The sequence below is a fragment of the Hippopotamus amphibius genome, chromosome 7 (genome assembly GCF_030028045.1).
Source record: "Hippopotamus amphibius kiboko isolate mHipAmp2 chromosome 7, mHipAmp2.hap2, whole genome shotgun sequence".
Classification (NCBI taxonomy): domain Eukaryota; kingdom Metazoa; phylum Chordata; class Mammalia; order Artiodactyla; family Hippopotamidae; genus Hippopotamus; species Hippopotamus amphibius.
In genome coordinates this window covers 141,750,401-141,811,348 of record NC_080192.1, presented here as the reverse complement: position 1 = coordinate 141,811,348, position 60,948 = coordinate 141,750,401, and the positions used below count along the sequence as shown (strand labels likewise).

The following is a 60,948-nucleotide window of genomic DNA, read 5'->3' as shown; positions in this document are numbered from 1 at the left end:
TTTATATTGCCAAATTCCCTCCAGAGAGACTGTTCTTAGTCTCTCTTTCCCACCTGCCATGGGCGAGCCTGCCTGCTTACCCAGCAAGCAAGTGAACTCTTCCATCTTTGCCAACTGACAGGTGATGAAGATTCTCACGGATTTAACATGCACTTGAGTTTTAAACTTTGTTCAGGTTCATAGTTTCATTTTCTTTTCTGTGAACCTAAGTGTATGTCTTGCCCACTTTCTATTGATTTTTTTATTGATTTATTGGAGCTCTTTTATTACAAAAACTGGTCCCTTCCTGTGTGTTAATTTTCCCATTTGCCCTTTGCATTTTTGACTTCAAATGTTCTAATAGCTTTGTGGCCTAATCTGTCACAATGAAAACTTTCACCTGGGCTTTACTGTGGTATAAGGAACACCAGTGGCCTTTTACTTTTCCCAGGTGGTTACCCATTGCCCCACAGTCCCTGTCCCCATTCTGGGATGGGCCCAGCAATCTGCATTTTGAGACGCCCCCCAAGTGATTTGAACGCAGGGCCTGCCAGGCTTGGGATCCACTGCCTTTACCTTGGACCAGTAGCCCCTCCCACGGGGGCCTGCATGGAGACTCCAGCACCCTCAGGAGGAACAGTCACCCACTGCCTCAGTGGAGACCCGAGCTATATTCACTTCAAATCCAAGTCTAGAAATGTCATTTCTGCAAATGACCAGACAGTATCACCCTTGACAAAGATAATTAAGTACATGCCGCAAACTAGAACTTCAGAGGGTCCCGGAGGACAGTATTGACACACTCCATCCTCTTTTACTTACATCCAGGTGCAGGGCCTAGGGGAGGCCATTTGGCCCAGCCCAGGCCATGTCACCATACAGATTCCAGGGCTCAATAGTAGCTTCGCCAAGCTGGCAGGGGCCAGGTTCACAGGCTGTTGTACGGGTGGCACAGGAGTACCTGAGGCTACTTCTGTCCCCACTGGTACTGCCCAGTTGATTGGACTCCACTTTACAACAGGCAGTTCCCAAGCCCCCAGTACTGCATACTTTGAGTGGAAAACCCCTCCTCTTTTCAATTCAAGCTCAGTGCTGTCAAGTAGGGTGCCTTGTTATTTCTAACTTCCAAAAGCAGGACTAACCACAATCTTAATCTGGCGTTTCTTGGCACTTAATCCATACACAACACCAACTCCTTTACTGAGAACATTAGCGGGCAGACTGAAGACCCAGAAAAGGATGTGCTCACAGGAAGTAGAGCAGACTGTCCACTCAAGTGTTCTCTCCCCTCTTCCGCCTAGACTCCAGTCAGACCTATTTTCTTTGTGGCTCCTGAGAAGTCTTATTCAGGGGTCTGGCAACTAGAGCAATGTTCTCAGGCCCAGGAAGGGACACCAAGGGCCGGTGACAAGCCAAGCCCTAGTCTGGCTAAGCAGCCAAGAGGTGACGTCAGCCATCACAGCAATGCGCTGTGCTCAGGTAGAATCCAGATCTTGGGGGAAGGTGGCTTCTTGAAAACACAAGAAGTCACTCCCCTCAACTCCTTGGTATTAACAACATCAGCAGAGGCACTTAATTTAGTCCCTGAGACGTAAGAAGCTGCAGCATTCCCCTCTGTACCACGTGCTGTCTTCCTGTGTGCCTCTAATGAAGCTGGTGAGACACTCAATGCCGTCTACAGAGACTGGTGCAGAGTTGCAGTTACTAAGCTGACATCTGCCTTTTACACGGCCTTCCTTCCTCCCTCCCTCCTCCCTATGCTACAGCAGGAATTCATAATTCCCATTTTAGAAATTTAGTACGAGCGCCTGCCATCCTTTATCAAGCGGGGGGGGGTTACAAGTTGAATAAGAAAATATAAAAGGCCAAGGTCAGAAGATAAAGATCTACAACACATTGTAATAACTGCCAAAAGCTGTGCTACACTAGTTCCTAACTGTGCAACTCTTCCTGCGAGTGAAGTCTAGATGGGAAGGGCATGTGTCTGGTCTCTGGAGGCAGGGTTCAGAGGGCCCGTGCACCTCCTGTGGGCACCGGCTTGGTTAACGAGGGGCTCTGGGCACCCCAAGCTCACAGTAGCCATCCAGGGTGGACTGAGCTGTTAACAGCAGAGGCGTTGCACTGTCTCGGCCCCCCTTTTCCTTCCACTGCATGGGGCTAGACCCATTTACTATTCTTTGTGAGAATCCACAGAAAACTTTCTACAGGACTCAGGGACTTGAAATAAAAAATGTCAAACAGGAAAAAGGCATTCCATGGATTTTCAAAATATTAAAAAGCCGTCAACACCTTAGTCCTCTGGGACAATTTTCTTGGCCTATGGGAAAAAAACATCAATTCTCACCTATAAAACACACTTGAGGTGAGCCATTTGGAATGGACACACTGTAAAAATTTCCCATGCCTAATTATTTCAAGATACTTTATTTTTTTTTAAAACAGGTCACAACACTAAGCTTCCAGCCCACTCTGCCAATGCACAAGCTACAAACGCTTGCTTAGCAGTTGAGGGGCACACTTTAGTAGCATGTTTGAAAAGTGAATAAAAATCCATATAAAACAAATATTCAAATAGTTTCCATAGGAACACAGATAAGTGTGACCCCATTGCCTAGTCTTCCATATTGTTGCATCTGTGCCAACCCTACTCACATAGACATCTCAAAACTAGCAGTAATTAAGTTAAATGGTCCCCCCCCCAGACCCTTAAATCGAGCTAAACTCGCAGTTAACAGCTACAAAAATGGTATCTACACATTAATACGAGCTGAAGCACAGGCTGCTGGGTGCCGTTTCATTCCACTCTCCCAAGCACAGGACACAGGCAGGGTGCCAACATCCTGCTCCTCTACTCCGGGCGGGAAGTCGTGGTTCTGGAGTTGCTGCATCAGTTGCCTGAAAGAGACAGAAGTGGCACGTTCAGAAACCCTGAGTCACCCCTCACCGAGCAGTTTCACACTGAGAAACTGAGAATAACTTATGCACGAGCCTATTTACAACCTTGGTTGCTACTGTCATCAGCAAGCAATTCAATGCAGTTCTACCGCAAGCATCTCTTCAGAACCAACCTTTTGGTAATAAGGGAACCACAAGTCACACACACTAATAACAATATTCTAGTTGCACAGAAATATCCTGATCAGTCTTTTCTCAAATGATTACGCCTTAAAAACCTGAAAATACAGATCACTATTATTGGAGGGATTTCCCTTCCCTTGTATTTTCCAAAATTTCTACAGCATATATTAATATGAGGAGAAAAAAACAAACAAAAAAACCACTGTTGACATTTAATCATAAGCAAAGCAATTTCTTATTCGACTAGACACGAGCAAAAATAAATCTTGGAAGGTTTTATTTCATTTTCTTATCAGAACCATACACACACACTGTTGTCACTAACCATGTTGGCCCTGACATCACATAGTAGATGGTTGGTCTCTGGAACCCATTGAAAGTAGAAGCAGCAGCGACAGTGTAAGCACCCATGTTTTCAAAGAGCATCCAATCGCCCACATGCATCTCGGGCAAGTTACAGCGCTCAACAATGCGGTCCAGGCCATCACAGGTCGGTCCCCAGATGCTGGACGAATAATACTTCTCATCTGGTTTGGGTCTCTACATTTGAGAGAGAGAAAAACACAGCTGCTTACACGTGTTCTGCCCAATCATCTTAACTGCTGTATATAGCATGTCCACAAGGTACCTTCTGCAGAAGAGGCTTCACGTGTGCGTGATCGTAAAGGATGCAGTTGAATGACCCATAGACCCCATCGTTCACATAATACATAAACGTCTGGTCGCTCGACTCATCTTCATCTAGAAAAGCAGAATCAGTCTCAATTACCACTTTACATACCAACTTTCAGTTATACATGCAACGATTCATCCTTTGTACGTACCATCAGAGCCTGTCTGCTCCTTTAATACGAGTTTTTTGGCAATGATATTAACTGCGAGCGTGAAAGCTGATGCAACGTAGTATCTGCCTGGCTCAGCTATGATTCTTACTCCAGAGTCTGATGGAAAATACTTGTCCAAGGCTGGGTTGATTACACTGGTGATCTACCAGAAAGAGTCAAAAAGAGAGCAGTTGGTCACAAGGGGAACTCATACAGACCAGCGCTTTGTGACACGACACATCAAAAACACCAAGAGCAGCCACTGACAGGGAGGTTTATTGTCAAGAAAATCATCTCCCTGAAAACCAGCCTGCACGTCCCTGTGGTTTCATTGATCCCCCTCCAGACACCCCTGCTACCCGCTTTAAGATGTCATGGGTATGACTTTATTAAACAATGATACACATTCATTACCAGTTTCAAGGTGCCTAAATATTCTTATGTAGCAAATACATGTCAACAGGAATAAACCTTTCTATTCTGCCTACTCACATAACTTCAACACATAAGCATTCGGCTATGTATAAATACAGCTGATTTACTCTGCTGTACAGCTGAAACACAGCATTGCAAAGCAATTATACTCCAATAAATATGTATCTAAAAATACAGATTTGCTTTATAAATGAGCAGCATATAATGGCTTAACTTCTTAAATGATTAAATCACTCAATGTTTTAAGAAAAGGAAGCACAAACACTGGCAAATGTACTGAAGTTGGCAGGTTCTCTACCTCCACAGCAACAGTTCTCAATGTAATCAATTTTCCCAAGACTTTTGGGAAAAGTGGCTCATTTTAGAAAACCAAAAGAAATTAAGTACAAAACCAAAAGATATTAAGTACAATTTTAACAGCATAAAAGTCATTCGAAATACCACACCAAGACACTTATTTTCAGGTTTGTACAGTCCCTTTTGCTATTTGTTAACAAACAAGTTTTGAAATATTCCAAAAAGGAACTTGCTAAGTAAGAGCTGTAGATTTTAGTTTTGTTATAAATTACCTCTTCAAATTTGAGCTTTACATCCTCAGATCCAGGAAAGCCACCACCAATATCAAGCAGGTACATGCTGAAACCAACCTCAGCCTAGAGTCAAGAAAATTAAGTCAATCAAATAGCCAGATTCATAACAAGTCATGAAAAACGCATACAGCAGACAGGGTTAAATGTCTGTAACATGACCTTCCAAGGTCAATTCTAGGATTAGAACTAGTTACATCACCCTTGCCCCCCTCCTCCCACACAGGCTTCACATATACTCACTCCCATGTCAAAGACACAGCGGGCATCAGAGATGGCCTGCACAAAGGTCTCTGGATCCGTACAACCACTTCCTACGTGGAAGCTGGGGCCAAAAAAGGAGAATATGTTACTTCTTACCATTTCTGGAAATAACTATTCATAGTGGGAGAAAACCTATAAAACTTGCATTGTTTAATCTTAATTTCTACTTCTGCCATCACCAAGATCTCACCTGACACCAATGACGTCAATATCTAGCTCTTTTGCCCGTTCCAGAAGAAGCCTGCTGGTTTTGAGTGTGGCACCAAATTTGACACTGAGGCGACACACTGCTTTGGAATCATCCGTGGCGATCCGCAAAACCAACCTAGAAGCAAGAACAGTGTATTAAACTCCCTGAGAGGGAAGATCGCCTACAGCCATGGTTAAAACAGACTCCTTGGCTCTGATACCCTGTGGTTTGAGTTTAATTTGCTTTTATTAATCAAGAGGGTTTAAGGTTTTTTCTCTGACCCAGTACACAGATAATTTGCTAAAGTATGGAAATCTAACAACTGGAAATTTGAGTTTGTTTGCCCTTATTATACAGATGCCATATCTGACCTTGCCCTCAAATGGAGGAGTAACTCACTTGGCCTTTGGATGTGCCCTGGCAACTTTCATCAACTCGACTTCACTATCAAAAGTCATCATCTGGACTCCATTATTGGCAGCGTATTTAATCTGAGATACTTGTTTACAAGGATTTGCATAGATGATCCTCTCTGGAGGTACCCCAAGACTCTGCACCAACTGGATTTCAGTCTGAAAAAGAAGAGGTGTTATACTACAGGTAGCTAATACATGGAAGAAACAGAAAGACAAGGGAAGCTGTCACCACACCCACTCGTCCACTGACATCTACTGCCCAAGCAATGCTATTGTGATTCACCCTGCTGGGAACACCTGGGCCATTACACTCACTGGAGTTCTGCTGCTTTTGCTCACCTTGCTGGCACAGTCAAATCCTGTCCCTATGGCAGCGAGGGTCTTCACTATGGTTCTGCTATCATTGCATTTGACTGCATAAAAGGGGGTGACCCGAGGAAGAGCTTTTAACCATCTTAGATGTTTCTTCAGAATGTCTCCCAGGTCAGCAACATAGAAGGCATCCTTATCGTCCTGCAGTAAGAGTGGTTACAGGAAACCCATTAGCAGTCTCACAATACGTCCAACGTGCAGCCTTCCCTTCTCTTGCCTGTCGTTCCCATGAATCCTGCTCTATTTAGTCAATCACTGACATGAGCATCACTGTTGTTATTGGGAGATCCGTAACCAATTAAAGTCTAAACTCCCTAACAAGACATTTCCAGCCATAAGACCCCACTGAAGCTTCCCATTCAACTGCTCAAAATTCTCAAAGCTGCACCCCCAACAAGGACTTAACATATACTTACAGAAGAAGAAACTTCATTAATTTTTTGGTCCAGAATGTCCTTGGCAGTAAAGCCTTCATCCAAGAAATGGCAGTCAAACTCTTCATTACTAAAGTTGTTCATGGTTTCTTGATCTTTCTGAAATAACAAACTGCAAACAGGGCAGACAATTTACTCAGAAGTCTTAGCAACACTTAGTAACTTTTAACAAGATAAACCTGCAACAACCACAAATACTTACAGGGAAAACTAAGAGATGGAATTTAAAGAAATTATGCCAGCTTTTCACAAAGGCAATTCTCCAGGAATTCCAAGTCCCACAAAGCTGTATGTGCCCTCAGTGCAGCAGTGGAAATGTTCTGTCTGATAAACACACAATCCTCTGTCCACCTTTGGAACACATTAAATTGGAATATCAGTTACTGACAGCACACACAAGTAGCAGGGCTACTCAAGGACCCTCCACAGATACCTCACTCACTGGGTTTGGGAAATCCCATTATTCCTAGGTTTAAGTCACATGATTCCATAAACCTCAATGGAATGATGACACCACAGATTAGTGTCTTTTCACACTAAACTTCCACATATATTACCACCCACCTCAAAAAAAGCATTTTACACATCCCTGCTAAAAAATTAATGCAGAATGCAGGTTTCAGACGCTTTCCTGCACTTAGTTCACCGATAGGGAAAAACTTTCATGACCGTTAGCTTATTTTCAGACCCGTTTTTCTTTAGAAGCTTAAAATACCAGTACAGTAATTTTTCAAAGCTGCTGTATAAACATCTTGCTATTTTCTAAGGCTTATACAGAATAATTTTTAGTGAGTAACAGACATCTTTGCTCTCAATCTACTGAGTACTCTTAAGTTTCCTGAAAATTTTATAAGCTAATTTTCATGCTAGGCATTTTTTTAAATTGCAATCTTTGAATCAATACAATGTATTACAGTTTCTGTATCTGATCAGAAATCAGTACTCAAACCAGCGTGGCCTACTAAATTAGCAATTAAAGGAGTCCCGACTGTCCTTACTGGCACTTTAATACTTGCTTAGCTATAAATGATAATCACCTGTGAATAATTTTTACTAACTTCATGAATAACAAAAATAAGCAAACAATAATTGGTGAATAAGCAAAACTAAAGCTCATTTAACAGAGCCACTGCCCTTGGCCTTCGTGAAATGTGACTTTGGTCAATGACAGTTATCCTAAAATTACTGATTTTAACCTATTTAATTTCTGCCAGCGAGGGCTTTTCCACTGTGCAACCCACTTCAGTGCCTGCAGCCTACAGGCAGAGGTCAGGCAATGGTTCAGGGCCAGTCTGTTCTGGCATGGGACACTATGAGAGGCGCAGGGGGACGGGTCTGCCATAAATCCAAACCCAGGCCTGGTAGAACTTGCAGGACTTGATCTAATGTGACTTGCTGGCATTGTCAACCTCCCACATTGCCTAAATCGCCCTCCGAGGCAGGGAAGAGACTAACTGCGAGCAAACCCATTTTGTCTATATAACATTTAAATAGCCTCACTGGTGACAGATTAGGTCTTGTTAAACATTTTTAAGGCAATATTCAGGCTTAAACTTTGGAAGTTTTTGTTTATCTGAAACACACCACTATTAAGTATTTTGCTTTGTTTAATCCTCCAAAGCTTTGTTTCAATAACTTTTGATATAAAGAAATTTCACCCAACACCACCTTTTGATGTTCTTTCTGTATAGCTAAGTTATTTAAAATGACTCGGATTAGCACAAGATAGCACTTCCCTGCCATGAAATTCTTTACTGCCAGTTGACTAACATAAGAAAGACAAGTACTAATTCAAACAGCAACTAAAAATTTTAATAGTCAACTAAATTACGCCCAATTTTAGGTATGAACAAAATCAACACACTCTCTGTCCTTCCTAGACATTTCTAGGAAGTTCTGCGCCCCACACTTTCCCCCATTATTTCGCATTTTCAAACACAGTTGGCCTTCTCGGGAAAATCTTGAGACTGGCTCCTATGTCTGAGTCTGTCCGCCTGAGCTGGGATCTTAATATCCAAGGTTTTTCTTAAATCACCAAGTCATTCAAAGATTCCGTAAACAATTCTAAGCCACGGCCGGCTGCGTATTATCTGTTACTACAAGGTTATCTTAGCTCTAGCGACCCTAGTGGGTTTCCATATTGGGTCATTCCCTCTGTACACACAGCAAAAATAAAAGCTAAAACGGAAGAAAGGAAATTCCAGGGCAACCCAACGGAATCGCACGTCTCCTCGTCACAGCGCCGAGCGCCGGCTCGCCTCCTACCTCTCCTGCACCTGCTGCGGGACGGCCACATGGGTTTAAAAGAAAACAGCGGCTGAAGGAACGACCGAGCCTGCCGAACAGCTTCCGGCTCACAAACCCTCCCGGACGTGGTTCGCAGGAGGCGAAACCTGGGCCGCCGCAGCCCAGGATGCCCCGAGCCGGGAGGGCGGCCGCCGTGCGCGCCCCGGGCCGGGCGGGGGGGGGGGCGGGGGAGCGGCGCCCGGCTCCACCGGGGACGCCAGGCGCACCGAGGCCAGCGGCCGGCGGCCGGCTCTGCGGCCACGTGTCCCCGCCGCTCCGAGCGCGGGGTCTGCTCCGGCCTCCCGCCGGGCCCGCGCGCCAGGACACGTGGCCGTCACCCCCCCCACCCCACCCCCCGGGCCTCCAAACCGTCCGGACGCGCCCCGCGTACCTCAGAGCGCACGGGCGCCGCCGCGCGCAGACCCCATGGAGACCAGAGGCCGGCCGCCCCGCCGCTGTCCCCGCCGCCCCGTCAGCCGCCCGCCCGGCCGCCCGCCGCCTCGCTCCCTCCCGCGGAGGACCGCCGGCCCGAGGTGGCGCCGGAGCGCTGGCAGAGGGGCGACAGCGGCGGCGGCGGAGGCTGAGGGGACTGACAAAGCCCGACGCGCCGCCGCTCCGCTACTTATAGCGCCGCGCGTGTCGTCATGGAGACGCACCAGCTCAAACCAGCCGCGATCGGTTCCGTCCGGGCGTCCTCCCAGGGAGGGGACGGGCAGCGGCGGCGGCCAACCCGGGGCCGGGCCGAGGGGCGGGGGGCGCGGGAGGCTCAACGTCAGCGCTTCCGAGCTCCGCCCACCCCACCCCGCCCCGCCCGCCCCGCCCCTCCCGGGCCCGCTGCAGGCATGCGCACGCGCACACGCCGCGGGCCCCCGGCTCCACGGGCGCGCCCTCGGGCGGCCGCGCCCGGCCCTCCGCCTGAGGCTAGGAGGCGCCGGCGAGCAGTTGCAAAAACTGCCTCTGACCTCCGCGGGATTTCAGCATCTGCGCCAAGCAACGCTGTTCTTCCACCTGGTATTAAATGCCTCGTGCCCTTGGGCGGAGAAAGGGAATCGCAGGCGCGAGCGGGCCACGTGGACCACCTGGCGGACTCTGGCCCCCTCTGCCCGGCTTCTCCATTCTTGTGGGAGGGCCCTGGAAGTGGTTCTGGCGCAGCCCCACCCCACGAAGAAGGGGGCAGAGGCGCGGAAGGGAGAAGGGTCACCCGACAAGTTCGCGGCACAGCTGGGGGCAGCTCCCGAGCCCCTGCGCCTGTAAACCGTGGCCAACAGATCCTAGGTGTCTTCCAACTAGGTGGCATGCAGCAGTGGACAAACGAAAATACACGTTACGCTTATTAAGCCAAAGACTCGTCTAAGCGCATTAGGGGAAGGGGTAGGAGGGAAAAGGCCTGCAAGGCGCCGAGCCGCCCGCTGCCCTTTGCTGTATTGGGTGGCGCTTATCAGTGACTTCTTTAAGGGCAGCTGCAATTGGCACGCTTCGGGAGAGTTATGTGAGTCCCCGCATACCAACAGTGTCTACCCAAGGAACACATAGGGCGAAGACTGTAAGGACTTCGAAGGCCAAGGCTCTGGCGGAGAACTGGCCTCTCCGCGGGCAGGCCACCCCCCACTGCCCACCCAAGGGAGGGCTTTGGGGCAGTTTTTCCCCTTGCATGTTCACCGTTCCTTCCACTGCGGGCAAAATCCAACAGATGATTATGTCCCAACCTAGGGTGTGACGGATCTGAGGGCTGCGGGTGGGAGTTTAAAGGTGTGAAACTAGCCCCAGCCACACAGTCAGTGCAGGAGACCCCGGAAGAGCTCAAGTACTGTAGCCCACCTTGGCCCCAGCTTGCTGTGTGACCTTGGGTAAGTTACCTCCCTCTTCTGAGCCTCAGGCGAAGGCTGGACCAGATAACCCAAGGATATTTACAGCTACAAAAACCTCCTTTGTGAGGAGTGAGCCCTTCTTTGATGAATGTGGGAATGAATGAATGATCTGACTCTCCCTGGAGCGTGCATGCCTTCCACAGAATCAAGAACGGGGAAAGCAGAAGTAAACAGTCGTGCGTCTTCACACGTGAGGGGCTATGACAGGCCGAACTCCCTTTTCTCTTGGGCACCCTGATCAGCTTTATTTTTACATAGTCCTTGAGCAGCCACTCGTTACCAAGTACCCATCTAGGAGAGGGAGGGGTGTTATCCCCACCCCAGCACGTTCAGTTCCTAGGAGGGAATGAGATTAACCATGAAATTAATAATCACATCAGAGAACATTACAGCCCCAGGCACTAAGCGGGACAGCTTTGATTTCAGGGTGAACACTCTGGTATTTGTCCCGCTCCCTGAAGAAACATTTTGTTCCAGTGACACGCAGATTTTTCCTCAAACTCCGGAAGTCTCTCATGTCCAGTGCCGAGGCCAATAGGGGAGCATTGTCTGCACTGCCCAGCTCTCCAAGGCACATCAATCAACCAGTCCCTGCGTGGTGAACACTGTCCCCACTATTCGGCTTCCTCCCAGCAGAGGGAAGCGGATGTCTCAGCATGTGGGATCCTAGTAGGACTCTGGTGTGGAGGGAAGGACAGCCAGCGCCCATCCTGCCAGCAGCTTGCCGTTGTGTGACCTGGACCATCTCGACCCTCTGTAAGCCTCTCTTCCTTCAGCCATCAAGGGAAGAGTTTGCACCTGATCTAGGGTCCCTTTCAGCTCCGTTCTGTGATCGTATTTTAGAATTAGAAGTATTAGCTGGAACAAAGAGGTGAGTCCTGGATTCGGTAAGCCAGGTGGTCTGTCCCTCTGCTGCTCACGTGTGCAGCTCCCACGCTGGTCACCTCCACACACCGCCTCTTCCTGCTAGCCCACCCCAAACATGCAAACTGCCCCTATGCCACACTTTCCTCTGGGGAGGACTGGCCTTGCCCAGATGACCCGTCTTGACCCAGATGGGGAAACAAGCAAGGGGAGGAGGAGGAGCTGCTTCCCTGAGAGCTGGCCCTGCTGGCTGCAGGCGGACTCTTACAGTTTTGGCCTTGGGTCTGGGAGTCAGCAGGCCTGAGTCATTGAACGCAGTTACTAATCTGGATCGGAGAAGATAAACCTGCAGTGACTAAACCTGGCTTTATTCAAATTCATGGCATTCATGTCTTTCTATTTTCAATAGAGTTTATCTTCTCCTTTACTATTTTTTTTTCCCTTAGAGAAAAGCAGCAGATCCTTGCAAACTATGTGATGTCCAACACCTAGAAGTAGCCCTCACATGGAGATGAGGTTTTTGTGTTTGGTGCAGAAGCGGTAACTTAGAAGAGTGAACAAAAACATCCAAAACCACGTTGGACATGCCGATAAGATCTGTACGCTTGGTCATCCCACCTAAGTTCTGGGAAATTTTTTAGCTGCCCTCAGCACCTAACTCATCATGAAGCCCTCAATATCACTTCTGCTCTCTGGATCTCAAGCTCTTTCTGTAAAATGCTCTCTGGCTGGACTGGGCTGGGTGAAAACACAAGCTCTTACACTCTGATGTTCTAAGAACCTCTGACTTCTTTTACAAAGAGCTCTGTATGAATCTGCTAATCACATTTTCTGAGCCAAAAGTGAGGACATGTCTATGCAAAAGGTATTTTTTCTTAACTTTTTTACCCAAGAGGGCTTATAAAGATGATTACAAATTTAAGGAGTCACCTTTACTGAAAAGAAGTAACGTAAAAGACAGTGGTCAGCAAGAATGTATGTATCCACGTCCTCGATACTGGAATAGTCAACACTGAGAACTTTCTGGAAAATGGGTTTGTGTTCTGTGCACACATCTGTGGTCATATGCCACACCAGATTTCTTTTCAGGAGTCTAAGAGTTGACTCTGGAGTGAGGCTCGTGATGTCTAGCCACAGGAGGACTTTGGGAGGTTAGGACCTGTCCTGCAAAGGTGCCACAACTCAGGAAAGTGGGACCCAGTCACAGGACACTGCTAGTCACATGTGGACGTTTGACCAAAAATAGTGTTCGGAAGCTCAGTCACTCACTAACTCTCCAGACTTGCCCTTAAATTGTTTTAGGTGTTTCCAAAGATCCAATCCACCCTCCAAGGTGGAAAGTGTACCATCTTTGCCAATAGCCAAATGATGTGCCCTGGGCGCAGGGAGCTTCCGGGGAGGCCCTCCTTGCTGTGAGCAACACAGACATCATCAGAGAAGTGGAGCATCTCCAAAAGTACCTGTTGGAAGCCAAAGACACCAGTGTCAGTGGAAGTCCCGGGATGTTTGTATTATGAAGTGCTGTTGCATCACTGCCCCACCCAGCCTCCGCCCTGGTGTGGCTCTCTGGGAGTTGCTGGGACAAGAGCCATCTGGCAGGAAGTGGGCCAGGGCCTCTGGGAGCCCAGCAGGGCCCTGCAGCAGGTCAGTGGCCACATAGTACATTGCAGAGAAGAGGTAGCCTCTGTCCAGAGGTTAAGAAGCAGGAGCTCACTTGCCTGGCGCAGTGATTTTAGCAATGCCTTGCTTCCCGCAGCCTGCCTTTCCAGTGGACTGAAGACAGAATCCCAGGAAGTGTGTGCTGGGCCAGCTTCAGACATGCCACCTTCCTAACACGTGGGCTGACCACAGGACAGAAGGTTTCAGATCTGACCACTTGTTTATTTAAAACCCTTCACTGGGAACTTCCCTGGTGGTGCAGTGGTTAAGAATCTGCCTGCCAATGCAGGGGACACAGGTTCGAGCCCTGGTTCGGTAAGATCCTACATGCCGAGAAGCAACTAAGCCCATGTGCCACAACTACTGAGCCTGTGCTCTAGAGGCCACAAGCCACAACTATTGAAGCCCACGTGCCTAGAGCCTGTGGTCCGCAACAAGAGAAGCCACCTCAATGAGAAGCCCACGCACTGCAACGAAGAGTAGCCCCACTGGCCACAACTAGAGAAAGCCCATGCATAGCAACAAAGACCCAACGCAGCCATACATACATACATAAATAATTATGTAAAACAAACCCTTCACTGGTGGCCCTTGGCCCAAGGGTAAAGACCAAACGCCTTAGCCTAGCACCCAGGACCCTTCGAGGTCTGCCCTGCTCACCTTCCCAACCTCACCCATCTCCTGCCTCTCCAGTCTCCAAAACCACTTTGCTCTGCAGGCCCTGCCAGCCTGACATCACAGCATGCATCACACAGTACCGGCACCTTGGGTCTCCCCCACTTTCACTCCCTTTGAAATCAGGACCATGATTTATCTTCCTGAGCGTCTAGCCCAGTACGTGGTACCCCAAAATCACTCAATATTGTTAAGTGGAAACTAGGGCTATGCTGAGAAATCTGTGATTTGTATTTGCTACATGACTGATTAACTCGTGGGAATTTCTCCCCACGTGTTATCTGAAGTTCGGGGGATAAAAGATTTGGAATATTTTCCTTTGGTCCTTTATTCATTCACTCATTCAATACATGTTTATATTGAGTGTCTGCTATGTGCACGTGATGTGCTGGGTGAGGGAGGAGCCCCTCTGGATGCGGCTGTGGGCTGAGTTCTTGGGGGCCAGCAGGGAACTGATGGGGGTCCAGTGAAACCTGACCTCCCTGATGCTTACAGAAAACTGTCTCTTTTGTTGTATTTTCTCTTAAGCTGCTGGTGACTGCATCTGACCCAACACGCCACAGCACCTCTGCTGGGTTTTGCCACTGCCCCATTTTTACCGGAGCCCCACCCCAGCGGGGCCCCACCTCTGGGAATCCCCGGAGCCTGCAAGACTTCTTCCTCTCGTGGCAGAGAACAGCATGTGGAGGGCCTTGCGCAACCAAGGCCTTCTGGGAGGTGTGTGCTCTGCCCAGGAGTGGTGTGAGCGTCCCTTTCCTGCCAAGTCAGAACCGAGACCGTCTGAATGGCCTGCAACGTCACGCCAGACTGAGCCCTGGGGCCCTGGACACAAGGCAGGTCTGGGCTCCCAAGGAGAGGCTCCAGGAGCATCTGAAGGGGACGCTCGTCACCTCCCTTCAGACAGCCTGTGAGCCCTTGTCCTAGGCCAGGGCCCCTCCAGCCACCGAGGAGAAGGTGAGCAAAGGAGGCCCCTACCCTCAAGGGGCTCCCAGTTGGGAGGGGACACAGATGCCCAGGCTTGTGCTCTGAGTGTCCCGGTCACCGGGACCATGGTCACGAAGGGTACCACCATGGGGCCCAAGGGCAAAGGTGTGCATTCCACTCTGGGTATTCGAAAGAGCTCTGGGCTCGGAAAGGCTCGTCCAGGACTGGGGTGAGTCAGGGAGGGGCCCAGGGCTCGCGGGGCCAGAGCAAGACCTGGGGGCACACAGAGAGGCAGCCCTCCACGTGCCCAGCCTCACTTGGGGAGAGGACCAAGGGCTGTGGGGGGTAACTCTGAGGGCAGCATCCGACCTCCAGGGGCTGTTCCTTCACTGAGTGGACCGTTCAGCTCCGGCCCCAGCCTGCGATTCCTGTCGGCCCCACCAAATCCTTGCTGACAGCAGGACCCGGTGATCTTAGAAGGTGGGAGGTGGCGGGATGCGGTGTGGGGTGGGGACCGCATGGTGCACAGGTACAAAACCTTCCTTCCCCTCTGGCATCTCGTGCCCTGTGTTGCTCAGGCCAAAGCAGGCAAGGCAGCTCAGCAGAGGGAGTTTAACTAGGATGGGAACTAGCTACAGGGATAACAGAATATCTAACAGCTGCAGGAAGCACCACCACCCATGGGGCTGGGCGTAAGCAGGAGCGAGGGCCACCTGCGGGGGACCTGGGGGCTGTCCAGCGGGGACCGGAACCACGGGGAGAGGCGCTGACCAGAGGGGCTGGAACCGAGGGGAAGCAGCCGATGCCGGGGACGCTGCCGGAAGCAGAGAGACAGGGGGGAGAAGGTCCATTCCTGCCATCCTTGGGCCCCTGCCAGGGCCTCCTGCTTGGAACCTCTGGCCAGAGAGCTGCAAGCGTGATTTCCCGGGGTCAGCCCCCATCTCCACTCACCCTGAGAGACAGAGCAGGGCCCCCCGTGGGATGGGGAGTGGGTCTGAGGTCCACCGGGCCAGCAACGGGCACAGCTCGCTTTCCAGAGGCTCGTTAGCACCTTCTTGGGCGCTCAAAGGACACTTCCCAAGAAGAGTCTGGTAAGCACAGTGTTACGTTACACTCCGGCTTAAGCAACAGGGAAAATTAATCATCTCCTGTAATGAGAAGTCTCAAGGAAAGGAGGCTCCAGTGTCATCCACTCAGAGCGTTGAGAACAACACCAGAGACCCAGGCCTTTCCCTCTTTCTCATTTCCAGGCCCAGAGTGTGGGCCCGGCTCCCCTCGTGGTTCCAAGATGGCCCTGGTTCTAGGCATCAGGTACAGAGAAGACGAAGGCTCGTGTAGTGAGAAAGGGCGTCTCTTCCTCTATGTCTCTCTTTATCTAACAAATAATTTTCCTCAGCAGACTTCGCTTCGTGTCTCATTGGGAGGAACAGACTGTATGCGCTCGCCTTCTCTGTCCCTGGAAAGGAGAGTAGAGCCTCCATGGCTGCTGTAAACTGCAGTTCACTCGCCAGCACTGGATGTGGGCTCAGGCCTCCCATGAAAAGCATGGCACCCTGGAAGATGCTGTCTGATAGGGGTTAAATTGTGTTGCCCCCCACCGCCCCCAAGTTCATACATTCAAATCCTAAGCCCCAGGGACTTCCCTGGTGGTGCAGTAGTTGAGAATCTGCCCGCCAATGCAGGGACACAGGGTTGAGCCCTGGTCTGGGAGGATCCTACATGCCACGGAGCAACTAAGCCCATGCGCCTCAACGACTGAAGCCAGCGCGCCTAGAGCCCATGCTCCGTAACAAGAGAAGCCACCGCAATCAGAAGCCCTCGCACTGCCATGAAGAGTAGCCCCTGCTAGCGGCAACTAGAGAAAGGCTGCGCAGCAGCAAAGACCCAACACAGTCAATAATTAAAAAAAAAAAATCCTGAGCCCCAGTACCTCAGAATGGGATCTTATTTGGAGATAGGGTTTTTGTTTTGTTTTGTTTTTTAAATTTATTTATTTGGTTGTGCCAGGTCTTAGTTGCAGCAGGCAGGCTCCTCTTACTTGAGGCTCACAGGCTCCTTAGTTGTGGCATGTATGTGGGATCTAGTTCCCTGACCAGGGATTGAACCCAGGCCCCCTGTACTGGGAGCTCAGAGTCTTAACCACTGCGCCACCAGGGAAGTCCCAAAGATAGGGTTTTTACAGGCATAATCAAGTCAAAGGAGATCATTGGGATGGACCCTAATCCAACGTGACTGGTGTCCTTGTAGAAAGGGGAAATTTGGACACAGGGACAGACAAGCACAGAGGGAAGATGACCTGAAGACACAGGGAGAAGGCCAGGAAGATAAAGGCAGAGATCAAGATGATGCTTCCACACGTCAAGAAACACCAGAGACTGCCAGAAAACCCCTGGGAGCCGGGGTGGGAAGAGGCTGGAAGAGATTCTCCCTGACAGCCTCAGAAGGAACAAACTCTGCTGACACCTTAATCTTGGACTTCCAGCCTCCAGAGCTATGCGAGAATACATTTCTGTTGTTTTAGTCCCCCAGTCTGTGGCACTTTGTTATGTCAGCCCTAACAAGCAAATCCGCTGTCTTGTCTAAATGAGGGTTCCACTGCCAGAAGAATGCAGGGTACAAGAGCGTAGGATAAGCCGCTTGGGGCGAACTGCAGAGTTCTCCCGGACTCCCAAGCTTGTTGTGAAGAACAGAGATCATGTGCGTGTGTGTGTGCACACGTGCCCACGTGCAGGGACTCATCGTCAAAGCTCAAGACAAGTTAACAGAAAGCTTACAAGGCTGTGATCCCAAGAGCTCAGCCCCCGTGGGGTGTTGTGTTTCCAGACAGTCCAGATAGAAATTCCTGTCTTCCCTTGCTTCTTCTCGAAATCGAGGGAGGGTCCAGTGCCTCAGGAAGCTGGCTTCATCACTCTGTCTCCAGCAAGTGAAACCCCTGGGACCTGCCTTCTCCCCTCCTGGGAAGAACCTTGGCTCCCTTCCTCGACAGACTGCCTCACCTGTGTTCCTATGATGGCCTTGCCCTGCTGGGTCACTCCCCTCACAGCCGTGCTTCCCACAGCCCTCCTGCCCTCCTGCCCCAGTCCCTGGTCTCCATTCTGCCCTCTTCTCTGGTGCCAGAGCTCGGGAGGGAAGAGGAGCAGAGAAGGCATCGCTTTCCTGGAGGGAGGGAAAACAGTGGGTATTGGGATGAGACAGAATTGTTCAAAAAGTAATCAGTGAATCAGTTAGATAGGGGCTTACTTAAAAAAATGTAAGGGTCTGGAGTTTCGGGGTCAGAATAAACGTTTTCACCAACAGTCCAGGGAGGTAGCTACTGTCTGGTGATTAGTAAATACCTTCAAAACTCAGCAGACACCATAGACATCAAAGGTCTTCTCTTATCTGCTGCCTCTCCCAGAGCCGCACCCTGAAACACCTTGTGGGTTGGCACTGCCAGACAGATGTGTGATGGATCAGGAAGTGGCGGAGGCTGCAAGTCCCAGGAGAGGCCCAGCTGAGAGCTGACAGAGCTAGAAGAGCCAGGAGCAGCTGGGCGAGAAACAAGAGAAGAAAGGTGAATTGGAGTTTACGAGGACAGCCACCATCCCCATCAAGAAATCAAGCGGAATCTGGGCGGCCCTGTGACTTGTTTAAACCTGGAGACTGTGGCAAAGGCGATGCAGCGTCTGCCTTGCTAGCTGGGATGCTCACCTTTGGAACTGTCACCTTGTAAGAGCCTGGCTACCCTGAAGCAACCAGGTGGGGAGAAACCACAGGCCACTCCGAGAGCCCATGTGCAGGTGCTCTGCTCCCAGCAAACTGGGCTCCCAGCTGAGAGCCAGCACCGACTCAGGCACATGAGCGAGGACCCCAACAGATAACACCAAGCCCCCAGCCAGGGAGTCTCTCGGGCACCAAATCCTCCCAGCCAAGGCCCCGGCTGTCAGGGAGCAGAGATAAACCCAGCACCACCATCCCTGATCCACACAATCTGTGCACGTAACAGACGGATGTTTTATCCACTAAAGTTTGGGTTATTTGTTATGCAGCCATGTAAAACTGAAAGAAGCAGCTGTAACATTCTCACCAAAAAATTCTTAGCCAGGCGTTCACACCCCAGCAAGAAGCAGTCTCTGGAAGAGCCCGGTGTTGGGGTGAAATATGTCCTGGTAGAGTAGTCAGGAGAGCAGGCTCTGGGGACAGAGGGCCTGGGTCTGAACCCCAGCCCTCCCTGGCAAGTTAATTCATTTCCCTGAGTCCCAGTTTCCTCATCTCTAAAAGGGGGAAATAAGCAAGCCTCATAGGGTTGGCATGGGGATTAAATGAGGTAATTTACACAGAAAAGCTTTTCATACCCCCTCCTTGATACACAATTGTTTTCTGTAGTAACTTATGTAAAAAACCAGCAGTGATCATTATTTTCTTGATTTTTTTCTTTGGGTTTAAAACAGAAACTAATTTTAAAAGAAGAAACTTCAATTCTAAAGGCTATTCAAATTAAGTTAAACATGTCACGTACACACTATAATTCGTACCTACTAAACGAAAAGATGACATCTTGCAGTTAGCACTTTTGCTGTTTAAATTTTCAACACCAAAACTGCAAGTGGAATGGCAAAATTGCAATAATTCAAGCTCTGTTTTTTGCCTTCACAGCCTCTGCGATATCCAAGTGTTTGGGATCACCAGGGCTGAAGCCAGAAAATCCTGCGTGACTGAGACCAATTGGTCAGCCCACCGAAGCATCACCCCCCAGGAGCAACACTCGGATTGAGAGGTGGCCCAGTCTGTGGGAATCAGGCCCAGCTGTGGAACTGGGAGTTCTGGGAATTAATTTCAGTGCAGAATACGCTCATGAAAGGGCAAGTAATGAAAATGTGAAGTTCACATCTGTGTTATTAAAACTTAATCATAACCACAGCAATTGTTTTGAACAAAGGAATTTCTTTCAGGGAGGAACATTTTATCAGTGACATTGTTGAGAGTTCGTGGGCACAGTGATAATAACATGCAGAACGGCTTTTAGACTGTTTTATTATCATTAAAAAAATTATCTACAGGCCATGCAGGTCCTCGCTGCCTGCACCTGGGCATCGCTATCCCTCAAACCACAGCACCCGGTCAGCACAAATGCTGTTCTCATCAGAGTGAGCCTCGGCCCACGGGGAAGCCCTTCCACCTCTGGGCGTCTAACTGTTATTTATTTATTTTTTTAAATTTTATTTATTTATTTATTTATTATTTTTTGGGGGGTACACCAAGTTCAATCATCTGTTTTTATACACATATCCCCATATTCCCTCCCTCTCTTGACTCCCCCCCACCCTCCCCGCCCCAGTCCTCTAAGGCATCTTCCATCCTCGAGTTGAACTCCCTTTGTTATACAACAACTTCCCACTGACTATCTATTTTACAGTTGGTAGTATATACATGTCTGTGCTACTGTCTCGCTTCGTCTCAGCTTCCCCTTCACCCCCCGCCCCCTCCCAAACCTCGAGTTCTCCAGTCCATTCTCTGCACCTGCGTCCTTGTTCTTGTCACTGAGTTCATCAGTACCATTTTTAGATTCCATATATGTGACTTAGCCTAACTGTTATTTTAATTTTATCTTTTGGCCTCACAGCGCAGCATGTGGGATCTTAGTTCCCCGACCAGGGATTGAACCTGTGCCCCCTGCAGTTAAAGTTCAGCGTCTTAATTACTGGACTGACAGGGAAGTCCCTCTAACTGTTATTTTGTTGGGTGGTTGGACATAGGGTTTTGTGGGGCTGTTGTTGATTGCAGGCGTGTCGGCTGAGTTGCAACGTGCCCAGCTGAGGCCCGGATGTTTGGAAGGGACACAACTGCTGTCAGTTCTTACATCTTCCTGGGCCAGGTGCCTCTCCTGGAATAGCTGACACTTTGATGTTTGCTGATCGAATTTGTCTCACCTGAAATTGGGGAAGCCCCAGTCCCTGCATTCCTACAGATTGCTTTGCTTTTTTTTTTTTTTTAATTAATTAATTAATTTATTTATTTAATTGGCTGTGTTGGGTCTTCGTTGTTGCACACGGGCTTTCTCTAGTTGTGGTGAGCGGGGGCTACTCTTCGTTGTGGTGCACAGGCTTCTCATTGCGGTGGCCCTTCTTGTTTCAGAGCACGGGCTCTAGGCACGTGGGCTTCAGTAGTTGCGGCACATGGGCTCAATAGTTGTGACTCACGGGCTCTAGCGCACAGGCTCAATAGTTGTGGTGCACGGGCTTAGTTGCTCCGCGGCATGTGGTGTCTTCCTGGGGCAGGGCTCAAACCCACGTCCCCTGCATTGGCAGGCGGATTCTTACCCACTGCGCCACTGAGGAAGACCGATTGCTTTGCTTTTGACCTCTCCCAGATCTCTTGACCACATCTGGTCTTGTCTGGTCTCTGCTTCCTTGACAAGGCGGAGAACTAGCCTTCTGTCGTGAGCTGACTTGTGACCCCAAGAGACGCATGGTCCTTGGATGATGGGGTCATGTTTTCCCTTCACTGCGCCCACGTAGAGACTGAACCCCATAGTCTCCAATGGGGCCCTCATGTCAGATGTTTGGGGTCCCATTCCATGCAGACTCTCGGTGCTGGTTGTAGGGGAGACGTGTGGTTCTAGATGATGCTGAAGTCGGGTGTAAATCCTGGTTTGCCTGGTACAGTCAGCCCTGATCTGTGCTGTTGTTCCAGTGTCCTGATTTGATCGAGACGTCTCATCATTCCTTCCCTCTAGGTGACCATCGCCTCTTGTCTTCCAACCCTCTCACGACCTCCTCTGCAGTCACCTCCTCTCTTGCGGTCTCTCTCCAGAACTCACCTGCCTGAACCTCAGACCATACCAGATGCCCTCCTCTCCAATCTCAGGTGCCCTGCTGGCAGCGTTCTTTCTGAGGGTCTGAGCCAATGGCTTGAGAGCAGTTACTGAGCTTTCAGCCAAAAGCAGCACTTTGAGAGCTGTGAAGCAAGACACCTAGCAGGAGGAAGGGGAGAAACCACAGGTCACCAAGAACTTTCAAAGATGTGTTTGTTTAGGCTGTGGAGTTGAAACAGTGGCTCTCTTTTAACTAAGAGAAGCATAAATTGGTGCAGCATTTACTGAATGCAATCTGGCAATGAGTATCAAAAGCCTTAAGAATGCCATTTCCTTTAGTCTGGAAACCCCACTTTTAGGGCTGTATCCTAAGGTTAGACTTTAAAAAGCATATGAAATTTTATGCACAAGGGTATTCACAAAAACATCATTTATAATAACCCAAATTGGAAAACACTCCAAATATCCAACGTGAATGTAATGGTAATAAAATTACGCTGCTGTGGCCATAGAATGAAACAGTACTCAATCTGTAAAATCATACTTGATGAATGTTTTCTAATGACATGGAGAAATGTTGTGCTATATTGTAACAAGAAAACGTTTATAAAATTCTATGTCCTGGTGAGAATTTTTTCTTTCTTTTTATTGTGGTCAAATTTTCAGATCCTAAAATCTAGCATTGTAACCATTTTTTAAGTATACAGTCCAGTGGTATTAAGTGCATTCACGAGGTTGTACAGCCATCACTGTTACCCATTTCCAGAACTTTTTCATCATCCCAAACAAAGCAGTGTGACTTTATATACTGTAAATGTATATGAATGGATGAAATTTTTATTCTCTTTTTTTATGCTGTTTGGTATTATCTAACTTTCAATCGACAAGCAAATTTCTTTGTTGATTTCAGGCATGTTTAAAATGCTGTGGCATGGGAGAAACACCAGCTTTGTCTTCAAAATAGCATTATTAAGTGCTATTCAGTACTTTGGAATGATTTTGGTTACTTGTTTTTGCTACAGTGAAATTTATCAAGTGAGTCAGGAAGTGTAAGTTCAGTTTTCGTTTGTCATGTTTAGAATATGTGTACATACAAACTTATTTAACTTGTGTCTTCCCCGTGAGACAGAGCTTGGAGATGGGGCTCTGAGAGCCAGCTCTGTCTCTTTCGTTGCCAAGGGTTCCCAGTGTGCTGTGCGGGGTGAATCTTCAGTAAATGTCTGTTGAAAGAAAGATACTAAAAACTCTGTGTCCATTTTCAGCACAAAAGAATTTTTTTTCCTTTTAAAATCAAATATATGATATAAAAGTCCTGTAATCTGTGAATCTCTTGTAGCTCAACGAGGCTGTTCATTCGTTCTATGTACAAACATTCATCAAGCACTTCATTGAGCAGGCTGCGTTCTAGACACTTGGACACTGAAAATTCAGGTTCACCTCTGAATTTCCAGTCCAATCTGATCATTGTCAATGACCGTAGAGGTTTTCCTTGTTTCGTTTTCTCTTTTCTGACCACACTACCGAAGATGTTCTGATTGCTCTCACATCAATTTGTACCAGAGAGGCAGCAGTCTTTCCTCCTTCCCCACCTGTCCTAGAGCACATGTGCCTTCCACAGTCTTGGAATAAATCTACCCTCAGGCTCAAGCGGTTGGATGTGGGCGAGCTACCTGACCCAGGCCCGTGGGGCCGGATTCCACCATGCCAGATTTGCTTGGCCTGGACAGCTCTCATGAGTGCAGGCACCCTGGAGCCAAAAGGGCCTGGGGGCTGGTCAGCCCGGATCAGCTGAGAGCAGGCAGCTGAGGGAACCCTGCAAGGCACGTGCACAGAGATGGCCCCGTGGCTGTGGCCGAGAGAGCAGGAAAGGGGAATGTAGAGGGGCAGGTAGGGCAGCCACCCCAGGCCTGCAAGGGACCACTTCCAGCCCTGCCAGGGGAGAACCGCCTCCCTCAGGTATCATGAGATTTCCCCAACTCCTTAGATGAAATCTCCCTTTGCTTAATCTAGGCCACTTTGGTTCCTTGTAAACAAACATGCCCTTGGAATAAAGAGGAACATTTTTCTGGAAGAATATGATTTGATTTATAATAATCTCTTCACAGTTGGACTTCCAGGACTAAATATACACGCAAAGTGAAAAAAGACTGCCTGTGGTTCCTTTGGGTCTCCAGTGGGTCCCCCATTAAGCAGGGTTCGTTCTGGAAATTTTTCGGGGCAGAAGCGATTTGATACCATGGTGCAGCCGGCGAATCCCCCCCCCCACCCCCCACCCTCCCTCTTCCCATCGTAGAATGGTGTGCACTGTCCCCAGGTCTGGGTTTCCTCACTGCATCTAGACTTGCAGAGTCACTCACGTGCTCTGTGGCTCAGGCCTTTCTGATTGGTCCCCGGGGTCTGTATTAAATACGCTTTTCACCCACTCCTGTCAATGGTGCTCACTTTCTAGGCCAATGCCATCCGATTCTGCAACCCTGGAGTGTTCTCTATTTTTACTGTCCGGTATGGCAGCTACTAATACGGCTTTTGGACACTTGAAATGTGGCTACAGTGACGGAGAAACTGAGTTTGTAATTGTATTTAATTTTAGTTTAAATAGCCACGGCTGGCTGGTGGTTACCATGTTAGATGCTGCAATTCTAGGCCAAAGCTATAAACATTGATATTAGATATAGAAATAGTGACACACCCAACAGCATTTGCATGTTTTTTTTTTTTTTTTTTTGGACCTCACCGAGCAGCGTGTAGGATCTTGGTTCCCTGACCAGGGATTGAACCCACTCCCATGGCACTGGAAGTGCAGTCTTAACCGCTGGACCACCAGGGAAATCCCAGCATTTGCATTTTGAAGACCCTCTGAATTTGCTGGGATCATGGTCCCCTTTCAACGTGGCCCTTTAAGAGCTGTGCCCTTGAGGCAGGACTTTGCCTGGGACAGGATATTCCATGGAAAGTCTGTTAACTCAGCACTTCGGAAGCACGTGGGAATGGCTCCCTAAGCCAGGGTTGTGCTCCCTCAGCTCTGACCTCCCCTTGGAAGAAAGCACCCCTGTGAGGTGTCATTCATTGCCAGAGTCTGAGAGCCACCCCATGACATAATTTTACCTTTAAAACCACTTTTTCATGCTGTTGGACAAAGGCAATTCTTCCTGTCATAAAACCAAACCCTTTATTACACAAAATGGACTCACAGCTAAGCATTACTTTTGTGAAGCACGCACTTCACAAAAGTGAATGAAGGCTCCGGAAAGATGCTGAGCTGCAGATTTGAAACACAAGGGAGGTGGATCCGACCCCGTCCCCCCTCTGTGAAGTCACACGTGGACAACTCCCAGTGACATCACTGAGTGCAGCTCACAGAGTGGCCTTGGGGCCGGGCCCGCGGACTGCAGCGGGAGACGGCTCCTTGCGGATTAATTGCATGTGTGCCCTGGGACCTGGGGAGAGAGAACTGCTATGCCCTGACCTGCGCCCTGCCGGGAGAGCAGGCGGCGTGCTGGGCGTCCGAAGGCCTGGCTTCTAGCTCTGGACCTGCCGTGTCCTGGTTGTTTCTTTAGCCAAGTCCTGTTCCGAACCTCACTTTTCCCATCTGTAGCATGGTGGGGCGGGGGGAGGGATGACTGACTCAGTGAGCTCTGTGTCCCCACAGTGCTGATTTTCTCCAGATTTAAAGTGAAACAAAGGGAGGGAAAATATGCTCAGTGAGGGCAGAAGCTCCACTCTTGTCTGCAAGCAGAGCTGTCCTTTGGGCACTTTGCAAACGCCATCTTCATAACCCACTTTCACCAAGAAATAAACCAGTGACCCGTTAGCTAGTTGCCAGCGGTCTTGGCCAGAAGAGCCCTTTCTCCTCTGAGAAGAGCTGAGATTTGGAGGCAGAGAATCTTGGGTTCACATCCCAAGATCTGAACCATTCTCTGTTGAACAATCACAACTTCTCTGGGCTTCAGTTTCTTCATGTGTAAAACTGGGTAACAGTATCTAGCTTCCGGGCCGTCACTTCTTTGCTTGCTTCATTTTTGCCTTTAACTCATGTAAAATAACAAGGATGTTAGTGCCAGTCAGAGTTGATATTCAGATGCCAGGGCCACACAAGTTGTTTACATACTGAAATCATTCCTCAGCCCTGAGCCCTGGGACCGCTGCCCGCCCCCCACTCCCATCCCCGGGATTAGGACCCTTCCTCCCTCCCAGCCTCCCTGCACGATTCAGCAAAGAAAGAGCGGCTGACCGTCCCTCGGGGGCCTGTGGGACTCTTCCTACACCCGTTGGCCAGGGTCTGTGTGGCACCAGATTTTCTTGTCTATTTTTTTGTTTTTTTTTAATTAACAGACTTTATTTTTCAGAGCAGTTTAAGGGTTATAGAAAACTCGAGCAGAAAACACAGAGTTCTCGTATACCCACCAGCCCACTTCTCTGTTATTAACATCTTGCATCAGTATGGTACCTTCATTCCAACCAATGAACCAGTATTGAAATATCAATGCATTGTTAACTCAAGTCCACAGTTTCCACTAGGGCTCAGTTTTTGTGTGGCACTGTTGTTAACTATTGTTAATATCACCCTTGGCATTGATCACGGCCAACGCTCCTTGAGCAGCTGTGCCACACACAGGCACTCTTCCTGGGGCTTCCATCTAATCCTCATGTGTTTTCTTCCAGGCAAAAAAAAAGAATATGAAATTTTTGTTTGTTTGACAAGTGTGCTGTCCTAGAATGAGACATCTGAGCTGAACGTTAGGATCAGCGGGGAGCTTTTCAACATGCGGCCGTGCTCAGGCACGAACCTGGACTATGGAAGCAGAACCTTTTTGGTGTTTGGGGGATAGAGCCCAGGCATGACTCTTTAAGCCCCCAAGGTGATCCTAAAGGTGTGCCAGGGACCAGGACCACTGCTCCCTGCCTTGCCCTTTGGACAGAGGTCAAGGGTCCAGCAGTAGCCCTGGGGGTTGGTAGAAATGCAGACTCTCAGGCCCCACCCCAGACCTAGTGAACCAAAACTTGTGTTTTGTTTTGTTTTTTTTTTTCTTTTTTCTTTTTCTTTTATGGTGGGATCTTCCCAGACCAGGGCTTGAACCCGTAGCCCCTGCACTGGCAGACGGATTCTTAACCACTGCACCACCAGGGAAGTCCCCAAAACTTGTGTTTTAATAAGGCCCAGGGGATGTGTGTGTACACGGATGTTGGAGAAGACCTAGAGCAGATATTATTGGTCTTTTGGGGGTTAGGGCTCCTGTGCACATATGATGAGTAATACTATGTGAACTCTTCCTACAATTTCAGGACCTTCCCATCCCTTGTAGCCCAACCACATGACAGGTAATGGGCCCCCATCTAGGTCTACAGGTTTGGACATTAAATAATTGTCCACAGTCCACATTAAAAAAAAAAAAGTGCTGTGATATCACCTCTGTTCATGCACAGAAGGAGGGAGGGGACACCTGTCTTTTCTTTGGCTCCTCTTTTCGAGTTCACCTCGTCTGTTTGGGGAGGGCTACTCTTCTGAGGCGGTAGTGGGTCTGAGCATTTGCAGAATTACTCATTTTGTCATAGAGAAAACAAGACTCAAGTCCCAGAAGATCCTGTCCCCCAAAGCCATTTGGCTTCATTCTCTGTGTTTATTTAGTTCTTTGACATTTACCTGGTGCCTCCAGTTCACAAGAAGCTTTCATGGGCTTGGTGTTCTTTAACTCTTGCCACAGGTCAAGTGAACCAAGAGCTCTGTCACAGACAAGGAAACTGAAGGTCAAGGACATTCCATACTCCAGTCAGGCAGCAGGATGCAACACCAGGCCTTCTGATTCTGGATGAGGGCCAACAGATTTACCTCTTCTGATCCACGATTGAAGAGCAAGCCCATTGTTGATGCTCAATAAATATCTACGGATTGAATGAACAAATTAAGGGGAGGAAATAGGGCACACACCCACACCCTGAGTTCTGGAATGTTCTGGTGGTGGCATCCATGGAAATGACCAGGCACCCATGCGTTACCTATCTCCAGGGACACCCAACTATCTACTCCTTTCAACAAATGTCGGCCAACTCTCAGATCTGACTTGAGTCCACTGTGGTGAGTGGTGAAGGGGCTTCACAGTACCTGCCTCCCCCACCCGCTACCCCATGTAAGGCAAAGGGTGAGCGTGGGCCCCGGAGGCTGAGAGGCCATCATGAAGTTCAAGATGGCGCTTCCAGAGGAAGGCTGCCCAAGGGGCCCCTTTGGCTCAGCACCCTCAGTCGTCTTGCATGAGAGAACCTGTAGGGTGGGTCTCTCAGAGAGAGATACGGGGCAGGGGTAGTCCTTGGTGGGCTGGAGATCCTGTGAGAGCAGGTGGGTAAGAGCTAGTGAGGTCTTGGATGCACTTATTAATCTGGACCCGTCTGGACCCCCAGATAAGATCTCATTGGTATTCTAGGGCCATTCATTTTCATTATTTGTCACAGATAAACGTGTAGTGTTTCAAAACATATGCACTGACCTGGTTTTGTGGGTTATTTTGGGCAACGGATTACTTTTCGCAGCAGTGTTTCTATAGTAAAATACACCTTAAATTCCAAATAACGAACTAATAAACAACCGAATAAAACCTTAGATTACAGCCCACTCTTAGTTCCAGAAGTGGGGTGCTGCAGGGTGCTGTGGGAGAGGGAAAAGCAACAGGTGGGCTGCCTTCGCTGCAAATAACATGACCCAGCCTGTGAGAAAGTAGAGCTATGGACATGTGTCTATCCAGCAGGTCTCAAGCGTCCGGCTCCTGAGCGGTGAGCCTCTGGCCCCCACGGCCGCGGACTGACATCACTGCACGTTTAACTTGGAGGAACCCTGTCTGTGGAGAGAAGTGGGGCCCCGTGTGTCCTCGGCACTTTGCTATGTGACCCTCAGCATCCGATGAAGGAACGGGTCCTGCTCAGGGGTGGAGGAGGGTGGGCGTGAGAGTGGGGCGTCCACCTGAGTAATAAGATGTTTCCGCTTCAAACGTGCGGCCAGCTAGTAGCGGAGATGAGCTCTGCATCCGGGGGTAGGAAGGGCCAGCGGACAGAGCAGGCTTTGGGGAGGGGAGCGCCAGGGCTGGGATGTGGACAGAAGTCCTTCCTTAGCGACAACAAATAACATTCTCTATGTGCCGAGAATTCCTGTTGGCCACGGAGGTGGTGATCTCAGAAAACACTGGTTACGTGTTGGAAAAACACTGGGCGATGTCAGGGCGCAAGGCAGGCAGAGTCCTGTGTCCAGCATTCCCCGAGAGGACACGGCCATCATGGGGTCGGTGGGGGGAGGTAGGGGGCCAAGTCAGCTGATCGTTTGACAGTACCCGAGACCTTTGAGGCCTTTTTGTGACGGTCTAGCCTTCCTCCTGTTCTGCCCCTGGTTAGAATGAGGCCACCAGGGAAGCAAACCTGGTCCTGCCACAGAGTGAAGGGTCCAGTTTGACAGTTTTTAAAAAAAAAATGTAGTAAAATCCACATAACATAACATTTCCCATTTTGAAGTGGACGAACTTACAGCGTGGTGTGACCCATACCCCCACCTACTTCCAGAGCTTTTTCACGTCCCCAAAGGAAACCTCAGAGCCACCAAGCAGGCTGGCAGTCTCAATGAGGAGAATCCTCTTTGACAAAAAGGAATAGGGGAGCCCTGGACCCCTGGCCCATCACCCCTCCCTGCCCACTGCAGCTCTGGCTCGGGGATCCCGGGAAGGGGTGGCCCGTGGGGTCAGTTTTTCATAAGGGGCAGGGCCCTCTCTCACTTACATGGCTGCCCCCAAAGTCTAATAGGTGGGACAATTAAATAACTCGTGGGTAGGTTTTCATAGGCTGGAACCTTACGCAGGGACCGAAATGGTGTTCTCGAAGAATGCCTCACAGTGGGAAAGGTGTTTACCATACAAGGCTGAAACACAGAAAGCAGAATACAGGTGAATGCAATTTGGGCCCGGTTTTGTCAAAAACAAGGAGGGGAAGTAGTACCTCAGAAGGAAAAGCCTAAAACGTAAATCGTTTTGGCGGGATTGGAGTCCAAGCTGGACGGCCGCCCCTGACCCCATGAGAGTTTAGGAAATGAGACTTCTCCCAGGGGTGGTGGGATTTCAGATGATCTTAATTTGGCTCTTCATTTTTCTCTGTATTTTCCAAATTTTCTATAATAAGCAAGTTTTGGCTTTTATTATCATTAATAATAAATGTGATTTTTTAAAATGAGAGAAGACAGCGTTGTTTTTGGAGGTCTGCACTCCTAAGCCAGATCAAGGATGAGCCCACCTCTCCGTTCACTCCTTTCATCGGAGAGCAGAGGCCCGGGAGCTGGCTGAGCTTTGGTGTCTCGGGTCATTTTTGCACTCTGGCTGGAATACGATACTTCCCACTGGACCCAGGACCTGCGCACAGGTGCAGATGTACACACACACATACACACACCATTCTTGTTCTTTTATAGCTGCATTCCTTGTGATCGTCTAGAAACTTCTAGAAGGATCCTTTGCAATGAAGAAATCTAAGGATCACATGATCTGAGTGTGGGAGTTCTTGAGGCTTTCTAGGTACATGAACTCACCAAACATTTGTTTAATTCGGCTGATCTTCACTTAAGAAAAGCAGGCAGCCCAGACAGTGGGAGAGGACAGGGCCCTCAGGGGGCTGGACTTGGGTGGGGCTGACTATGGCCAGGTCCTGCCTTTGCAGGCCCACACACTCCCCAATGGTCAGAGCTGGAGGGAATGGCTTAGGCCAACCTAGTTAGGGAGGCCAAGAGGACAGCAGACCCATCGGGGAGCAGAAGAGCCTTAGGTGGCTGTGGTGTGCTGGGGTGCCAGGCAGGCGGCCAGCCCCAGCTCTCCTAGGCTGTGGGCATCACGTGTCAGAGGCAGCCTGGGGCCAGCACGGTAGCTGTGTGCACCCTTTTCCTCTGAGGGCTGGTCATCTGGAGACTCGATGCTTCTATTGCCAGACCGGCCACCCCTGGGCAAGGTTGGCTTTGCAGGACATGCCCTCCTCGTCCCTGACCTTGTCATGCCCACTGTCTAGTCAAGGAGAGGGAAGAGGCTGCAGGGCTTGTCCTGCAGGCAGTGGCCCAGGACGCCTGATCTAAGAGGCCTGGTGGCCCGGCTGCCTGAGGCTCCGACACCCCTGCCTAAAGTTGCCTCAAGATAGCGTTTTGGGGCCTGCACTCCAGCCTCAGCATTGGGGGCCATTTTTAGGGCTCCCCTGGCAACGCTGGCCCAGAATGGGGACCTGGTGGGTCCCAGGATCCCCTCTTCTCCAGGGATCCCTGCTCCAGCTGCCAGACCTCCTCCCCAACCCACTGGCGCTCCACTTCCTCGACCATCTCACAGTCTCACCTCCGCCTGGCCTCTCTGGCCTCTGTGGGGTTAGGCCGGCTGTGCTCCCCATGGTGGGAGACAGGCCAGGCCACCCAGCCTGCTTGTGGTTGGAGCAGAGAAAAGGCAAGTGCAAGAGGAACCTTTAATACCAAGTTGACCATGACCTTGAGCGTGTCTGGGGAAGGGGTTCTCACACCTCCTTTCCAATAAACTTAGATTCTACGAGTTTATTGGAAAGGAGGTATGGCCTGAGGAGCAGAAAAGAACAAAAGGGAGCCCACAGGGCAAGGAGAGAGAAAGGTAATTCAGAACTTTTTAAAACTTAAGTGCTGTTGTGTAACGATTCTTATTTTTTAAGCTATAATCCAATAGTAAATTGTGTTCTGTTTCTCTCAGCTTTGCCTTACCTGAGAGAAGACAGATCCTTCAGGCCAAATGAACACCCCTCAGGGGGTGGCCCCGGGGAGCGGTCGCCTGGTTTCCCGAGGCTGAGCTTGTGGCCCTCAAGTGGTCAGGGAGGAATTCTGTGGAATCCTGGGGCATCCGGGCTGTGAGGCTGAGGGCCTGGAGCCCATGAAGTCCAACCCTTCCCTTGAGCGAGGAGGGGTCTGAAAGAGACCAGAGTGACGCCCAGGGTTGGAGCGAGGCAGGGCTGGGTGGCCCCCAGTGGGCTGGCACAGAGGACTGCGGAGAGCCCCTCTCGTGACCGTTCTTGGTGTTGCAATGACCTACGTGAGATACAGCAGGGCCTCGAGGGTCCAAGCCAGGATGTCGGCAAAGGCAACAAAGAAGAGAACTGGTCAGTACTGGTCTGAGTCACCCAGCTCACGACCATAGGATGTGGGCCGTGATCAGGCAGGAAGAGGAATGCAGAGTGCTGGCATTTACTAAGCACTTACTGTATGCCCGACCCTGTGCCGTGCCGTGGTGCTCATTACCTCACTACATCCTTGCACCAACGCCTCTACAGATGAGGAAACTGAGGCATGGAGCGGTTGAGACTTGCCCGAGATTAACCATGAGTGAGTACAGACCCAGAATTCAAATCCAGGCTTGTCTTACTTCAACATTCCCTTCGGAGGAAGGAAAGTGAAGCTTCCTGAGTCTCTCCGATGTCTCAAGCCTGCAGGAAGGAGTTTTGATGCCCGTGGTGAGAGGCCATTGAGTTAGGAGAGGTGGGGTGGGATGGGCAGACAACGGGAGGCTTCTGCCCAGCACCCTTTGGAAAGGGTCTCTGGAGGGACCATGCTCCTTTCTGAAATTGTGCATCTGATCAGACCATCCCAGGGGTGTTCCTTATTAGTTCATGAATCCGAAAACAAAAGCTATCAGCCGGATGGTCTACGGTGGCCCCTTGGAAATGCCACTGTAGGGTCAATAACCCTTCCAGCCACACAACTGGACACCAGGTATCAGCTGGTGTGTGATAAGATCACCCATCTTTGAGCCAGAACTTGGTTCTAATCCCAGTTCTACTGTGTGACCTTGAATATGCCACTTCCTTTTCTGAGCCTCAACTGTCCTCATCTGTTAAATGGGGATAAGAGCAGTCACTCACAGGGTTGCCATAAGAATACACTTAGAGAAGAGGGCACAGGCAAAAACAAAGCTGCTAGCACAGTGCCTGGCACAGAGCAGATGCTTGCTTGAGTCCAAATCTGGGGGAAATGGCAGTTCTGCAGCTGGAGCACCCCGATCTGAGAAGTGGGTTTGCAGGCTTTGCTCAGCTCACCTGAAGATAGGCCAGTATCCAGGGGCAAAGCATATGAGTCAGCCTACAAAATTCCCCGTAACGCCTGTAAGCCATCCAACATGTATTTAACACAGGCACTGCAATTGATCAAGGGCTCCCCATCAATCATGCCCTGGGGCCCGGGGCAACCAGCAGGGTAGCCCCAGTGGACCAAGCGAGGCCTGAGACAGGCATTTCACGGTCTTGTTCAGACTTAGCTACTAACTGCTTTGGGGCCTTCGGCAAATTACTTAACTTCTCAATGTCTCACTCTCCTTATCTGTAAAATGGGGATAATAATACTTACCTACCTCACGGGGCTTGTTGCAAGAATTAATTAAAGTTTATGAAGTGCTTTGAGATTCCTGGATAAAAGGCTCTGTGAAAGTACAAAGTGTTATTATCATAATCCAGTAGGCTATAAAAGATAATTTTGCAGCAAAGGGCAAAAACTTAATTTCCATACAAGCAGAAACAAAGGCAGATATAGTCATAGAAAGTGGGAAAAAAAAGGTCTAGAAGATAATTTATATAATTTTAAAAAATTATAACGTTTTCTCCCCACCAATAATCGATGCAGCATGATAATTACAGATTTCAGTCATAGGCCAGCAAATAATAATAATGTGTCTCTAATACGTGTGCCAGGCCCTGGGTTAGAGACTGTCCATGAGCTATCTCCTGGAATCCCATGACCACCCCACGCAGTGAATGTCATCACACACGAGGCAAGGACTCCAGGGCAAATTCTAGAATCCCTTCCTGGCCTTAGCCACTGCTCTTGACACTTGAGCTCTGAGGAGGGCTTGGTGACATTCTAACTCCCCTTGGTAGATTTGAGAGGTAACTGCCAGGGGAAACCGAGGCAGAGGCTGGGCTCAGGTGGTTTGAAAGAAAAATGAGCTCTTGCCACCCTGCATTCTAGTTCATGTTCAAACACCCATCCCCTGAGAAAAAGGAAAGACTGTCTCCACCTGCCTCTGAGCTGTGTTGGGAGAGTCAATTACCTTCTTTAAAAAGAAATTAATAGATGATAAATAGATAGATAGAGCTTTCAGATGAGAGGCCTGTGTGTGGAAGATTCTGTATTGCTGGTCTCTTTCATCTCTGCTTGAAACCTTTCCACGCGTGTAACTAAGTCCCAGGCTGGGGAGCCAGGGGGTGAGGGTGGAGCAGACAAAGCCAGGCCTTTAGGAGGGTTCTCTACTGGGGGAAGCAGAGGCAGAGTGGGGTGACCATGAACTTGGGGTCCCAGGAGACCTGGATTGATCCTAGCAGTGCCTGCATTAGGTCTGAGATTTGGGGGTCAATGCTTCAACCCCTGGGCCCCTTAGTCAATGCATGTAAAGCACCTGATACTGACAAAAAGTGATTTTTATTATTCTTTTGTGCATCAGATACACAGAAAGATGGGAGGAGGCAGGATAGGCTGAATAGTCATATAATTTCACAACTTACCTGCCATGTTAAAAAAGTACATTTAGACTCGAAAATTATAACATGAGATGAATGGGCACCCAGAAGAAAGAAGAGTTGTATCTGCCTTGCTCACTCCAGGATTCCGTGTGCCTGGGGACGGGTCTCCGCTGCAGAGGCAGCGCTGGCTGTTGGAGACGAAGGCAAGCCTGAAGATGGGGTCCCGGGAGCGTGGACCACTGAAGTGGACACTGGGGTCCAGACTACCCAGGCCACTGCCTCTGGGCGACAGGTGGTGAAGGGCCAAGAATATCTAGTCTTTTTTTTTCAGATCTCAGATTTGCCCTTCACTCTCTGTGACTTCAAGAGGGTTTGAATTTGTCTGGGTGTTTCCTTTTCTGGGAAACTGGGACCTCCCTCCCCCAGAGTGTCGTGAGCACTTGGCTAAGAGGTCCCACAAAGACCCACCACGCCCTGGTGTGGGCCAGCTCCTCGCTGAATGTGTTCTCTCCATCTCATCTCATTGGTTCCCCACAAGGAATCTATGAGGCCAAGTGTTCAGATCTTAATTTTACCTTCAAGAAATCATTTCCCACAACAACAGGCCCTCTTGTGTAGCACGGGGAACTGTATTCAATATCCTGGGACAAACCACAATGGAAAAGAATATGAAAAAGAATGTATTTTTGTGTATAACGGAATCATTTTGCTGTACAGTAGAAATTAACACAACATTGTAAATCAACTTTACTTCAATAAAATAAATTTAAAAAAATCATTTCCCGTGAAATTCCCTGTTCTATAGAGAAAGAGAGAAAGATAAAATCTGTGACCTAATGGATCACAGAGGTGAAATCCCTCACTCCACCTCCAAAGTGAAGGGAGCAGCCCCCGGTGAGGGTCTGAGAGGGAAGCAGGAGCCTGGGAGCACCTGGCAGTCAGGAGGGGCTGAGATGCTCTATCTCCCCCGCATGCCGGCCTTCCTGGACAGGTGACTAAGAGCTGGGGAAAGACAAACACCTGCAGATTCTGCCAGGGGGTCCACTCTCCCCCCTCCTATGAGATATGGGCCCCCAGAGTTGCGGAGACAGATTCCCCAAGGAGGGGGTAACACAGATGGGGGAGAGGAAGGAAATCCATGTTCCTTGGTTCTTGGAATTGGAGAAGTTAATTGAGTGTTGGAAGGGACTTTTCGTTTTTAATAAATTTATTTATTTATTGGCTGTGTTGGATCTTTGTTGCTGCGCGAGGGCTTTCTCTAGTTGTGGAGTGTGGGGGCTCTAGAGTACAGACTCAGTAGTCATGGCGCACAGGCTTAGTTGCTCCGCGGCATGCGGGATCTTCCTGGACCAGGGCTCAAACTCGTGTCCGCTGCATGGGCAGACGGATTCTTAACCACTGCACCACCAGGGATGCCCTGGAAGGGACTTTTGAGATCATCTAATTTTACAGGTTAGAAAAGCTGAGACTCAGAGAGGCCTGGGGGCTTCCTGAAACTTGTTACCAAAGTAGGGGAGCACGCTGCCCCTGCAGAGGGAAGGTCGACGTTCCCTTCCTGCATTTCCCACTAACCCTCTGACTTTGGTGGCCTCTGAGCCTTGGCTTTCCCGTCTGCAAAGCCCCATGCCTGTTCCCCAGGATTATCCAGAAGCCAAAGTGACCACAAGAATAGAAATTTTGGTGGGAAGTCACTTGGGAGCCTGGAGGGCCACTGGGAATGGTCTACCAGGAGAGGGAGGGCCTGGAGGGCAGGGCCTCGGGTCTCTGGCTCTTCTGGGCCTGCTCTTGGAGACATGGCCACGGAAGGGCAGCTGGGGCCCTGGCAGGGCCTCATGCCAGTCTCAGACCCAGGCAGCTCCCTGGAGTTTCTGTTATCCTTCTGTCACCTCCTCCCCTGGAGGCTCTCGGTTCATTCCTGGAGCTGATCAGGGTAGGGGCCCAGCCCTGAGCAGAGGCAGGCAACGGTCAGGGACGAGGAAGCAGGTCGGGGATGTGACCTCTGCTCCCTGACCTGCACCCACCCCCACCTACCCCCCAACACTGGCTCTCAGTTGGCTGGTGTTCCTCCTTCATGTGGCTATATCCTAAACTGGCCATGTTGGAAGACTCAGTGGCTGCAGTTTACAGCGCACCCATCGTGTGGGGAAATGCTCATCTCCAATTCTTATACACCTTGCTCAACCAGCAATGAAATCTGCAGCGTGGGATCCCCATTGGACAGATGAAGGTGCCAAAGCTCAGTGCTGTTAGGCAGCTCACCCAAGGCCACACAGCATGAGAGGGAGAGCCAGGATTCCAGCAGCTCTCCTGGGCTCCACTCCCATGGTCTGCGGCCCCTCTGGGAAGAGCTCCTGCCCCTCTTCACAGTCTCTAAATGTGCTTTGCTTCACAATGCTGATTTTGGAATTGTGCACATATTTCATGTAACTTAAAAAAAAAAAAAAAGTAAGTGAAAAAGAACAGCAAAGAAATCCATTAAAAAAACGCGATTAAATACATGTTTGCATATCAATGTGATGACATAAATGCCCTGAGACGTGATCGGTGTCTGGGGTGGGCAGGGGGTGAGGGCCTCTTCCAGACTTGGGCTGCTTGTCCATGCTGGGAGATGTTGGACTTAGGGTTTACCTAAGCCATTTCAAGCCCCCATTCTGGGGCTTGGGGCTGGGCACCCTGGACTGTGGTCCAGGTAAGGTGCCCAGAGGCTCTGGCCTTCTGCCTGGGGGCAGGGGGCAGGGCTGCACAGACATGACACCAGCATGCAGCCTTGGAAAGACCTCTTATCTCAGGGGGCCCTGGACTAGTGTGTGATTAGTAGAAAGAGGCCTGGGCTGGACCTGTGGCCCCTTAGACCCCTCACATCCTGGGCAGAGCAGACAGACAAGATTCTTTGGGCCAGTGAGAATGAAAAGGGTATAGGTGCTGATTTTAGGAATAAGAAAAATCATATTCTGCTGTGGAAGAGATGTCCAAGATATATTGAGAGAAAGAAGCACAGTGCATATGCTGTAGGCTAACTTAAAAATTCTGTATATATTACATGTATATATTATATTATATATGTATATATTTGATAATATACATATATACATGAAATATATACACATATTCGACATATAAATAGACTCAAAAGATGCATTTGCTTATTTTTCACAAAGAAACAATTCTAGGGAAAACCATTCATTTTTTTCTTTCTTTTTTAACATTTTATTGAAATATAGTTGACTTACAATGTTGTGTTAATTTTTGCTGTACAGCCAAGTGACTCAACTATACATAATATATATTCTTTTTCATATTCTTTTCCATTATAATTTATCACAGGATACTGACTATAGTTCCCTGTGCTATACAGTGGGACCTTGGTGTTTACCCATTCTATTTTTAATAGCCAAACATTCATTTTAAAACGGTTGCCCATGGGAGGAAGGAGAGCAGGGCTGGAGGTGGGACACAGGCATGGAAGCTGGACCTCTCTGAATGTGCCTTGCTTCACCGTGCTAATTTTGGAACTGTGCACATATTTTATGTAACAAAAAAAACAAATTTGGTGAGAAAGAACAGCAAAGCAATCCATAAACACACACACGCACGCACACTCGCACATGCATGCACACGCACACACACAAGCACTGATTAAATAAGTGTTTGCATATCAATGTGATGACATAAATACCCAGAGAAGAATGATTTCCGTTGACAGCGCTTAGATGCTACAGCCCAGTGACACCAAGCCTCTTAGGGACCCACTAGGACGGCATTTGGTGGCTGTCCCCGTGGCGCTAATGTGGAAATTGTGATTCTGAAGTAATTGCATGTGTGAACGTACGCAGCAGGGTAAATGTCTATGCTGTTAACAACCAAGGTTCTCAGAGTAAGTGAACGGAGAAGCAGGTTGGGTGCCGCCGGGTAGTAAGTGCTTCTGGACTTGTGTGTCTTGGAGCCCGCAGGCCCCCTGGGGAGACCCCAGAGGATTCCACCCAACTCGACTCCCCACCTGCCCCTAGATCTTTCCCATGGTCTTTGTTAGTTTTATCGTCTCTGGGGGGACAAATGGCTTGGTTTGGACGAACATTTCCCTGCTTAAAGGAAACCGAAGTCTGGAACCGCTGACGGAGATGATCATTAATTGTCCCTTCAGGGCCGAGCTTTCCTGGTTCTAGAAACAGGGGTGCTCAGCTAGCTGACTTACACCGAGCTTGTGCCCAGGTTAACGGCGCGCAGACGCCACATCTGAGGTGAAGCTGTTCCCGCACATTCCAGCAAAGCACTGCCTGGGCCCACTCCCCCAGAGTCGAGGGCTGTGTTTGCTCTGGTCCCTGCCTCCTGGGGCTTGGGCTTGTCACTCTGACTGACCCAGATGTGATCACTTTCTGTGTCCCCAAACCTGCTGTATGTTGGGGACTCTTGCATGCATCACACCACTTCATCCCTGCTAAGACCCTGCGAAGTAGGGACTCTAAACCCTGTTTCCTTGGGGGAGGAGAGGGGAGTGTGGGGATGCTAAGCGACCCAGCCCTGGACCCAGCTGGGCAATGGTGGGGCCAGAGGTTGGGTGAATGTGGCCTGGCTGAGCCCAGAGCCGCCGCTCTTCCCCTGAGCCCTGTACACCTGTCACAGAGAGAATGGTCTCCTGGCTCTTCCTGAATGTGAGACAGGCTGTGAATGAGTTAAGCCAACAGCAAAGGACTTGGTAGCAGGTTGGATCCTCTGGCCTGGGAATGGCCCTGTCCTTCCCTGGCTAGAGAGAAGTGTACCCACAGTAAGATTAGCTACCACGTATGGGACGCCACCTACATCAGCTCGTGGAGTCTCCACCATGCCAATGGAATGGGCATCCTCTGTACTTCACAGGTGGGGAAACGCTCTGAGAGAAGAAATGGCTTGCTAAGGTCACAGGAATGAGGAGACACAGCTCCAGACTAGGCTGCGATACTGCAAATCAGTCATGCAGAATTGTAATTTAAATCTCGATCTTCACTCTACAGGCTAGGAAGAGGACAGCAACTAGCTCGAGGAGGAAACATTCTCTGACAAAGGAAGTTTCTGGATTGAAGCTCCAGGTACAAAATTTTGTGCAGAGCCAAAGAATAGATTTTATTGGTCTAGCCCAGTGGTTCTCAGCTGGGGGTGATCCTGGCCTCCTAGGGGACATTCAGCAAAGTCCCGAGATATTTTTTTGTCACAATGAGGAAGGGGTGTGTACACCTGGCATCTTGTGGAAGAGGGCAGGGATGCTACCACACATCTCACAATGCACAGAGCAGCCTGCATGACAAATAATGACCTAGCCCCAAAAGTCAACAGTGCCAAGGTTAAGAAAGCCTGCTGTGCTCTAGACCTCGGAGAAGGCCTCCCCCTCCAGACCTGTTTCTCTTCCCACTCACCAGTAGTCTTCAAACACTCAGTTTTCTAGGGAAAGCCATAAGCCACCTGTTCTTAAAAGTTTTCAGAATGTCTCCACTGGCAGTGGAGCCAGCTCAGTTATAGGCACGCGTCTCTTTCATCTCTCCAGGAGGGTTGCATGTTGGGAGACAGTGTTTGGGAACCCAGTGATGCCAATTATTCAAATGGGCTTCACCTCTGAGAATCCGCTCACGTCTGAACTTCAAACAGCTTGACCAATACTAATCTAGCAGCAGAGGATCTCAGGGAGATTCTATCTGCTCCCAAACCAATTAGTTGAACTCTGGGCAAGTTTACCAAACAATCTTCTTTGATCAAAGAATTTCTTTTTTTCAAAGGGTGTGATGTTCTGCCCATGTGTCTTCTTTTGACATTAATTTATAGACCAGAAAGGAGAAGTTTATCCCGCTTTTGGAAATGCCATTGGCATTTCAGAGTCAGATTTAAAATATTGCATTTTTTTTTAGTGCTCGCTTCGGCAGCACATATACTAAAATATTGGATTTTTCACTGTTGTTTCTGTAACTTGGTACAGAGAGAAGAAGAATCTTGGGGTTTTCAGGCACCCAGCAAGCACTCAGAGATCAGAATCCTAGGTCCCAGTCTCCACGAAAAGAGAGAGGACTCCAAGTCCCTTGTGCACAAGGACGAAGTGGTGCCCACTGCAGGGTCAGCTGGGTGATGGCATTTGTTTGACTAACTCTCCATTCACTGAGTGGCCCCACCAGCATCAAGCCCATTGTGAGGTGCTGGGGCTTCCACAGAGGAAGGAAATGCCATCTGTGCCCTAAAGTTTACAGTCCAGTGGGCAAGAGACACAACTCAACAAATGATGGTGTTTTTGTGTGCCTGTGTGCTGCACACCTGCCCCATGGCTGGGGGTGTGGGGGGTGGTTGGAACGTCCACCCTCTCCCCTCTTCTGAACATTTGCATCTGCCAGTTCTTTTCCTGGTGAGGTCTTCTCATCCTTCCAGACCCAACGGCAGTGCCAGCTCACCCTGGCAGCCTCTCCTGGCCCAAGCCGAGCTGGTTGCCTGTCTGTCCACTGAGCTGCTGGGGCTCCCTGGGCTTTTCTCTACCAGGACGTGGGCACTGGCCCTTTGTTTGCTTGTCTCCCCCTACTGCCCACCACTTAAATGCGAGCTCCTCAAGGTGGGAGCCTGGGTTCTTCGTCTGTGTATCTCCAGCACACGGAGGAGACTGGATGAGTACTGAGTGAATGAATGAAATGTGTGTTCATAGGCCCAAGGGCAGCAGGAAGTCATGGTGAAGAAATGCCCAGGTGGATAAAGGAGTGATTTTCAGCGGGTGCTTCGTCAAACTTGTTCGCTGGTGCCCTTCTGGCATTTTTCTCCCTAGAACAATGTTGACAGGCTTCCAATCAAATAAAGTAATGTTCCCTTCCCACCATGAAAGACTCATGTTGTGGGAACAACAAGTCCACACAGCCGTGTGCGGGCGTGTGCCCCATATATCAACCCTACCAGAAACCACCATGTGTTGGCCTGTGTCTTCCTGCTATGAGAGATGAGGAGTGCTCAGCTTCCCTTCTCATAGGAGCTGTTGACCCTCATCTGACCTTTCTGGTGGCAGAGAAATGAAGAAGAGATGGGAGCACAGAGAGGGAAGATGAGAGGGGAGATGTTTATCAAACGCCAATACAGGCACTCCTATTGTAAGAAGAAACAACACAGTTGCCACTAGTTAAAGGTCATAAACTTTGTGCCCGTGGAATAGTCTCCTGGGTGTTTCAATTTTAAAAAATCACGAAAATTTTTCATGAACAGAAAAATGGAGACTCTCTTCTTCTCAAGATAGCAGAAACAAATTTCTCTAGGTGTAGGCAAGATGGATTTAGAGCTAATAGCTATCGTCATTTAAACTTCTTCACGGAGCGTGCAAGCCATCTCTTAAAGTTGATATTTGAAATTTTTAGTAAGAACAATCATGACGTAGCAGTTTGGGGGCCTCTAACCCCACCTGATTTAGCCTCAATAGATATGCTCATTTAAGAACATTTACCAGCTGCCATTGTGTTTCAGGATGGCCACAACTCACACATTCACCCAGGGGCATATCATGATACCCTTTCTTAGCATAAAGTGATCTAAAGTCTGCCAGCTTCCATGCAGGTTATTGGGGAGCCAAGAAAGAGAGGTAAACACAAATATGCTATGTCACTGAAACCAATTCATCATCTTGTTTGGTCAATGAACGAGCATTGACTTGGTCGTCAATAACTACAATGTTTACCAGGTGCTCCCCACGTGCCAGACCCTGCGCTAAGTACTGAGATACCTCCCTCGGCAGAGACCCATGATGAGTGTGATGCCACCACCCGCTAACAAGTGGGGAGGGAAGTGAAGCGAAGCGCTGCCTGGGGTCCAGAGCTGGGGGGCACCTAGTGGCCCAGGGCTGTGAGTGTTGCACTCCAGGGAAAGCAAGCGGGGCAGTGCCTGGAACACGGCAAGCTCCACAGCGGCATCCATATCATCCCTGCTATCCAGCACCAGGAGGAATCTGTTCCTGCCCGAGATACTCTCTGAGGAAGGAGACGCCAGAGGCACGTGGCCTTGCTCTTCCAGAACACATGGGGGCCGGAGTAAGGTTCTCCCTCATTAGCCTGACTAGGACAGGGCCCAGGAGGTCTTGGGGCGCCCAGCACAGCTCACACACCATCCTCCCCAGTCCCTCCTTTGCTTGCTCATTGCCCCCTGCTGGCCGCTACCTCAGCTGGCAGAACATCTGCTTTTCCTTCCAGGCCCGGCCCAATTACTGCAAAGCCTCCTCAGAGAACACTCTTTGTAACTGCCTGCTCCCTGCTATGACCAACAAATGGGGACTATTATTATTTTGTAGGGTTCAGGGTATAGAGAGAGAAAGGATTTGATCTCTTTTAAGGACTGTGTCTATATCCACATTTTAGCTAAACCTCTCTGGCTTCGAGGGTCAGAAATTTATTCACATAACGGAATGAAGGTAGTTATCAAAATGATACAGGGTGTGCAAACATGGCCATAGCTCTTCAAAGCTCCTTCCATGAAAAAGTGGAGCCTGTTCCTCACCCCTTGAATCTGGCCTTGGCACAAGCGACATTGGGGTTCTGGGCTAGACCTAAAGAGATTTTGCAGTTTCTGCTCTTGGGCTGGGAACCCTGTGCCACCAAGTCCTAGCTAGCCTGTGGGAGTATGAGAGACGTGTGGATGGATGCCCAGACAAGTGAGTGACCCCAAGCCTAGCACAACCAAGCTCAGGTCTTCCCAGAAGGACAACCAAATAGAGCCCAGCTCAAATCACTGATGCACAGAATCATGAGCTCAATAAAATCATTGTTTTAAGCCACTATGCCTTGGGGATGTTTGTTACACAGCAGTAGATAACTGGTGCACAGGGCAAGCTCATGGAAACAAAGCCCAGTTCATGGGAATGGAAGCTGGAGGCTGGGAAGCCATTGAGGGCTTGGCTATTGTCTTAATTTCTCTCTGGGGATGTGTGGTGGTTCTTACTGTGGTCTGCCCTTTCTCCCCTATCACTCTCTCAATCCTGCTCTCATAGCCCCAAATGGTCACACAGCCCCAACTCAACGTGACCTTTCAGTGCACAAGCTCACCATCACCGAATGGTCCTGATCTCTTCTCCACTCATGTGTACCCTGAATCCAATTGACATCTGAGTTTGGTGGCCCCTGTGGGCAGCAGGCATTTCAGGGAGGGAGGTTGGCCAAGAAAGTGCTTGTGGTGGGATGGGCAATAAAAGACTGCATTTCATCACCCTTATGGGGGCCGGGCAAGGTGAGACTTTTCACTACCGTCTTATTACTGAAGAAGCTACAATAGGAATGATTTTACTGAATAGCGCTGGGTCATAGTAGGCTCGGCTGATAAGCTTGCATCTCCCATTCCTACTTGGTAAATATCAGAGAAAAGCCTCCATGCTGTGTCTTTGCTGGCAGATACCGCAAATCTCATTGGACTTCCCCTGGGTCCAGGCCAAAGGAGAAGGCCCAGACTGCACCATCTCCACCATCTCTGCCCCTCTGTTTTATTTTTCTTTGGGGGGGTGGTGGTGGTAATTTTTTTCTTTTGCCTTTTTTCTGCCAGCCCCTCATGCCCCTTCCAACTCCACTTACCACAACTCCCCTGGACATCTATGCTAATGACCTAAAATATATTCTCCTTGTATAGATAATATACAAACATGTACAAAGTTTTAATAATATTGTTTACAAAAACAAGGCCATAATTTATATAGATTTTTGCATCCTAGTTTTCTCAAATAAGTTAACAGTCATAGTTCTAATTTATTCTTTTTTAAAAAATATTTATTTGTTCATTTATTTGGTTACACCAAGTCTTAGTTGCAGCACTTAGGATCTTTGTTGCAACATGTGGGACCTTTAGTTGCGGCATGCATATGGGATCTAGTTCCCTGACCAGGAATTGAACCTGGGCCCCCTGCATTGGGAGCACAGAGTCTTAGCCACTGGATGCCTTGAGAAGTCCCTCTATTTTATTCTTATTAATGGTTATATAATATTCTAAGGTGAGAATTACTATGCTTTATTCAACCCTCTCCTATTGGTAGGTATTCACTTTGTTCCCACATTTTTCTAGGGCCGCAATTCTTGACTATAAAGTCTCATGTACTGATGCTTTTATTTCTGTGCATTAGACACCCAGATATGGGATTATTGCTAGGCTGAAGGATATATATGAATTATTTTAATGGATGCTGCCAGATTGTCTCTCAGTTAAACTGTAACCAGTAATTGAGTACTCATTTCACCATATCCCCAAGAGCAAAAGGTGTTATTGCTGTTCTTAAATTTTGCTAGTTTGCTAGTTGTGAAGAATTATCTCACTGTTAATATAAACTACTTTTTCTATACTCCGAGAGTTTTGAGAATCTTACAAAACATTTTTGTTAGTCATTTAGATTTTCTCTTCTGTAAATTGCTTCTCTCTATTCTTGTCCATTTTTTTTATTGGTAATTGTCTCTCATCAATTTTTAAGAACTCTGTCAATAATAGATACTAAGCTACTGTCTGTCCTCTGAATTGCAAATAATTGGCACCTTATTTAAGATATCTTTGCCATAAACAATTTCAAATGGTTTAATATTGACAAACATGTCTGTTTTTTTAATAGCTTAGAAATTTTCATTCTTGATGAAAGTGTTTTCTTACTGCTAAATTATTGTGCAGCCTCCTTAAAAAAAAGAAAAAATCTTTTTTTGTGAGATTTTTATTGTCTTGCTTTTTATATTTAAGGTTTTATTTGGAATTGTTCCCTGTGTAAGTTGTAAGACTGGGAAAAAATTAATCCATCTTTTCCCATTAGTAAAAGACCATCTTTTTCATGTATTAGAGTCTTAAACATACTGGATCTATTTCTGTTTTCTCAATTTGGTTCTAGATCTAGTTTCTCTTCCTATGCCAACACCATATTTATTTGAATAGAGTAGCTTTCTGGTATGTCCTGATCTGGTAATGCAAATTCCTCTAACTATTCTTTTTAAAAAACTTGGTATTATTAGGAATTTATTTTTCCAAATAAGCTTTATAATTTATTTTATCCAATTATCTGTCCCTTAAAAAAACTATATTAGGAATTTATTGGAAATTGCATTAAATATATACATTAATTTTAGAAGGGGTGACTTTAAATAAATACTGTGCCTTCCCATCCAAGAATAAAGTATGGCTTTCCCTTTATTCAGGACTTGGTTTATATCATTTGATAAGATTTTGTTTTTATGTAAGATTTTTTTCTTGTTATATTGTGTTCCTAAGTATCGGATAGTTTTAGTTGCTATTTGGAATAATTTTTTCCCATTTCTGGTTACTTAAGGCTAGAATAGAGAGAAGCTATTAATATTTGTACATTTACCTTATATCTAGCTATGTCACCAAATACTCATTAATTCTGGTCACTTTTACTAGTTTCTTGGGTTTTTAAGTATATCATCAACAAAAATAGATGAAATTCTCGCTTATTTTCCAAGGTTCAAACCAGTTTTATAGTTTTTAAAAAATTTTATTGCATTTGCTGGAACCACCAAGATCATGTTTAATGATAGTGATGGTGATAGTATCATCTTTATTTAGTTCCTGATTTAAATGAACATGATTCTAGAGGTTCACCATTTAGAAAAATATTCTCTGTTGGTTCTTGGTGAATGATCTTTATTTGTAAAGTTTCCATAATACAGTGTTTAGAACTTTTAAGGAAAGAATGCTAAGTTTTTTTCAAATGCCTTTTAGACTTGTGTGTGTGTGATTTTTTTTTAATTGTTCTAACTTTGTTTTTAAAGAAAAGACTTTTAGGGACTTCCCTGGTGGCGCAGTGGTTAAGAATCTGCCTGCCAATGCAGGGGACACGGGTTCGATCCCTGGTCTGGGAGGATCACACATGCCAGGGAACAACTAAGCCTGTGAGCCACAGCTACTGAACTTATGCTCTAGAGTTTGTGAGCCACAACTGCTGAGCCCGTGTGCCACAACTATTGAAGTCCAAGCACCTAGAGCCCGTGCTCCACAACTAGAGAAGCCATGGCAATGAGAAGCCTGCACACTGCAATGAAGAGTAGCCCCTGCTCACCTCAACTAGAGAAAGCCCTTGCGCAGCAATGAAGAGCCAACGCAGCTAAAAAATAATACATAAAACAAAAATTCTTTAAAAAAAAAAAAGATAGAGACTTTCATGCTTGGAAATTTGTATAGGCATATAATCTGTCTCTCATTTTAATTCATCTCTATGATTTTTCAAAGACAAAAATCAAGCAAAAAGTTGTTTGCATGTGATGGAATACTACATCATTTCAAACAACATATTTCCAAAGACTATTGTCATAAGAAGAGAATGGTGAAACAAGTTAAAGTGGAGGAAAAAATATTGAATGCAAAACCATAGACAGCACGATCCTAATTCTTTAAAAAAGAAATACCCATCTATACATGAAAAACCTCAGAAAGGAAATATAGTGGTAAGAGACATACGGGTGATTTTTAATTGTCCCTCATAGTCTTCTGTATTTTCAAGATTTTCTATAATAAACTTGTCACGCTGCTATAATCAGGAGGAAAACCACATTTTAATTTTGAAATGTCAATAACAAGAATCTTATGTCTCCTTCAAATGCAAACAGCACCCAGAGTTTTCACAGCACAGCCTGACTGGGGCTTAGTGGAGGACTGAGGCTTACAGATTCTGGAAGGCTCAGGGGCCCCACTGCCACCCAATGGGTCCCATTATCAGGACCTATATTACATTTATTTATTTAACTCAAAGTCTCTGCTCCTTCCAGCAGTTGTTGCCCCTCCACTCCAGGAAAGTGCCACCTGACAAGGGGTCCTCTGCAACGTGGCCTGGGGTAGTGGGGCAAGTCTGAAATGGGAGCCAGAAGACCAGACCAGCCCTGGCTCTGTCTTTTTCCTGCTGTGTGATCTTGGGCAAGTCACGTGACCTCTCTGAAGCATCAAATAACTCTTCGCCCATAAAATTGGGGCGATCATGCCTGGTCTTCTTGGTTGTGTGGCTCAAAATCTAAAGGACCCCTTACAGGTAGGGCTGTTGTATAAACCACCCAGCATGGTATAAACCCAAGGGAAGGGGCTTCTCTGGTGGCGCAGTGGTTAAGAATCTGCCTGCCAATGCAGGGGACACAGGTTCCAGCCCTAGTCCAAGAAGATTCCACATGCCGCGGAGCAACTAAGCTAGTGTGCCACAACTACTGAGCCTGCACTCTAAAACCCGCAAGCCACAACTACAGAACCCATGCTTCGCAATTACTGAAGCCCACGCACCTAGAGCCCATGCTCCACAACAAGAGAAGCGAACGCAATAAGCCCACACACCGCAACAAAGAGTAGCCCCTGCTCACTGCAATGAGAGAAAGCCCGTGCACAGCAACGAGAACCCAACGCAGCCAAAATAAAAGTAAATAAATCAATAAAAGTAAATAAATCAATAAAATTAAATAAATAAAAATTTAAAGATCAAAAAATTAAAATAAAATAAACCCAAGGGACTGTTGTTGCCTCCACATGCCATCATCTGAACATCCTGATTGCAAAACAATTCTTATTTAATTGGATCCATCTGAGTAGGTCAAATAATAATAATAATTACTGAGAGTGGTAATCATATCAAGAACAGCTCACCATGCTTCCATTACTAACCTGAGCTTCTCTCCAACGCCCCAGTTTGAAAGCCTCTCCCATTTGCCTGCTAGTGACTCAGGGATCACAGATCAATCCTGTGCTTGGAGAAAGGCCCGCAGCTCCTTCTCCCACGAGGCAAACGAGTGGCCAGCGTTGTCATCCTTGCCTCGGTCTCTTCCCACCCAACCACAGAGTAAACACGAATGAATTGCTCATCCAGCCTTGAAACACTGCTCCCTGGGCAGGTGTGCCGTCGGGTGAGGGATTTACAAAAGGCCAAGCAGGGGATGATGCTATAGCATCATCTGTACCTTCAGCCAAAATGTGCCTAAAGCACTCCTCCCCCACCCAACACAGATGCACCCCTTGGCAACTGTCCAAGGTCCCTTCCTGCCACAGCCCCTGGTGCCCCTGTTCCTAAAACAGGTGCTTTCCTCCAGCTCCCCAGGCAGAGTCAGCAGGGGGCCTGGACCCTGCCCCCAAATCAAGTTCCAGCGCCCAGGCTGGGCCTCATTGCCCTTTAGTAACCCTCTCCACTGATGAGACACTCCCTTCAGCCCAATGTTTCATCCCATGAAATCTCCTTCAAAGAAAACATCTCAGGAGCCCCCCAAGGTTGTAAGGAGGGAGCACGCTTTAAGGAGTGTTGGGGGCTCAGGGTGCCTGCCCTGATGCTGCGGCTAAACCTTCCTTTAGCTCCCACTACAGAGCCTTCTCACCTTCCACAGCTAGGAACAACTCCCACATTTCAGGGAGAAAGGGACTGCTTACAAGTTTTCAGAGAAATAGAAGCAAGCCACTTTCACAGGAAAGCCTTGGTCACTGGTGTGCTTTCCTCCATTGTGCTAGAACTCTGGGGCCCTGTCATTCTGGATACTCAGGCCGCTTAGTTTGGAAAATTTTTCTTGAATTATTTTGTCCATTATTTCCTCTCCTGTTTTCTCAGTTCCTCTTTCTAAATTGCTTTTTTGGGGGGGTTTGTTTTTAACTGGGCTTCCTGCCTTCAGCCGTTAGTTTTCTTGTCCTTCTTCTCCTAGAACTTGACTTTGCCTTTTGGCTTTACTTTCTGGGAGAGGTCTTCCACTTCTTCTTCCTGTCCTTTGATTATTTCATTACTTCTGTCAAATGTTTAATTCTCCAGAACTGTTAGCTGTTTTCTGAGCATTCTTTTTGTCTACCATCTGCTTCTTATTTCATGGGAGGAATCAACATTCCTTTCAGGAGTTCCATAAGAATGATTTTTTTCCTTCCTCCTGTATAGACTGTCTCTTTAGGCTTACTTGTCTGTTTGAGTCTCTGTATTTCAAGGTCCTGGTCCTGGTTGTCTGTTCCTATTGCAGAGTGAGGTGGTAAGATGATGATTAGAAATCCTGGGCACGTGGGCAAGGCTACAGGGTCATTTCCTTAGACCCCTCTTTTTTTGGGGGGCGTCCCTAACCATGTCTGTATCTTTAGGCCTTTATTTCGGTGCTGGTGGGAACTCCAAAAGGCAGACTGCTATAAAGATACATTAGGGTTTTTTTTCACTAACCTCCTCCATTTTAGAGCCTGGCTACAGACCCAAATACCATGAATAAACATTTGAGAACAGATTCACCCAGAACATGGTTATTTTGTGAAAATCAGATTTCTGTAGTTGCTTTCTCCAAGAAAGAAAGATGCCCCGGAGTGTGGGACCAGACCAGGCAGTGCTCATTGCACCTACTTTGGAATTTCTGGTGGAGAAATAAAATCTCCCCAGCAATGTAGGGTGAGGATCCTGCCTCACTTGTCTCAAAAGAAATGCTGTACACATTTGGTGTCCAGACACCAGTGGGATGTCGGAGTCTCGGCCAACGAGGTTTCCCTAGATAGCCTAACTTCGGGAGAACCTCCCAGGTGAGGAGCCTGGGCGGAATCTCAGAGGAGTCACAGCTTTCTTCCCAAGTCTGCTTTTATCCATTCAGCCTCCAGATCTAGTTTACAATATGCCCAGTGTCTTCCGTTCTGATTGATCCTGTTTCTGCCCTACCAGGAAACTTCTGTCCCCTGAGATGCTGTATCTCAGAAACAGCACTCCTGGCATTCTCCCGAGGTTCTCCTGCGACTGAGTCATGGCTCTCATTGTTTGCAATTCCTATCTGAAAGGGCTGCAAGTTGCCTGCAGGCGTTGGAAGGCGCCGGCCAAACGAAACATTTAATTTAAAAGCTTAGCCCCCAGGAGAAGAGAATATTATTATTATTAATGTTAATATTATTATTATTATTTATCACATTTAAAGTGTTCCATCTCTGAGCCTCTGGGTACTCATAAAGCAAACAATGCTCCCATTTAAGCACCCAAGGTAGAGCTAAATGCCCCAAGTCTTGTCAGTTGGAAGCAGGCTGTGGAATGAGAGGACGAAGGGCATCTCCAATCATGCTTAGAATGCTTGGTTTCCACAGAGAGAGGGATTTTCACTCACAGGACATGCCGTAGGATCAACCCTGTGCTGGAGCATCCCCGAATGTATTCTTCAGTGGAGTTAATAGTTGTCTCGATCCAGGGGGCTGCCTTGTTCCACACACCTTAACAGAAGCCCTGGAGTCAGACCCTGGAGACACAGAGCCGGCCGAGGCCAGGTCCAGTGTGTTCACAGCGTCCTGGGGCAGGCAGATGACAACCCAGGAGCAGCATGCCGGGGCCTAGGAGCACGTGGGTTACTGGAGGTGGTGTCCTAGGGTGCTGTGGAGCCCCCAGAGGGGCAGTTCTCCCCCTCTGCCATGCGGGCCGGGGTGAGACCTCTGTGCTCAGGGGTTGCTGGCCCCACAGCAGCAGAGGGTCCTGGGCAAACCTGAACATATCTCAGGACCGTCCAGGAGGCTGAGGGGAGTATAACCACGTTCGATGTGTTACCTTGAGGGATTGCTGTTACTTCGGCTGGAAGGAAAAGGCTGGAAGGGGCAAGAGGGAGAGGAAGAACACTGTTGAAAGACAGTAAAGACCTAAATAAATAGAAAGACACCTCCAGTTTATGGATTGGAAGACATAATATTGTTAACATGGCAATACTCCCAAAGTGACCTACAGATTCAGGCCAATGCCTATTAAAATCCCAGATGGCTATTTTGCAGAAATTGACAAGCGGATCCACAAACGTATTTGGAAACTCCAGAGACCCAGAATAGCCAAAACAATGTTGGTAAAGAAGAACAAAGTTGGAGGACTCCCACTTCTTCATTTCAAAACTCACTACAAAGGTACTGGAATCAAGACAGTATGGTACTGATATAGGGATAGACACACAGATCCATGGGACAGAATTGAGAATCTAGAAATAAATCACGTATGAGCAATTGATGCTCAACAATGGTGCCAAGAGAGTTCAACGGGGGAAAGAAGAGTCTTTTCACTGGTACTGGGACTGATGGATAGCAACATGGAAAAAAGTGAAGTTGGAACCCCACCTCATACCATATAAAAAAAAAATCCCACAATGGATCAAAGATTATTTACATGTAAGAGCTAACCATAAAACCCTTAGATATAAATCTTCGTGACCTTGGATTAGGCAACGGTTTCTTAAATGTATCACTGAAAGCATGAGACAGAAGTAAAAAATAAACTTCATCAAAATTTAATTCAAAAAATCATTATGTTGTATACTTTAAATATATTACAATTTTATTTGTCAACTCTACCTCACGAGAGTTGGCCATGAGTTACCCTCCTAGGCCCTAAGTCTTGTGCTGCTTTCGAGGTACAGAACCCTTTAATCACAAGGAAGCCCGCGCTTCACTCTGGAAATGACTCGACTTTGTAGGCTTGGAGACAATGTCTGTCTTTCCCCAGACTAGCAGTTTGATATTCAAATAGCAATAACATAAAGAGAACTGGCCCTTGGAGAACACAGGCCCGGGATGAGAACGGCCAGTGGCAGTTTCAGGAGGCTGGATGTTACTTGCACCAGGCCCTGCATTCCTTTCACTGGAAGCATCTGCCTTGACAGCCCGGCCTTTTTTTGCACTCCTCAGCGGCTTGACCGTTTGTGCAATCGGGGCAGTGATGCTGGGACGGCACATCCCAAGACAGCAGACTTTCTACAGATCACTTCCTGGAAAGAGGGGAATCCCCGGGATAGAGGATGATTACGTAACAGGATGTGGAAGCTGTCCCACTGATTCACCCAGAACCCATTCAGGGAACCAGCAAGACTGAGCGGTGTTTATTTTGCAGAACGCGAGACGACGTCTTGGCCTCCGGTGAGCTCTAGAAACACCCACACGGCAGATGAGGCCCCCGAGTTGGAGACAGAAATGAGGGAAAGCAGACTCTGGCAGGCTCTCACAAATGTCAGGCGGTCCCGGCGGAGTCGCGGAGACTGACCCTTGACACACTAAGGTTCACCTGAGGGAGGAAGCAGCACAGAACACCCCACACATGAGGCCAGTGCTGCCCGGTAAGACTCACCTTCCCCTTGTGCACATGTGTGTTTCACCACATGCCGAGGTCTTCCACGTGCGTGACCTTGCCCGAGCATTTGCATTTGGCCATTTGACCAACAGTAGAAGGAAGGAAGAGTCCAGGGTCGTGATGGCAGTTGATGGAAGCCACTTATGACGACATCCCGGTTCTGCGTCAAGCTTAGGGCTCCGTAAGCATCATCACCCTGAACTTAAAACAGGGTGCGGAGTAGGTACCGTTATTATCCCCATTTTACAGCTGATGAAGCTGAGGCTTGAGATTCTAGAAATGCACCCCAAGTCACAGCAGGTCAGTGGCAGAGCTGACTTCCACTGACACGCTGGTCTATTTGCATAATTTAAACCAACGATCATTTGAAGCTGTCCCCTGGGTTTCTGGTGGTTGATCACGGGGGCCAGCTGGGAGGGAGCCCCAAATCCCACAGAGCCCTGCACAAGCACTCCAAGCCGCCTCATCTCAGGAGACAGAGCGGCTGCTCCCGCCACCCTCCCCATAGCGATCTCCGTAAGAATAGGAGCCAATGGTGCCAAGACAGGATGGGGCCCGCAGCGGTGTGGCGAGGCGGTAGGAGTTACAGTCATGATGGCTCACTGGCCGGGGCCGGGGTGGGGCGTTGTCCAGCATGTTTGAGTGGGTGACAGGCAGCCGGGTGTGCGGGCTGTGATGTAACAGAGCTGCGGCAGCTGCTGGGAGGCAGGGCGACTGACTAACTCTCCTCCTGTGTCAGCAGCCTCTAATCGCCTCCACAGCCGGAGAGCGCAGGCGCGGCAGCGCCCACGGCCAAGGCCGCCAGCCAGGCACCGAACATCAAGCACGCCGCGGATCAGCCAATACTCACATCGGCCACCACCATAGCTTTGGACCAGTAGCTTTGGACCACCATGGACTGCTCGGTCGGTCCTGGTGCAGAACATGTGTGGGAAGAGAAAACAATGCAGGCCAAACCCCAAAAGCAGGCTGTGAATGAAGAAGGGTTTTCTTCTTCTGACCTAGAGAAGGAGATGAAGGAAGGCGGGACCATGTATTGAGTACCTACTGGAAGCCAGGTGCGGTGTGAGCACCTGCATGCTTTCACCGAGGCTTCACAACCACCCAGTAAGATGGGTATCGTTTGTTCATTCATTCATCGATCCATTCACTTAGATATTTCTGAGCACCTATCAGGTGCCATCACTTATATCACAGATAAGAAAACTGAGGCTCTGAGGTGATCTGACTTCCCTAGGCAAGGCTGGAACTGGTGCTCACAGCCACTTTCATGTGAATTACAAGAGGCTGCACCTCTGGGAAGATGAAGCCTCCCACCGGGACACATACCCTGCTGAGAAGTGTTTCCTTGGAAGGCACCCCTGTTCTGCCTCTGAGATCTCACGGCCAGTGGGTGGGACAGCTGGGCCCTCGGGTGCCAGCCACGTGCTCCCTCCCACACAACACCGACTTTCTTTACCAGCAAAGGTCTCACAGCGGGAAGTTACCTTAATGGACTTGTTGGCAAACTCTACCAACTAAAATAGGTGTTTCTCCTCTTAAAAGGGAGCCTGGAAGCGCTCTCATGGAACCACGAGCAAGCCAAGAGCCCAGCAGGTCTGGGGGGCTGCAGCAGGGCCCTGATCATCCTTGATGGAAGGGACAGAGATGGGCACTGGTCCTGCACCCGTGGAGGGTGGGGTATGTGAATGGCAGGTGGATGCGATGTCAGTTTTGGTCGACCCACGTGACTCCTGTTTTTCTAGCACTTGAAATGTTCCAAGGAAAAGAATAAAGTTTGGTTGGGGCTGCCCTAAGGATGTATGGGTGTAAACTACTAAGGGGAACATTTAAGAAAAAGTCTCTAATAACATCCCTTGGGAAGTGCTGCCTTAGATGTTGTGATGTCCCCATCGTGGGCTGGTCACCGGTTTAAGTCACATTAGTGTGGATTGCATAAGGTCAGGGGACTTTCCAGTGGTGAAACCCAAGGATTCTGAGCTGACAAACCCATTTAGGTAATTGCATTGAGCCACTGCATCAGAATGCCTTTCCATGCAAATGAGAATCACCACCTTGAACGGGCCCAGGCTCCTGAAGGAGGAAGTGAGGGATGGCTGGAGGGAGGTGTGTCCCCAGGCGCCTCCGGGGAAGCCAGGGTTTCAGGAGAGCCTCTGCCAGGTGTCACCTCAAGCTGGTCTGTTTGCGTGCTGCTCTGAGAGCATGGGCAGCTCTTTGGCATAGCCAGCCCTCTCCCAGCTGCTTCCCCTACCACCTTGGACCCTGGGGAGTGTGGGGAGCAGAGCCTGGGGCAGAAGTGGAAGAGCGGTGGGGGGCGGGGTGTGTGTGCGCGCCCCAAGCATCCCAGCTTGTCTATACTGTTACCATAGGGACAGGCTTCTGCACCAGCTGGCGGAGCTGCCCCCACCCTGGCCCCCCAAATTCTAAGCGCCCAACACAGGCTGTGTCCAGTGTATGTATGTTGAATTTATACTCATAAATAGGATGGATGAGTGGAAAATACGCACAACACGACTATGCCCTTGGGTTCCTTGGGGCTCCTCCATCCTGAAGCCACTCAAAACCGCCAGGCCCACCCTTGAAGTCTCCTGCAGCAGTGGGAGTGGGAGCTGGGCCCTGGAGGCTTCACGGACAGAGGACCACTGGGTTGATGTTTGCCAAATATGCTGATGCTGGTTTTCTCTGTAAAGTGGCTTTTGTTTCAATTCACATTTGGGGGAGAGGCTGCAAAATGATAGGTAAAAAAATCACTATCTCATGATTAATTCGCGTGTCTTTATATTGAAAATAAAGTTAACTTTTTGTGCTGGGGCTATTCCTATCGCTCTACTCTGTGGCTCTTTGACTTTCTGATTTGTAAGTGTGCATTATGTTCAAAGATGGTAACCCTCGGTTGTGGACTTCAGAAATTTCTCAGTAATATCCAGGGTCTTCAAGGCAAAGACTGGCAGTGTGAGGGGCCCTTTGTGTCTCTAGGTCGCTTCCCAGGTGTTTGGGGTTGTCCAGGCGGCCAAAGAGGTCTCGTGAGCTCTGGCCCCACCTGGAAGCGCTCCTTTTCCATCTGTTTTATATCTTGGGGATCCCATGTAAGACTTCCAGTGAGTAAGAGTTTGTGTTTAAAAGGTTGGAACACTCACTTCTGGTCCAAAGTGCTCGTTTTGCCCGTGAGGAAGCCCATGCCTGGGTGAGGAGTAAGTTGTTCTGGACACACACCTTCACCCTCACACGCACACACCCTCACACACACACCACACCCCCCACACCCTCTGGGTATCTCAGCCTTGGTGTCCTGCCTGCCCAGGTAGACAGCAGCATCCAAAGTGAAGCACTGGCTTCAGTCTTGGTGCCAATGGCCTCGGACGCCTGCCTCAGTTTCCCCGTCTGAAAGTGGGGACAACACTGGTGGCACCTCTCTCACAGGGCCGCAGTGGGCCTTGAATGAGATAATTCATGTGAAGGGCTAAGCGGAGCGCCTAGCACTGTGCTCAATAAAACTTAATTACTATTATCTGGCCCGGGGCCTGTTACCTCTTAGCTGTTCAATTAACTTCCTCTCCTCCCCAGCCCAGGGGACTCGCAAGCCCAGGAGGGCACTGAGCAGCCCTTGGTCAGAGCCCTGAGTGGAGAGGGAGAACCGTGCACTCCTCCCTCCCTCCCTCCGGGGCAGCAACGTCTCCCAGTCGCCACCGCAGACCTGGAGGAGCCCCAGCCCCGGGAGTCAGAGCCTCCTCCCCGCCCAACTTTGTTGTCATCCTGGACAACCAGATGGAGACGTGGGGCAGCTGTCCTGCCTTTGCCCCTTCTCCTCTGTGCACCTTTCCTCTCCTTCCCCACCGCTGCCTCCTCATCTGTAGTCCTTGTCTTTCCATATCCTGGGCCAGTCCCCTGGTCCCCTGGTCACAAGGTGGAGGGGCTGGCGCTGCTGTTGCCCCTGGCCAGGGCAGAGCTGCACAGGACCCGGCCTCCGGCTCATGGGCCCTGCTCTCCAGTGCCTCTTCAGCTTCTCTGCTGTATCCCAGTCTCCTCGGACTGAGGCCCGAACTGGCTTCAGGTTGGGGTGCATCCAGCTGTGAGTGCATCTGACCAGTGGGAAGTGGGACCTGAGGCCCTGCCCACCTCCAGGCCCACAACTCAGGCTTCAAGCCTAATCTCCAACCCTATCTCTGGAGGGTAGGGGGAGAGCTGGGAACCGGGAATTAGGATAGGCTGCCTGAGCCTTGTTGCTTGTCCCATGCCAAAGGTTGACTGGGAAGAGCTGAGCCTGCTTCCCTCAACGACTCCTGACAGAGCAGCCCAGGCACTGATCTGGGCCGGGATGGAGTGAGAGCAAAACAGCTGAGCCCCACCCACATGGGAGCCTCCGGGGAGGGCGGGGAGCCCCAGCTGGACCATTAGCCCCCCACCCCGCTGGAAGAAGTGGGAAGAACACCGGAGCCCTCGGAGTGCACAGCTGGTCCCTGAGATGCTGACGACAAACCTCTGTAGCAGCAAACCTGCCCTCCAACCCGCCTGCCCCTGCATTCCCCGTGGCTCTGCTAGGAGAGGATTGGGCTGGTCTAGGACAGGCTCACAGCCTCCAGTGCCAGGCGGGGTCCTTCTGCCACTGGGAAAGTTGCCACAGGTGGGAACCCCCTCCGCTCCAGCCTGTCCACCCTCCGATGTCCCCAGCACGTGGAATGTGTACCCCTCTCTGGGCTCTTCCGCATCCCCTCCCCGACCAGCTGGCTCCTTCCTCTTTCCTGATCACCTCCTTCTCTCCTCTGGACACAATCACGAGTGATTTTTGAAACCTCCTTCTGCCCTTTCCTCCACCGGCCCCTGCGCAACCACCTTTTCCCTTTGCACGCCCACCGCACGTATCAGCAGGCCCTTCCTTGCCCGTGCACTCTGCCCTCTGACACTGTTCTCACTGGTCTCTGGCCTCCCAGAGGCCAAATGCAATGGGTCCTTCCAGGTCTCCTTTCTCAGCCTGGCTGCACCATTCCTGCCCTGAAATCCTCCTCTTTCCACTTCCATGGAAACTTCTGTCGAGTTGACTTTGCCCTGACCTTGCCCCACTCTGTCCTCCTCGCCTCAGCCCCCGTCCTCAACCACTCCTTAAACGCAGATGTTCCCAGAGAGCCCAGACACTTCCAGATCTCAAATGCCACCTGGACCCCAAGTCTAGCTCTTTCTAGGCCTTCTTTCCAAATCTCCTCCAAGTCCTAGACCCGCACATCCATTTGCAGTCCTTTAGTGAACATCTCCCTGCGGCTACACTGGCAGGAAGTCTGCAGGCGCCGTCCCCCCAGGGCCTCTCCCTCAATGACCAGGCACCTGGGCTGTCCACTGCCACGTGCCCCTCCACTCCCACCTAACTGGGCTGCCAAGTCCTGTTCATCTCCCACCAGGTGACTCTGGGGTCTGTCCTTCTTTCCACCTGCCCCAGTTCCTGTCCACTCCGCAGCTGCTCTGCTGGCCTTTCAGCCCGCTGCCGCCTGGCCCCTGGCCTCCATTCCCTTCTGCTTCTCCCCACTCACTGCAACACTGAACTCCTGTTTCTCAGCGCCGTCTCTTTGCACAGGCTGTTCCCTCTGCCTAGGATGCCCTTCCTGCCTCACCTGCCTGGAGATCTCCTCTTCACTCCTCAAATCCTCCTCCTCCCAGGAGCCCTGCTTCAGGAAGCCCAGCCAGTCCCGTGTCCTGTGTGCCTGCCCCACTGTCCACCCGCCTCTGGCCTCCCGACTGCTCTCCCTGATGGTGTCCACCCCAGCACGAGCATCGTGTGCACGTGGTCTGTTCCCCTCACTACTCAGATGGCTCCCAGAGCGGGCAGCCTGTCTGACACAGCTCCCTGCCCCCGGCCTTGGGAATGGCCCAGCGCACAGGGGCCAAGCCGTGACTGATGGCTCAGGGTCTCTGCTGTGGATGGAAATGGGGGTCCAGATTGGGAATGGGGGTCGGGCCGCAGGAAGAATCACACCCCCCGCAATTAGGAGCCTAAGAACTTGGTCAAACCTGCCAGGGCGGCGATTAGTGTTCCGATTACTTAGTGAACTCCGTAAAGTACTTTGAACATGAAACGCACTATATAAATGCTAAGCATTATTATGAAAAAGTGAGAAGTTCTCTAACACACCAGGCTGGGGAGCCCCAGGCTAGTCTAGGTAAAATGAACGAGTGCAGAAAAGTAAGCAATTAAAAGGTGATATTTCAGGATTTGCAAAAAACTGAGAGTACCAAGTGGCTGCATCTGCTGGGCACTCAAGGCCCCCTGCCCCCTCGCCCACCCTCTCTGCGTAGCCGTCCCTGCAGACCCTGAGCGGCCTTGCATCCATCTGGAAGGGCTGGGCGGAAGCTGAGAGCGGGGTTGAGAGGGGGCAAGGTCTAGGAAAAGTCGCTGGGCTTGGACCGACCGGCTGGCGGGACCTCTGTGCCAGCGTGTGAGCTTCAGCCATTCAGGCCTCCCCTCCGAGCCCCAGTTTCCCTGAGTGTAGGACAGGGAAGCACATGCAGCCCTGGCATCTCCCGCCCTTGACCCCGCTCACGCGCCAGAGGGCTCTGAGCGGAGGCAGGAAGGGGCGGCAAACAGCCCCAACATTGCCTCCATCCGTGCTGCCAGGGGACCCCAGGCGGGATGTGAGCTTCCTCGTCGGCTCTTGGGGACAGCAACATCCCCTCACAGAACTCTCGTGGTTAAGAAATGAAAATTAGTTACAGATGGGTGGAAAACTGCTGACCAGAGCGCAGGACCTGGGGTTTGCTTTCTGTCTGGTCCCTCAAGCTCGACATGTTGAAACATTGTGGATTTCTCTCTTCCTTTTTCTGGAGGTCTGTCCTGGCATCCAAGGGCCAGGGTTCAAAATTCAGGCCTTCACTGACAGGTTGTGTGACTTTGGGTTCGTCCCATCTTTGTGGAAAAGATAAAGACTCCCGTCTCTGAGTCTTGCTGTCCCCAGTAGAAGCCCTCAGGTCCAAGGCTGGCCTCACGGTAGATAACGCAGGTAAATAATTGTTTCTTTTCCTTCCCTCCCAGCTGGCAGAGCTCAGTGGCGTTGCACACGCAGTTTCATCCAGGCTGAGCTGAGGGCTACGAGAGACGAGAGAAATCCCGTTCACAGCCCCTCTCCCCAGACCCTCCGTCAGAAGCTTCTTATCCACGCACATCTTGAAACAAACACCCAGGAAGATCCAGTCCCAAGCCAGCCTGAGAAAGAGCCTGAGAAACCAGCATGAAGTCAAAACTCTTTGGCCTCAGACGACAGCTGAGCAGAAATGGTCCCCTCACTCGGGAGCGTGGAGTCCCACGCTCAGCTGATTGGCCTCAGTTTGCTTATCTGTAAAACGCGTTCTTTGGACTAGAGGATCCTCAGGTCACCGGCGCTCTGACCTCACTTGTAATTTGCATAAATCTCTAGCTCAGACAACAGTGGCCAGAGTCCTGGGTCGGCCTTGTCCGTGTTGACCTCCCTTTCTGGCCCGTGTAGGTTTTCTGAGGTGTGGCGCTCCCGAGTTGGCCCCTGGGGTCTCCATGGCTGCGGAAAAGGGGGAGAAGCCGGCCCCTAGGGAGAACACGTGCTGCGTGGGCCCTGGGCCCCCAGCAGTCTGTCCCCAGGGCCGGGTGCCCGGTCCCCAGGGCTGGGCGTCAGCGATGGGCGCCGAGGGTGCTGTTCCCAGCCCCGTTCCCAGCGCCGGCCTCTGCCTGATGGCCACCTGGGGGTCCAGCCTCTACTTGGCCCCCACCTGAGCCCTATTCCTGCTTCTCTGGCCTTTCTCCCTGGAGGCTCAGCACCAGGGCTGATGCGGGGCCTGGGCCTCACGCCCCCGGGGCGTGGCTCCGCCCCTCACATGAGCACCACCTGTGAGGCAGGCCATCAGGGGTCCCCTGTGGAACAGACGAGGAAACTGAGGCTCCGTGAGGGCAAAGCCTCCCCCCTTAGAGCACCTGCCGCCCCCCCTCCCCCACACTGGTGGCTCCTCGTCATCCATCCCTGCATGTCTGCGGCTACTGGGCCTCCTGGGGGGCAGAGGGGGCCACCTCTAAGGGGACTCCCAGGCTGGGACTCGGGGCACAGCAGGACACTGGGGGACACGCTAACCGTCACACGTTAGGGGTCAGTCACTGGAAATACAAACTCCGGGGCCCCGCCACGAGCCCCCTGGATCAGAACCTCTGGGGCTAGGACCAGGAGGCCGACGTGTAACGAAATCTCCAGAGGGAATCCTGTTTGGGTCACTAGTTTCTGGGGACTCCTGATCTAGTCTAAGCCCGTGTCTTACAGAGGAGCACCCGAAGCCCCAAGAGGGTGCGTAGCCTGACAGGGCACACGGCCTACGGTGGCCCTCCTCCTGCACCCGTCCTGCTGGGTGTCTTCAGACGGTAAGGAGGGGCTGAGGGATGAAAGCCACCCTGTGCTCAGGAGATCCATGGCGCTGCCGGGAGCTGGCCCACGGCCCAGCACACTTAAGTCCAATAAACATTACTGATGGCCTAGTGTAAGCAAAGCACTGGGCCCTAGCCAGACAGAGCCAGGAGAGGCTTCTGTAAAGAGGCAGCCTCTGAAGGGTCTTGTCGGTAGGCAGAACGGTGCAGTCAGACGGCGGCAGCAGCTGTCCTAGGAAGGTGGGGTGGAACTGCGGAGAGAAAACGTCTCCTTGAGGTTGAGTGTTCACAGGAGGCTGGTGTGGTTACAGTGCAGGTGTGTGGGAGAGCGGGGGGCCAGGAGGGCTGGGGGCACCAGAAGCTCCCCAAGGCGAGGATTTGTCTTTGCATCACAGCTGTGTCCCAGCACCTAGAACAGGGCCTGGCACATGGCAAGTGCCCCTATTTGTTGCAAAAATGAATGAAAGGATGA

At 49.6% G+C, this 60,948-nt stretch overlaps 1 protein-coding gene and 1 non-coding gene across 3 annotated transcripts; both read right to left on the bottom strand.

Annotated features, from left to right (window-relative positions):
• Positions 1 to 2,387: 2,387 nt before the first annotated feature.
• On the bottom strand, positions 2,388 to 9,598 carry ODC1 (ornithine decarboxylase 1). 2 transcript variants are annotated; one of them, XM_057743216.1, is made up of 12 exons: positions 9,522 to 9,598; positions 6,782 to 6,930; positions 6,562 to 6,691; positions 6,113 to 6,286; positions 5,757 to 5,929; positions 5,358 to 5,492; positions 5,147 to 5,228; positions 4,886 to 4,969; positions 3,882 to 4,044; positions 3,686 to 3,798; positions 3,383 to 3,597; positions 2,388 to 2,874 (listed from the first exon to the last, which is right to left on the bottom strand). In XM_057743216.1, the coding sequence occupies exons 3-12, from the start codon at positions 6,661 to 6,663 to the stop codon at positions 2,730 to 2,732; spliced, it is 1,386 nt and encodes a 461-aa protein (XP_057599199.1). In that variant the 5' UTR covers positions 6,664 to 6,691; positions 6,782 to 6,930; positions 9,522 to 9,598; the 3' UTR covers positions 2,388 to 2,729. The 2 variants fall into 2 exon arrangements, with proteins under 2 accessions (XP_057599199.1, XP_057599198.1); XM_057743215.1 differs by lacking the exon at positions 9,522 to 9,598 and adding an exon at positions 9,257 to 9,505.
• Positions 7,806 to 7,937, bottom strand: LOC130857924 (small nucleolar RNA SNORA42/SNORA80 family). The gene has a single exon (XR_009054919.1). It is a non-coding gene; the product is annotated as a small nucleolar RNA SNORA42/SNORA80 family (small nucleolar RNA).
• Positions 9,599 to 60,948: the final 51,350 nt, after the last annotated feature.

Excerpts from the sequence above, each read along its gene's own strand:
- ODC1 (XM_057743216.1), bottom strand. The coding sequence starts at position 6,663 with ATGAACAACTTTAGTAATGAAGAGTTTGACTGCCATTTCTTGGATGAA. Across the intron at positions 6,287-6,561 it reads TTAATGAAGTTTCTTCTTCT|GACGATAAGGATGCCTTCTA; the intron begins GTAAGTATATGT and ends CTCTTACTGCAG. Across the intron at positions 4,045-4,885 it reads TAAAGCTCAAATTTGAAGAG|ATCACCAGTGTAATCAACCC; the intron begins GTAATTTATAAC and ends TCTTTCTGGTAG.